A 72,089-nucleotide genomic window follows, 5' to 3' on the forward strand; every position below is an offset into this window, starting at 1 on the left:
GAATTTGTAAATTTAGTTATAGATTTGTCATTTTACCAAATTGCCCTTCTTTTTAATAGTAAAACATAAGATTGTAATTATAATTAATAAGGATAAAATGGTAAACTAAATTCCTTTTATAATTAATTATATTTAGTTTATTACAAACTCATTAATGCAGTTCCAATTCCAGTTCCAATTCCAATCAACTTCCAAGCACATAGATGAAATTCCAAATTCCAAATTCCAAATTTGGAAAGAATTTTATTCCAAAGAAATCGCTTGTTTCCAATAATTCAATGACAAAAAAGAAAAAAAACCAAAACGTATTTAAAATTCCAAAATGTATATGTATTATATATATATAAGTATAATTTATTTTTATTCCGCCTCTTCTGTGCTGCTTCTTCGACCTCAAATCTTTTCTCCAGTTTTTACACTTCTCTCTCTATCTAAACCTCAGCAGCAGTTTCTTTCCGCCATTGACGAAAATCTGTTATTTGTTTCAGGTTTTTATTCTCGTTCGATCTACGCATTTAATTTTCACCTTGTTCTAGGGTTTTTTTTTTAATTCTTGTTCTAGGGTTTTTTTCTCTTTTCTTTTCTTTGCTTTTTTCTCTTTGGGAATTTGTATGGCGATCTTATTATCTATTTCAGGCGACAAGTTGTTTGGGTATTGTTCGTTGAGAGTTTTATCGAATTGGGCTCATGTACATGGTTCTGTTTACTGTGTGTTTCACTTTATAAATTATTGATTGACAGTTAAGCCTTTTTTTTTCGTTATTTAAATTTAGGGTAGATCAAAATTTATGCTTTCTGCATGTGGGATTTTGAGAATTTTCAGAGGTGGGTGGATTTAAATTTAGTGATGCAATTGAGTTTTGGGTTTCAAATTCTCGAACATACCATTTTGGGGAATTGAAAATGAGTGCACCTGAGGCAATTTGTCGATCCTTTTGATAAAGGAGACATTTGTACTGGTGATTCCGTTTTGTACATTTAAATATCATTATTGAAATTGAAAAAGAAGGTAGATTGCATAGTTTTTTGCTATGCAAAATATATAGTTGGAGCTGAATTTTGATTGTTTTTTTTTGATGGATTACAATTTTCTTGCAGCTGCTGAAGTTGAAGGAGTGTGCAGAGAGTTGTGGAGTGAGAAATGGCGTCGAGCGCGAGTGAGGTGTCTGGAATTGGAAGGTCTTTGGAGGGGATTTCAAGTGGGCAGCTAAGCCGATCTGGGGAATTAATAGCAGAGTGGCGGTCTTCCGAGCAGGTGGAAAATGGAACCCCATCAACTTCTCCTCCTTACTGGGAAACTGACGACGACGACTGTGGTATACTGTTTTCTTATTCAGTCTTCTGTAGTCTATATTTGTGCTTTTCATTTATTGTCACAAAAGATGAGTGGTCACAGTTGTGGCATTTTGCTAATCATTTGACCAATTACTGGGTTTTGATTTTGTTCAGCATCTAGAAGTAATTACAGATCGAATTTACTTTTCAGTTGGGAGTGAAATTCTATACTTAGGATTAGTGAGTACAAAAATATAGTTAATAGAAAGGGGCTGCTAGTAGCCTCCAGATTGGTCCCAGAGTTGCTTGACTTCCAGATAGCTATATAAATATATTGCGTTAGTTATGTTTACACACATAACTGATTTTTTGCATTATTGAGGTACTGTTATTGAAGTCTCTTATTATACAAAAAAAAATCCCTTTCTTGTAGTACTATGGTATCATGTTCAGCCAATGTCCATTGTTCTCATTTATTCATTTGGTGACAAAATTGGGAGACACATCATCCACTGAAATCGTTACAGATGAATGTTGTTACTCAGCCAAGAACATCATCATTTGCAGCTATGATATTGATATTTGTTAGGGGTTATTTCATCCTGAACAAATAATAATATAACATAGAAGTGAATAGATAAATGAACCGACATGAATATAATGGGATTTTGAAAAAAGGACAATCCAAAAGTTTTTTCTTTTTGGGCTTACCAGTTAGTGGCTTATGCAACTAAAATTGCTTTGTATTTGTCCAAACCCTTGTAGCAGTTGAAGTGCATACTTACTACAGCTTCCATCATGTCAAGCAAAAAACAGGGGTGATTCCTCTGAAAAGTTCTCTTTATTGTGGATGAGTTGGTTTACTGTTAACTGATGGATATAGAAAATTGAAGTTTGGAAAAGTATCCTGTAGCTAGCTGTTCACCTGAAAAAGATAACAGAGAGTTGTCATCAAATTTTGCATGTTAAACATAAATAAATTTAGATGGAGTTATGTGGTTGCCAAAGGACATCTGCTAGTACTAAATGTCAACGACATGTGGTTTTTAGGATGCAGATGCTTGCCTCAGAAGTAGGAGTGATGGTGTATTGTTTATCAATTTTGTTGTATCTTTAAATGTACATAAAATTAAGATGGACAATATGAGTATTAAAACGTATTCAAGACCTATAAATTTGGTTGTTTATGAGATGCAGAAACTGGACCAGCTGCATTCACTTGTTATCTGGTTTTAATTTTCGATGTGTTTGATGAACTTCAACTTAAGGTAGGAAGTTGTAGAAGTAGAACACAGCAGTTTCCATATTTCTTCAAACCAACTTCTAAATGTTGTTCATTTAGACCAGAAAGCAAAGGAGGTGGATTGACCTGGTCGCTTCTTGCAACACACAAACATCTCCTTACATTTATTTGGCTTGCACATCATTGATTCTTCTGGAGGTTGAACAAAGTCGTGAATGCCATGTTTAAACCATTCGCAAGAGGTATAAGTATCAAGAAATTTGTAGATTGTTTTTCATAGTACTTCCAAAAATTTACTTGATAACCTAAGGTGGCTTTCTTTGTCTGGACCGCTGTTTGGGGTAAGATTCTGACGATTGATAACCTGAGGAAAAGGGGTAATTGTTTAGTTAATTGGTGTTGCCTATGCAAGAATGATGGGGAGTTAGTTGATCATCTCCTTATGCATTGCCCTGTGGCGCATGACTGTTGGAATCTTATTCTTGGGTTGTTCGGCATGCGTTGGGTAATGCCACGATCTACTAAAGAATTGATTCATGTTTGGAGAGGATGTCGTGTGAGAAGGGATGTATGCGATTTTTGGAGAATCGTCCCACATTGCGTACGGTGGTGCATCTGGAATGAGAGAAATAGTGGAATGTTCGAAGGGGTTGAGTCGTCTACGGCAACACTGAAACTTTACATTCTTCGTTCTCTTTTAAATTAGGTGAAGTGGAGTTCTTGCTCCTCTTCTGATGATTTAATTATTTTCTTGGATTCTTTGGGGCCTTAGCCCCGGTTCCACTTTTGTATAAGGGACGCGTTCCCCTTTTGAACGCCTTTTTATTTTATTATTACTTATCAAAAAAAAAAATACTTGAAAAGGTACATGAAGAGATTGCATTGAGAAGTTCACAAATTTAATTGAACCCCATGACTTCAGTTTTGATCCTTATTGGCACCGTGTTTACACTTAATATTGTCTTATTCGCTAAAGGGGAGATATAATTTGATTGTAGCTCCTAGATAGCTGTAGCTAAGCTGGGTTGATTCTAATTGTTTCATTATTAGCTAATGTAATTAGTAATTTGCAGATATCATTTCTTGTTTTGCTGCTCTCTGATTAATTTCACAGATTTCTTTCCCGTCACTTAATTTGTCGGGACTTGTCGGTGGCTGTCAAGTGTGAGAATGTGGGTTTGACTATGAGCAGACACTTGGTGCTGACACCCTGCTGTTAATGCTGATAAGTCATGGTGTTTGTATCCAGTTCACCCTCCCAGCACCTACATCTGCAGCACCAACACTGGGCAATAGCCTTATATATTGCCTACCAATCTACACACACTTGCACAGCTGGAGTGATTGAGGTCTATGTTACCTTGACTCTGGTACGGGTGTTGGGTAGGGTGCTCTTATCTAGAGGTCGGATTCGTCAATCTATTAAATTATAGGATACGAGGACCCGGCTAAAAGTGTGCAATATTTGGACAAGGGTTCTTTCCCTGTATGAGCCATGAGTTATCTAATGAAGATAAAAATAAATAACTATGTCAGCTGTACATTTTGAATGAAAAAAGAGAGGATTAAATGCAGAAAACACCCTTGTATTATAGATTGTGCATATTACGCCCCTCTTGTATCAATTTGGTATATTACTCCAACACATTTGGTCAATTGTTGCAACTTACTACCTTTTGTTAGAGCCGTCAGAAAAGAGCCGTTAAAGTAGTCACATGGCCAGCACGTGAGGTATGCTTTATGTATTAAGACAAAAGCCCCCTTCTGTTCTGAAAATGCCCTTTGTCCATACCCTTCTAACTATCACCTTCTCTTGCAATTTCTCCATCTCTTCTATAAATGCACACGTGTATATATATACACATTTATCATATGTATCTCTTATCATATGTATCTCTCACTCTATTTCACCTTCTTTGTTCAACGGAGGCCCCATCTCACCCTCTCTCTCGTGCCTGATCTCTCTCTCTCTCTCTCTCTCTCTCTCTCATATATATATATATATATATATATATATATATATATATATATATATATAGCTCTCTTTCTTGAAGGTATTATGATGCAGGACAATTGGGTGAGGAAGAAGAGAGAGAAACAGGGAGAACAAAAAGAATAGAGGGGGATGAAATCTCAAGAATAATCTCAGTAATAATTCATGAAAAGTACCCATAATTATAGGCACAACAATAGACTCTAATAGGAAACATAAAACCCTAATAAAAGTTGTCTCAATCAATTGAGACGGAGCTTCGATCGATCAGGGGTCCTAACTGCAGAATCCAAGTTGAATTGAAAAATTGAGTTTTGACCTGATCTAGACACTTTTCAAGAAACATTGAGTTTTGACCTGATCTAAACACTTTTCAAGAATGATTATAAATACACAAGATCTCTTAAAACCCTAGTGAGATTTTTCAACAAATTTCACATATTTTTGAAATGCAGAAACACTATTTTGTTTTTTAGGGTTAAATACATTGACCTCCTCTGAGGTTTGGCCTAATTACCCTCAGCTGAACGTTTTCAAAATTTTTCAATGGCCTCCCCTCGTAAGTATGGATGTTAATTTTTAGAGTGAAATTTTCTTTATACCCCCAAATATTATAGCATAAAAAGACTAAAATATCTCTTATAGTGAAAGGCTAAATTGGCCAATTTTATAAAACGAATACCTAAGGGTTTTCTGTTACCTCCGATGGCCACCCCTCTTCGCCCCTCGCTCTCTGCACCCACCATCACCGCCACAACCACCATCCCTCTTATCTTTCTTCTTCCTCTCTCCATTCTCTCTCTCCACTCCACACAATGTCACGGCCACCCCCACCGTCTCTCTCCATCACCCACCGTCGCAGCCACCGCCGCCGCCGCTCTCTCCTGTCCACCTCATCTTCTCCATCCACCACCACCGCAACCTCACCCAACCACCAGAGACCCTAACACTAAATCTAATCAAGTAACTCTTAAACCTTTCTTTTACATCCATGGACATCCCCTCAATTATCTCTCCAGCTGAAACTCAAACACCTGTTGTTGCGGGTGCCTATTGTTTCGGTTTTAATGAAAGATTTGGGATAGATTATTGAATGGGAATTGAAAGACATATATATATATATATATATATATATATATATATATATATATATTCATAATTGGTGATGTATTAGAAAAAAACAAACAATACAGGTTCACAAAGGGCATCCCACCAGTCAAGACATATCAGTTAAAGTGGACATCTCATATTGAGAAAGCCCACTTCCAACAAACCAAAAAGGTAAAAACATGATGCCTACACCAGGAAATTAGATAGTGATACATGATGGACATCTAATACTTCAAATAACATGTTCCTAGCTACCACTTCTGGAGATGTATCAGCAGTCCCATGAAGTCGTGCATTCCTCTCTTGCCATATACCCCATAATAGAGCCACAAAGTAGCTTCGAATGATCTTGGAATTGTGCTGCTGCTGCCAAAACCAGGAGTACCAGTCCCCTAGCTGAGTTCCATCACCAAAAGTAGACAAATCCATAGTTGTTAAAGGTGCGCCTAGGCTCCAAAAAAGCCCCAGGCTCATCAAGGCTCAGCTCGAGCGCCTCAACCTACTACAGGCCAGGCCCCTTCAATCAGGCTCACATAAAGCCCTCAGGCTCACGCTTTTTAGTAGGCTCCAGGCTCAAAAAAGTCGTGCGTTCTATTTTTTAATCATTTATTCATATCACTTTCTTTTTTACTTATTGACCACTAAATTAAAGGGTTCTATATCATATACCGTACTGTTTAACCGTATGAAATATTTGTTAAAATTCATAAATTTATGATTCATTACTTACATTAACTGCAATTACAGCTTGATTATGAATATATATAATAATATATGCATTATTATTTACACGCGCCTTACTTCGATCAGGCTCGCGCCTTATACTGCGCCTTGTGCTTAGGCTCCAGGAGGCCTTTGGCGCATTAAGCCTTTAACAACTATGGACAAATCCCAGTTCAGCATAGTAATAGCCCATCTCCACACCTCTTGAGCAAAAGAACAGGAGAAGAAAATGTGGTCTCTAGTATCCCTATCATGCAGGCAGAGAGAACACCTGGCTGCAAGGGTGAGTTTTCTTCTTTGCAAATTAACCATGGTTGGGAGCCTATTTAAATCACAAAAGTAGCATTTATAGACCACCTTGGCCGACTCCGACCCCAGCACATGTCATGCCAATCCACCCTCTCAAATTTAGTCTGTCATTACCTGCTTTGATAGGAATACTAAGTCTGTCATTACCCTATGGCCAAACTAAGACTAAATGTGGCAAGTGTATTATCAAGTAGCAGGTCTAGGTTCCATGAGCCCTCTCTCAAGATGCTCTGCAACTTTGTATCTTTAGGTAGATAGAACTTCCGAGCTACCCTATGGCCAAACTTCTGGGCTATGGACCGGCCATTACACCATGGATCAAGAAATAAATTGATTTGTTGCCCATTACTTATATGAAATTTGATATTTTGTTGTACACAGTCCCTAACACTCAGCATAGATTTCCATATAACAGAACTAGAAACTGAAGGAATGGCAATCCAATAGGTTGTTGAAGCTGTATACTTGTCTCTAAACCAGGCTGTCCACAACCTATCTTTACTTTGGAGAAAATTCCAAACCAAGAATTGAAAGATTTGTCATAGCTCTTAGTTGGATAGTTGGATGACAGGCAAGAGGAGAGGGAGTATCTAGATGAAGTCTTTGACCGGTCTGAAGTGGAGGTGAGGACCTCGCGGTTCCAAATCCAGCGCGTAGCTTCAACCATTCCCATAGCAAAGTTGATCATCTTTGGCACGTTCAAAACAAGGTTGCTCATGATTGTACTGACTGAATGGAGAGTTGTATTTTTTTTTTTTTGTTCAGTTAGTATATTGATTAGGTAAGAAATTTACAATCAGCTTGGTTTATTGTTTATACAAATTCTGTTAAACATAAAAGAGTTACCGAGTCAATATCTTGGATTGTACTGATTTCCTCTTGCAATCGTTCCCATGCTTTTCTGTTCTGGCTCCTTCTCCTCTCTCTCTCTGCATACTAATTCTCCATTGGTCCTTTGAGTGGTGTGTTCATTGCCAACAATTTGATTGCCATGTATGTGGATTTCTCATACGCATATCTGGTGTTTGATGAAATGCTTCTGTTACTTGGACCACATGGTTTCTGCATATAAGTTTTCTTTTCAATCACACTTTCTTTCTCTCTTCCTGTTTAGATAGATATGTATATGTATGTTTATATATACATGTGAATGTGAATGTGTATCTGTAAACAAAAGCTAAGTAAAACAAATCATATAGAGAGCATAGCAGTGGTGGGTGGAGAGAAAAAGAAAAAAAGAAAGATGGAGGGGGTATTTTTGTCCTAAAATATGACATATTTTGGTAAATAAATGCCATTATAAAGGTTAGTAAAGTCATTTCAGATGGAAGGAGGGCGTTTTGGTCAGATTATCCAATTTTTTTGGAAGGAGGGGGTAATTGTAACAAGTGGGCAAACGCTAGGGGAACACAATGCAAAGGTTTTGAAAAGTTTCATCTGAGTGTAATTAGACTAAACCTTAGGGAAGTTCAATGTATTTAACCCTTCTTTTCATGCACATGATCAAATTTCATGATTTACATACTCTTTATATATTTTTTATATATTTGAGAGATTTCTTGTGAGATTAAAGTGCATCTTTTATTTACAACAACCATCATATGCATTATAATTTGGTGAATTGTTGATTATATGTGCTAATACATTTGTTATTGAGCTACTGAAATTTATTCAACATATCCCGAGCAATCCACACTAGATTCTCATATTGGACACTATTGTCTGATGCTAATCACTAAAGAAATAGATTCGTGACGAGCAAATGTTGTTGACAGGTCCAAAACAAATTGGAGATTTTCGAGGGTACTAAAGGTTTGGTGTCTTGAACTGTGACTTAGGCTGTCCATCTATTTCTGTAGTGGATTAGTTGCCTGGTCTAGGTCCCGTGATCTTTTAATTCTCGATTGAGGGGTTTTTCACGTAAATTCCGGTGTCCTTTATTTGTTGCTTTACTACTTTATTTATTTCATGGTTTCCATCCTTGTTTCAATTTGAGATTACAATTGCATGGTATCTAATCAAACAAAGTGAAACAAGTTAGTTGAATTAGTTAAACACAAGCCGTAACAGAATAACTGAAGATGTTTTTTTATATTGTTCTACAAGACCTAGTCACCCTCCTCTAGGTCTAGATTAGTGGACCTTGTGCAAAATTGTTTCATCAGGTTCTGGTTGTAGTAATTCACGCATGTAACCCGAGAATTGAGGCCGTTCATTATTGTTCTGCAAAAGCCAATAAGTCTCCCTTTTCTCTGTTCTGGATTGCACCCAGCCGAAAGGATTACCTCATCAAGAGGTGAGATGCTTTAAAAGAAACAACCTCGTCTTCAGCTTACCCAGTACTCGGATTTCCAAGCAATCAACAAGAAGATTGCACCTTTCATATTAGCTCCTAAAAAGGGTTTTTGGTTTTGAAAAGAAGGACAAAAAATCAGATTTGTTTTTAAGTTAAGAAAAGTCAAAATGATTTTAAAGGGTTAACACATGGAGCGATGTGGTTTATGTAAGTGTGTGTGTCTGTTGCTTGCTTAACAAATAAAAAAAGAAAAGGAAAAGGATGCAGTATGACCGCTCGCACCTCTTTTACCACTGATCCAGGTATGTCCTCTGTCTCTCACCTTCGTAGCCCTCCTTTTGCTCCTTCTTCTTCTTCTACTCCATCTTGTTAGGTGTTGAGGAGTGGAGTTGGGTTGGGGAAGGGGTGTGGGATGCCGGATAATCTGACCATGCTAGAAGCTGTGATGGATACTCGTTCGGGTGCGATTGATGTTTCCGGGTTCATTGCTTCTAGGTTGGTGGGGCCAGTGGGTTGTGCGGATAAGGAATCATCAAACACTGAAGGATGTTCTGAAGGGGTTACGGTTTGTGTGGGAAGTGATTTCCACTTTAGATTGTCTGATGAGTCTGCTGCAGCTTTGCTTTAAGAATATTTCGGCTATCTGTTGCCTTGAAAGGCCTCTGCTGTTTACCATCCAAAGGGATAGAGGCAAATGATTTCCATAGTTCGATGGCACATGACTCGGTTGACTATGTTACGGCTACGAATTCGCTGATGGATACGCAGGTCACTGGTCAGAACATTGCGGAGGAGGTGAACGGTGATTTGGATCCCATTCAGCAGACTTGTTCCAATGAACTCATCCCATGGACGGTGGTTGATCATTATAATCTGGGAGTGGTGGAACCATTGGCTGTTGTGCGACCCGACGGATTAGAGATGGCTGTTGACATGGGCAAGGATTGGGTTGTTGAGAATATAGGAGTTCCCAACGAATTGCTAGGTGTCTCTTCAGAGGGCAAAGGTGATCAGGCGCTGTCCATCCTTCAAGCTATTGTGGAAGGGAGAGAGGTTGAGGTGAATCAGCAGGGGACGAATGGGGTTCGCTTTAAGAGATCTTTACTGTGTCAAAAAGGGGAGCAGGAGGTGAACAATCTTATTTCATATGTTAACTATGATGGAAAGGAAGGGATGGCGAGGGAGAGGGGAAGGACTAGGAGTGGGAGGAGGGGAGATGATTTTTTCCGCCCTCTTAATGAAGCTACGTATTATTTCCTGGAACATTCGCGATCTCAATGATCCGGACAAAAGGAGGGTGGTGAAGGTAGCTTTGAGGAAATGGGGTGCCCATGTTGTTTGTTTGCAAGAAACTAAGATGGCTATGATGACGGATGGGGTGGTCAGAAATCTTTGGGGAGAAAGGTTTGTTGAGTGAGAGGCCCTTAATGCCATAGGGACTTCTAGTGGTATCTTAGTTATGTGGGACCAAAGATGGATGTCTAGGACGGGTATTTGGAGGGGAAGGTTCTCTATTTCATGCATGTTTAAGATGGAGGACAATTTCAGTTGGGTCTTTTCTGGGGTCCACGGGCCAGTTGATGATAGCGTGAAACCCTTTCTTTGGGAGGAGCTCAGTCATGTACGGGGAACGTGGCCTCTTCCTTGGTGCCTGGGTGGGGATTTTAATTTTGTTAGGTCTTCATTAGAGAGATCTATAGGGGTTAGGTGGACCACGGAGATGACTCAGTTCTCGGAGTTTGTTGATGGTCATCTTCTCATTGATTTGCCTTTGGAGGGAGTAGCTTTTACCTGGTCTAACGACAGGGATACGGCAACTCTTTCAAGGCTGGACATGTTTTTGATTTCGGGGGAGTGGGAGGAGAAATTTCTGGATTCTGTTTAGGCGGCTTTAGCAAGAGTTACATCTGATCATATTCCTTTGGTTCTGGATTGTGGGGGCATGAGATCTCGATGCACTCCGTTCCGTTTCGAGAACATGTGGTTGAAGGTGTAGGATTTCCAAAGGAATGTTAGGTTGTGGTGGGAGAAGGCTGAGGCCACTGGTTCCTCTAGTTTTGTGTTAGCCCGGAAATTGCGGACTCTCAAAATCGAGCTCAAGAAGTGGAATAAGAAGTGTATGGGAATCTCGAATGGAGGAAAAATAGAGTTGTTGCTGAAATTTCTGAGATTGATCGCCTTGAAGGAGCGGGTGGGAATGCGGAGTCTCTACGCTCTAGAAGAGATTCCTGCCAGGCGGATTTTGCTGAGATTGCTAGCTTGGAGGAGATTTCATGGCGTCAGAAGTCTCGGGCCTTATGGCTTAAAGAGGGGGATCGTAACACGAAATTTTTTCATAGGCTTGCAAATGCCCATAGAATAAACAATCATATTAGGAGAATCCGTGTGGATGGTCTGGAGTTGTTGAGGGAGGATGAGGTTCGTAGTGGGATTGTTTCCTTTTATCAGAGGCTTTATACTGAGCCGTTGGGGTGGAGACCTAGGTTTGACGGTTTACTTTTCGATTCTATTTCTGAGGCGGATAGAGATGATCCTGAGGCCCCATTCTCTGAAGTGGACGTTTTGAAGGTTCCGTCGAGCTGTTATGGAGACAAAGTTTTGGGGCCAGATGGGTTTACAATGCGTTTCTTGTTGGAAAGTTGGGAGGCGGTCAGAAGTGAAGTCATGGGCTCTTTTCACGAGTTTAATTCTCACGGTGTTTTCGAGAAATCGTTAAATGCTTCCATTCTTGCCCTCATCCCTAAGAAGGGCGGAGCTTCTGATTTTAAGGACTTCAAGCCAATCAGCCTAGTGAGCTGCATTTATAAACTTATTGCTAAGGTTCTTGCTCTTAGAATGAAGGAGGTTTTGGATGGGGTTGTTTTAGAGTCCTAGAATGCCTTTGTTGGAGGTTGGCAAATCCTTGATTCAGTTCTTATTGTCGGCGAATGTGAGGACTCTAGGCTAAGGAGTGGCGTTCTCGGAATTCTATGCAAACTGGACATTGAAAAAGCTTATGATCACGTTAATTGGAGCTTCCTGTTGTACATGCTTTAGAGGATGGGTTTTAGATGTAGATGGAGGAGATGGATTGAGACATGTCTTTCGTCCATCAAGTTCTCTGGTCTTGTGAATGGATCACCTGCTGGTTTTTTCGGGAGTTCTCAGGGGTTGAGACAAGGTGATCTTTTGTTGTCTTTTCTCTTTCTCATCGTTATGGAGGGCTTAAGCAGATTAATGAGGAGGGCATAGGACTTGGGTTTCATTAAGGGATTTAGGGTGGGTAGAGATTCTTCTCATCAGATGGAGATATCTCATTTGTTGTTCGCAGATGATACTTTGGTTTTTTTGCAATGCTAATGTGTCCCAATTGAGATATTTAAGGTGTATCCTTGCTTGTTTTCAGGCGGTTTCCGGGCTGAAAGTTAATGTTGGTAAGAGTGTGCTTGTCCTGTTTGGGAAGTTCAAAACATTTACTCCCTAGCTGCAGTTCTTGGGTGCGGGGTGAGTTCTTTCCCTATCCCGTACTTGGGTCTGCCTTTGGGGGTCTCTTCCAGAAGGGTGGGGAGCTGGGATCCTGTGATTGATAGGTTCGAAGTCCAAGAAGAGATTGGCGGGGTGGAAAAAGCAATATTTATCGAAGGGTGGGAAGATCACTCTCATAAAGAGCACTCTCTCGAGCCTTCCTACTTATTTCTTATCTATGTTCCAGATTCCATGCTTTGTTGCCGAAAGGTTGAAAAGATCCAACGAGATTTCCTTTGGGGCGGTAGGGGCGATGAGTTCAAGTATCATCTCGTTAGATGGGAGCAAATCTGCAAGCCTGTTAAGTTGGGTGGCCTAGGTATTAGGAGAATGGTCCCTTTTAACAGAGCTCTCATGGGTAAGTGGTTGTGGAGATTTGGTAAGGAGCGTCGTCACCCTTAGAGGAGGATTGTCTCTTGTAGATTTGGTGAAGAAAGAGGTGGGTGGTCTTCTTACCCAGTTTCCATTGCTGGAGGAGTGGGCATGTGAAGTGCATTCGGAAGGGGTGGGATGTCTTCTCTTCTCATATTCGTTTCAAAGTTCGGGATGGTAGATGTGTTCGGTTTTGGGAGGATCTTTGGTGTGGTGACCAACCTCTGTCTTGTATTTTTCCTAGACTTTATGTAATCGCTGCCGATAGAAACACCTATGTTGCTGATTGCTATCGGCTTGATAGCAATGGGATTACGTGGGATGTCCGCTTTAGGTGCTCTTTCTAGGATTGGGAGATGGAGGAGGTTTGTGTCTTATTGGATTTGTTGTATCAACAGGACGCAGTTGGCAGAGGTCATGATGCTCTCTTGTGGGTTCCATCTTCCCATGGTAGATTCGATGTTCGGTCCATGTTCTTGTGCCTCTTTAACTTTGCTAGTTCTGATTTCCCTTGGAAGACAGTATGACGCTCTAAGGCTCCCCTTAGAGTGGTATTCTTTGTATGGACATCCGTTTGGGGTAAGATTTTGAAATTGGACAATCTGAGGAGGAGAGGCAATATTATTGTTAACTGGTGCTGCTTATGCAAAAATGATGGTGAGTCTGTGGATCATCTCCTTTTGTACTGCCCTGTGGTGTCTGACTATTGGAACATGATCTTTGGGTTATTCGGTATTTATCGGGTAATGCCACGGTCTTCAAGAGGCCTGATTAATGCATGGCGGGGATGCTATGTGGGGGGTCTTGCTCGAGACTATTGGAGGACAGTCCCGTATTGTGTGTGGTGGTGCACTTGGAGAGCGGAACAACAGACTATTTGAAGGAAAGGAATCGTCCGCGGCGACTCTAAAACTTTTTATTCTTCACTCCATTTTAAGTTAGGTGAGGGGAAGTTATTGTTCTTCTAATGATGATTTCATAGATTTTTTGGACCTTCTGGGTCCTTAGGTTTCGGTTATGTTTTTGTATATGGGACGCGTTCCCCTTTTGAACGCTTTTTTCGTTTCAATCCACATTTACTTATCAAAAAAAAAAAAAAAAAAAAAAAAAAAAAAAAAAAGGATGCAGTATGCAATGAAAAATGGATGTTTTGGGCCTTTTGGAAAAGGCAGAGATCCACTTCAAAGTTATTTGGGTTTGATATATTCCGGATGAATTGAGGAAAAATTATTGAGGAATTCTCAATTTGAATGTCCATTAGTTACGTACTAGAGACTAATAGGTACTAATTTTCATAATATTAATTGGCAAGATTATGCTTTCATTAATTAGAGAATCAGTGTATGTATTCAAATTGAGCTTTTGGCGATTGACGATATCTGTAATTGATCTGTATATAGTGTTTACAGGTACTCTCCAGAAAGAGAATACACTCTAAATTCTTTTCTCTTTGTTACCAAAATGGGTATTGATTTTTTCTTTATTTTTTCTTTGAAGAGTTAGAATTTTTATTTGAGGAAAAGAAGATGGTAGATGGCTTATCGGCTTTCCTTCGAGTTCTTGTGATTCTCACTAAAACAAGTCAGTCATATTCTTCTCCATCACATATTGAGAACGAAGAGAGAGTTCATACTTCTCTTCTGCCACACTTCAATTTATCTCCGAGAGACGAACACAGAGTGAGAGGGGGGAAGTTAAATTAGGGATTTTAACCCCATGCTACAACCGGGTTATTTTAACCCATGTACGCAACTTGGGTTGTAAAATGGATCCAATTATGTAAATAGGACTTGATGGCATTTTGGTTAACTTGTAAGGGTAAAGTGGAGATATAATGATATGTCTGTCATGTGAACGCAAGTCATCTATTTCAATTATTGATTTGACATTACTGTGACGACAAGGGGTATTTGTAACATTTTTATAAACTTTAGGGGATTTTGTGCTAAAAAAGAATTGTTTAATGTGATAACCTACAAAATTTTAATATTCAGGGGGTTTCTCTGCAATTTGCACCATATATGTTATACTTTTGAGATGACCAAAGTGGAGAGAAGTAGCAACTCTATATGTACTCCAGCCATTTGTTATATTATGATTTTAAGATGCCAACAATCAAAAAGCTCAAAAACTGATTTTGGCAGATCTGAAAACTGAATGGAGAGTCCAAGGGCTGTAGCCTAGTGGTATCTCCTAAACTTCCAAAAGTGGAAGGTTGAGGGTTCAAGTTCCCATAGGGTGCAAAATATGTGGATGTGCTAAGTGCTAACCGCTGATGCATGAGTAGATGATCCGCCGATCTGTCATTTTCATTCCATGTCACTGCACCAAGTAGTGGCCTTATTTAATTATTTTTTATTTTTTTTTAAACTTATATAGAGCATAGATTGAATGCTGATGCTGGCTGGTTGGGGTCCTAACAGTCAGAAGTAACTCCTAAGTCTTCTTTAATGCGAACTAAAGGGATGGTTAAAAGGCAAGCAGCCATTACTACCAAAAAATATTGAGGGATTTATCTTAAACTATTTGTGTCCAACTATAACTACCTTCAATAGAAAGTATGGCATTACATCTGTGCACTCATCCACTTGTTTCCGCTTCCTTGCGCCCCTAGCTTATGTGGTTGCTTCAGTATGTCTTTCAGTGTACTAGCATGGACATTCCCTTGTCCCGTGAAGGAATGAATAAAAAGCATTGCCTCCCTGTAATGGAGAAAATGACAAGAAATATAGCTACCTTAGAACAGTTAGTCACCAGCTGCTGTTTATGAGGGTTCCTATTCAAAGTTTAAAACAATTCTTCTAGCACCGATCTATACGAGGGCTCTATGTTTTAGAAATCCAATATTCAGTTCTGGAAGATGACATCCTCCATTACAAAAAATAACAATGGTGCGGTCTTATAAAGATCAAATTTCAAGGTTTTGTTGTTATGAATATATTCAAATCTCCTTGTTAAAATCCTTAATTGTTTTTTCCCTGCTTTGTCATATTATGCATCTGTTTTGTAGTTACTTTTTAATAATTTATTTATACTTTGCAGGGCCAAAACCTGCTGAGTTATACGTAAAATATACGTGGAAGATAGACAAATTCTCGGAGATCAACCAGAGAGAGCTTCGTAGTGACCCATTTGATGTTGGTGGCTACAAATGGTATGAGGCTCCACAAGCTTTCAGTTATAGTCGAGTTCTATAATGCATATGTGTATATTTGCGTCAACTTCATTCAGACACACGGTCATTGAACGTCACAGGCTTGATAGAAATTGAATTGGAAATTTGATACTTGGGTTGGCCTGTTTTGACTCCTAATACATCTGAGTGAACATGTGTAAATATGACAATAGTCTCATCAGATTGTTACCATCTGATTTGGCTGTGATGTTTGTCAATACATATGACAATAGTCTCACCAGATTGTTACTATCTGATTTGGCTGTGATGTTTGTCAATATTTGAATATAATATGCTTGAATGAAGGTTTCATGAAAATTGAATAGACACTTGGCGATTAGGTTTGCCTGTGGTGGCTCAACAATTCTGTTTTCGCTCCATGTACATTTCAATATTGCCATAATTTCATTACTGAGACGCACTCTTGCCTATCTTGTGAGTTGTGACAATGAGTACTATGTTCTTTTTATGCATAGCATGCTGAGGGTTTCATATATTACACAAATACCACTTACATACTATATCGGTGATGTTGATGTAAAAAAGGCTCACTTGTACCTCTTCTAATTTAAAGATCCTGTTATGGGTGGCAGGTACATTTTAATTTATCCCCAAGGTTGTGATGTCTGTAATCATCTTTCTTTGTTTCTGTGTGTTGCTAATCACGACAAGCTTCTTCCAGGTATGATAATGTTTAACAATTTTAGTTGTTGTGATTTTAAAAATTCTTGGTTTGCAGCTGATATCATGTGCCTTCTCTTTTTCGATAAAACAGGTTGGAGTCATTTTGCACAGTTCACAATAGCTGTGGTGAATAAAGATCACAAAAAATCTAAATATTCTGGTTGGTTGTTTAGATATTGGTTTAGTCGTCATGGTTGAGTTTTTGTTTTTATTGACGATCACCACCAATACATTAAATGTGAATTTTGGCAGACACATTACATCGATTCTGGAAGAAAGAGCATGACTGGGGATGGAAAAAGTTTATGGAGCTATCAAAAGTGTCTGATGGTTTTATAGATGATAATACTCTCATTATTAAAGCTCAAGTACAAGTTATCAGGTATTCCCTAAGGCATTTTTCTCAAATCTTGTTGGTCTGTGTTTGACATCATTTGGTATTAAACATAGCATTCAAACTTAAAGAATTTGTTTAGGCATCGTATGGAATTCTTGATTTGTTAGCTTTGGCTTAGGAACTATATGATGCCTTGCTTTCGTTGATTGATTGTGGTGATAGCTTGTTTACTTTGGTTACCTGAAATTATCTGAATAATGCGTGACCTGAAAAACTCAACTCCTTCAATAGATATACCTCGTTATTTTTTTTTTCCCCTACATTTTTGTGGCAGGTAAGTTGACTTTTTATGAAACAAAAGAATACAAACAGGATATACAATAGAGTGCAAGCGCATCCAGAAGGGTGTGTAATAAGGTTCAAAGGAAGTATAGCAAGTAACACGATAACTGCAGGTCTGGAACAGAGGAACTATATATATATATATATATATATATATATATATATATTAATTTTTAACAAGAATACGTTCTCCCTTCCCCTGCACACAGATTTACATGATGTCACTGGAAATTCACCAAAGAAATGATTTTGCGTGCATCATATAAATCTTTGATATTGGAGAGAGAAGAAAGGAAATGATTGTTTTATTTTGCGAGTGATTTGGGCAAAATAGAAATTTACTTGTTTAACAAAACAGGGGCAAGACACATAATCACTAAATCTTTGATCCTTTCCTTCCACATCCTCTCACTATAGGAAGGATAGCCAAATAACTATTCAAGAGGTCATGGTCTACCTCCTCATGGTTCTCTCCTTTTCCACCTCATTTTTGTAACGAACACAAGATAAGCTTTAATTTTCTCCTTTCCACTCCTTTCCCTCCAACTCCCTCATTACAAATGCAGTGTTATTGTCTAATTACCCCATAATCTCATTATCCCTTATGTAATACATTTCCCAGTTTATCTGATTATGGTGCATAAAATGCCTGCGATGAACATGACGGGTGCATTCATATGTTACTATTACTTTGCTCAATGCCTTATAACGGTACTTACTCTTATTACTACTGCTCACAACGCCTTATAATTTAGGTTAATAGCATGAACAAACTGCTGGATTCTTTGGAATCTAGTTATCAAAAGTAAGCTACAATATTGTTGGGATTTCATTTGAAAACTGCAGTTGTCTTTTTTTTTTGCGCCTTTTTATGCCTTGCACATGAGGCCCATGACCCAGTTGGCATCTAGTCTTTATTTTTAACTTTAAAGTAACAAAGATTTATGTTGTATCATCTTAACAGCATAGATATATATATATATATATATATATATATATATATATATATATCTCTTAGTTTATGTAATATTTGACTAAATTTATCGACTGAACAATGTAGTACATTTATTTTAATCTATTTTATATATTTTTTAAAAAGTTTTTTTCCCCCTTCTGGTTTTCCTTTTCTTTCATTTCTATGAACAACATTCATATAAATTAACAAATGAGAAACTAACATTTTCTTTGTTGAACTGTTCTAGTTATTTAGAATGTTTCTTACTTTATATGTGGTCATGTTTATTTGGACTTTTATAATGTCTTAGAAAACAATATTTTCTTTTTTTTTTTTTTAATTATAATTGTCCATGATTTTTCCATCTTCTTTGCTAATATTGAACTACGTTGATATTTATTTTGTAAAATTCTACGATTAGAAGACTTGAGTATTGCCTATGCTTTAGCCTTCTAAAACTGTGATTGAAATTGACATTCTTTTGACTTAAATTTCGTGTTGAAGTTATTGGGTTAGAAAGGGTCTTGAATTTAATTTTACATTAGTCTAATACTTGTTTGGGACTTGAAATTTAAATTTAATTCTACAAGATCTGTCGCCAATTACCCCTGGACTTCTTTGTAGCTTTAATGATTGACTGAATCTATCATTACTAATTTGTATTTCATTTACCATAAGAATTATATCATTTTGATAACTAGATTTCAATACATGCTGTTGGTTTTCAGGGAGAGAGCAGACCGTCCCTTTCGTTGCCTTGATTGTCAGTATAGGACAGAACTTGTTCGGGTATATTTGACGAATGTAGAGCAAATTTGCCGTCGTTTTGTGGAAGAGCGAAGAGGCAAGCTTGAAAAATTGATAGAAGATAAAGATAGATGGTCAAGGTAAAAAATATTAGTTTCATGATTGTTAGTTCCAATAGTTCAACATATTTTTAGGCGGAAGCTATGGTATTAAAAATATTTCAGAATTGGATGGTCTTTTAGTTCATTTGGCCATATGTTTTGACATTCCTCTGTGTCTTTTTCTCTTGGGTTGATCCATCAGAATAATATTACTTTTTTTATGTAAGTCATTTGTGGAATTTTTCTAGCAAAAGCAATGTATTATACTGTATGGTCTTTAAAGTCATTTGATTTGTCAAAAGTTATTTGATTTGTCATTTGTCGGCTACACATTGGACACCTTACTTTTCCCTCCCGCCAGTTATTTGTGTTCTGGTTGTGATGTGATAAAACTTCTGTTCAGTATATCTTCAATTTCATATAATGAAAAACTTGTGATGGTTGCAGCTTCTGTGCTTTCTGGCTTGGAGTTGACCAAAATACTAGACGTCGCATGTCCAGAGAGAAAACAGATGCAATTTTAAAAGTTGTTCTGAAGCACTTCTTTATAGAGAAGGAAGTCACATCTACTTTGGTAATGGATTCTTTGTACAGTGGATTGAAGGCTCTTGAAGGCCACACCAAGCGCAAGAAAGGTGGGACAAAATTATTAGAGGCTGAGGAAATGCCAGTTCCTATTGTTCGTGTGGAGAAAGATATGTTTGTCTTGGTGGATGATGTGTTACTATTACTTGAGAGGGCTGCCATGGAACCCTTGCCTCCAAAAGATGAGAAGGGTCCTCAGAACCGTACAAAAGTAAGCTCTATGATTGCGATTGTTAAAACTATTATAAAACATGTTCTGTTTTCACAATTTTCTTTCTTTCTAGTACATGGTATGTTATTTTTGTTGTGTCTTTTTTCTTTTTTACTGGGTGTGCAACTTGGTTTGGTTGAAATGGTTTAGCATCAATCCATAACCAAATTAACTTTTGATTTGCTTTCATAACCCAGAATCAACCATAGACCAATAATACCAAACCTGTCCACCCAAGGTTTGGTTTAATTCAGCTTGGTCATGTTCTATAAGAAATTATTAATTTTCCAATTTTTGGCGACTTCAAAATTCCTCAACAAGATTAACAACATGATGTCAAGGCATCTATATTTTTATAGGGTAAATTATGTAGACCTCCCCTGAGGTATAGGTGATACACGTGTTAAGATTGGCCAAAATTACACTGGCCTTCCTTTCAGAGTGTGTCGGCTAAACAAACATTAATGGTTTTGCATGAACTGTCTCTTTCACCTTGAAACTTTTTGGGAAAAAGAAGAAGATATTTTTAAAAAGACGATCATGACCATCTCTTTTTCTCTCCTCTCCTCTCCCTTTTTCTTTCTGTTTCATCTCCTCTCCCTCTTAGACCCGCTGCCTGTGTCACCACTTTCACCACATAACCATCTCTGGCCACCACCAGATCTTCCATCTCTTCTTTTCTTCTCTCACGTTCATTTCTCTAATCATTACCACTGTAAGAATGTTATCCAACCTGCCAAATGGTCCATTAAAGCACTATATGAACTCCATTAATTTGTAATATTTCGATTCCCCATTGAAAGCTTCACCTGTCAAAGTATCCATCACATGAATATATCCCAAATGTTCATACTCGACACCATTAAAATAAAGATATTACATGGATTTTTATAGGTTGCTGTAGGTCTCCTAGTTCTACTTTGAGTTAAACATTTTGACATCAACTTGAAATCAATGTAAATAAAGACTCGAATCATCCTGAAACTTGATTAGACAAGGTCTTGAGCGGGCTGATGGGGAATTTGTATGTTTTATTACACAATATAGAATGATACATAGAGAATTTATCATTTAATAAAATGAAAATTAGAATTGAAATTACAACATAACCACGGATTTGAGATACATTTGACAATATAGTGATATACATAGCATCTTGAAGCAAACAGAAAAAAGAAAGAAGTCTTCTTACAACAGTAAGAAAGACCAGAAATACTCCAATCACCGTCAAAGCCTAGATTTCTATAGGGAAATCTGGGGGAAAGCCTTGGAGAAGTATAAACTCTAATAATATCTCAAAATTATATTGATTAAGACTTGATTACAACTGATAAAGAGGGCTGTCCCTTTTATAATACTGCTATTGGTGACACTTGACATATCCTAGAAAGACTTTTAGAATTGCCACACAGATTTAATAGCACTTTACCACTTTCCTAAGTGAATACTTGGTAGTTCCAAAGCTTAATTAATTACTACCCCAAAACAAAAATGACTCTTTGACTTTTTCTTCAAGGAACTTTCCAAGGCACCATTGACTGCCTCAATCCTTACTGAAGTACCCTTAATGCTTTGCATCATACCTTCCTTCTTGAAGAAAACTCGATCTCGAGTTTGAAACAATTTACCACGATCAATGACAAGCTCAGTATTTTTATTAAGGATGCATAGGTATTCGTACAAAACATGAAACATGAAACTATTGATTTATTTTTATTTTTTAAATTTAATTCGTTTAGTAAGGATGCATAGGTATTCGTACAAAACATGAAACTATTGAGGGCTACACTTTACCATGACTATTTCATGTTCATATATAAGGCGGGGACCATGGACAGAAATATTTCATCTTGAAGTAGGATCGGTTGAGTGCATCCATGTTATTGTTATGCGAGCATGATCCTTTTAGAAAAAACATACTTAAAAAAAAAAATGTAGAAAACATTTTATAGAAACATAGGTAGATTTTGTATAACCTTGAGCTAGCATCATTTGAACAAAGAATTTGATATTTGACATATTCATTAGACAATGTAGCAGTGATGAGTTTTCGAATATGTAATGAAAGTTATAGAAAATTACATTAGAATTTTCTGATTGGTGCTCATAGGGAAACCTAGGAGTAGGTCCAAAACGTGATATAAAAGGAATACCATTTTACACAACGTGCTTCATGCTTAAGATATCTGGTCATGGAACAGGTGAAGATATGTTATCAAAATGTTAAATGATGGAGGGGAAGTTTGAAAATGATATTTATCTAATTAATGGAGGATATGCCCTCGATGGACTTGATTGTTGAAATTAAAGCCTCTCTTTAGGCTGAAGAAAATAAGTCAAATAAACAGTCAGCAGCAGAACTGCTGGTAATACTGCTGCATCTCAATGGGAAATCAGCAGGATTTGCTTGGCTGATACCAACCAATTGCCACTATGATGCATTATTGGGTAATAGAAGTGTGAAAGTGAATGCTGTAATCCTTACAAGAAAACCTGGAAAGATAAAATTTTATGATATTTTATTGAATCTTGATAACTTTGAAGGAAGTGGCATGATGTGGTCTTCTGATGCACTTACTGCTATTTGATATGCTTCAACTGATCTCTTTTATTTTTGATATGGTGTTTTTAGTATTCATATTAATATTTGATTTTTATGGATATAAAGTGCATTCACTGATTGCGAAATGGCATTACACGCGCGTGCGCCCGCGTATTGTGCAAATATGACTATCAGTGCTTCTTGTGTTTCCAAACACATTATGTTTTCTTTTCATGTCGATATGTTTTTATTTAAGATATTTATTCATTGATTTGATAAATTCCCATACTCTTTTGCTGGTTCTTCAATGCCTTACCCTTTACACGTAGGATGGGGGTTGTGGAGAGGACTTCAATAAGGATTCCATTGAACGGGATGAAAGGCGTCTTATGGAACTGGGTCGTAGGACTATTGAAATATTTGTCCTTGCTCATATTTTCAGGTAACCAATTTGGTGCTTATGTTTACTAGTGGAAACTTCTTTCCTTGCTGGAACTGTTGCTATTTTGAGTATTGTGTATCGAAGTCATGTTATTGTTGCTAAGTAGTCCCTGTCTTCACTTCCACCTGCCTACTTGTATAGGGTTTAGTGAGTTTCCTGCTTGCCTTGGATGCCTTTTCCATAACAATTAAAAGTAATTTTCAGGGAAATGAACTGGGGATCGCAACGGGGCAGGTATGGGACTGTTCCCCTAAACCCTACCCTGCCCCGTTTAATATTGGTTAATATTACTCCATCCCATACCCGTCCTGAACCTGGGACGGGGTTGAATTCCGAATCCCATCCCCGTTTGCTAACATAATTCCCAATCCTGATTCTGCCCGTATACACAGTTCACACACAGACAAACCCTAGTCTCACACACACGGAGATTGTACAGAGATGCATGTACACACAAATACATGCAGATATATGTAATGATATATCATAGATGAGAGACAACACACTGATAGAAAGAAAGAGCAGGTCTTCATTTGACTATAGAAGGTTGTTGATCGTATGCTGTGGAGCTGTTATTGTATTGTGATTGAGGGCACGATGGAACATGGAAGATTAGGCCTACAGAAGGTTGTTGATCGTATGTGGTGGGGGTGGCTGAGAGTTTGAGAGGATGAGAGGGATGTTTAGTGGTAACCTTACGGAAATGAGATATATATTAGGGTATTTAAGGAATAACTAATATAAGGGTAATACCGTAATAGTGTAATTTTGTTGTACAATTGGGGCGGGGCAGGACAAGTATATATCTGCCCCACCCTGAACCTGGACCAGGTTTAATTCCTTTAACCCAACCCAGCCCTTTCTTTAATTGTTTACCATACCCGTTCCATTAGGGGCTGGAACCCGGTGGGGTGGGCCAAATTGCCACCCCTAAAATGAACATATGGGTTTGCCGTTTTGTATATTTGGTTATTATTAGTTTTCAATGAATCGTGTATTAGATCTCAAGATTCAACTTTTATTTACAAAAAGAAAGGGTTAAAATTCTTGATTTTTGAATATGAAATTATTAAGATTTTCAGCAACATTTATGCTCAATCCTGAATTCTGTGTTGGATTTTATGCTATCCATTTAACTATTAACAATCAGGTGAATTCTATGTTGTTTAATGAATTGAAGTTCAAAACTTTTGTTTTTTGCAGTGAATATTTTTTATTTATCATTATTTTTGATATGTAATTTATGACTTAAGAATTTAAACGGGGAACGCAGCCCAAGAAACTCAACTCCTAAGGATTTTCAATTTCTCCCAGCAACCCAACAAAAAAGAGAGTTAAGAATAGAAAATTTAAACACCCCAATAGGAGTCTCCTCACCCTCAAAGGATCTCCTATTGCGTTCTCTTTATAAGCTCCACCAAAGGCACAAAGGAGCCACTTTTCAAAAAACACGGGCTTGAGAGTCCACAAAACAACCACCTTGCCAGTCCTCAATCAACCCCTAGCGAAGTCCGAGGCATAACTCAGTGAACCCCGAACAAAGACAAAATCAAACCCAACTGTCCCGACCAACCGTGCAATGAAGCAAAAGATGATCAACCGTCTCTTCAGCTGCCTTACACATGCAACACCAATTGACAACGATTTGTCTCCTCCTCCTCCAATTATCACAGGTCAGAATCTCCCCTAACACCCCCGTCCAACAAAAAAAATGCCACCTTTAGAGGGGCCTTGGTGCGCCACACAGCCTTCCAAGTAAGAAGGAACAAACATCAAACCTCCCCTATGGAGAAGAGGTCCAAACCAAAGAATCAACCTACCCCCACAGCAACCTCCTGACGATACAGCACAGAAAACAGGTGAAAAATGTCACCAAGCTCCCAGTCGTGGAAATGCCACACAAAACACACATCCAAGTTCAACCTCCCACCATCAAGGTGATGGTAGTCAGCAACCAAAGCATGTCTATCCGAAGCAGTCCTAAAACAGTTTGGAAAAAAGTACACGCCAGCGTACGCTCCTCAAACCAACAGTTCTCCCAAAATTGGATGAAAGGGCCCCCTCGCAGCTTGAATCTAACGTGTTTTGAAAACTCGTCTCACACCTTCTTGATGAATTTCCAAACACTAACCCCTAGAATCCTCGTCTCAAGGGAACATCACCCACCCCTCTCCTTCCCGAATCTCTAGGCAATGACTCTCCTCCAGAGTGTATCTTTGTCCACACCGAATCTTTAAAGCCACTTCCCCAAAAGAGCCTTGTTAAAAGGCTTCAGTCTTCTAATCCCCAGATCACCACCCTGAATCAGTTTGCAAACATGCTTCCGCCGGGCAAGATTATACTTGAACTCCTCCCCCAAGCCACCCCAAATAAATTTCAGTTGTATCCTCTCAATCCTCGTGGCCATAGAGGAGGGAATCTGGAAAAAAGAGAGAAAATAGGTAGGAAGACTCGAAAGTGTGCTCTTCAAAAGGGTAAGCTCCCACCTTTGAGAGAGATTGCTTTTTCCACTCTGCCAACCTCCTCTCGACCCTCTCAACAAATGGGTCCCATATGCCTACTGCTTTTGCAGGTGCCCCTAACGATAGCCCCAAGTATGAAATGGGAAAGTGATCAGCGCCACATCCCAGAGTATCAGCTAAGAGAGAGATATTCGCAACCTCTCCCACTGGAACCAACAAGCTCTACCTGACATTGACTTTCAGACTAGAAACAACCTGAAAGCAAACTTGGACACACCATAAATGCCTCATCTGAGCCTCATCCGCATCCCAAAGCACTAAGGTGTCTTTAGCAAATAGCTGATTAGAACGGTTTCTACCCACCCTAAAACCTCTAATGAAGTCCAGATCCACAACCCTCCTTATTAACCTGCTGAGAGCCTCCATCACAATGATAAACATGAAAGGGGAGAGAGGATCTCTCTGTCTCAAACCTCGCGAACTCCTGAAGAAACCAGTCGGAGCACCGTTCACGAGCATTGAGAACCTTGCTGAGAAAATGTAGAACTCAATCCATCTCCTCGAAGACTCCTTGAATCCCATTCTTTCCAACATATACATCAAGAACCTCTAGCTCACATGATCATAAGCTTTGTCAATATCAAGCTTACACAAAACCCCTGGAACCCCACTCCTTAATTTGGCGTCCTCACACTCACTAGCAACGAGGACCGAGTTTAGAATCTGACGTCCTCCCACAAAAGCATTATGAGATTATGAGATAATCCCATTCATACAACTCATCAATCCGAAGGCCCGAACTTTGGAAATCAGCTTGTAAATATAGCCCACCAAGCTAATAGGGGGAGTCACCATCACAGCTCTTCAACAACGAAAGCACTTCCTATTCGCTACATGAACGCTCTAAATCACCACTCTTGGCCTCTGAAATCTTGTCAAACTCGAACCCTCCCAACAAAGGTTTCCATGAGGCTTTGAAAACAATCTCTGATAGAATGAGGCTGCACCCCTACACGCATCCTCCTCCCTACAAAGCTCCACGCCATCCACCCAATGTTATTCCCCCTCTGATGAGCATTGGCCGTCCTTTGAAAGAACCTTGTGTTCCTACCTCCCTCCTTAGCCACAAGGCTCGAGATTTCTAATGCCACGAAATCTCCTCCGAAACAGCAATCTTTGCAATCTCCTCCTGGCAGTGCTCCCTCCTACGTTGCTTCGAGTCCTCAATACCCCCCATATCCTCTCTCCGATTAATCTTTGCAACATCCGGCAAAGCCCTGTTTTTTCTCCATTCCAGATTCCCCCACACATCCTTATTCCACCTCTTGATGTCTTCCTTAAGAAGATGAAGTTTGCTAGTGACAACAAAACCCGTAGTGCTTCACGTTGTACCCCTCCCCCCAGACTCGCACTTTCTCCTTAAACCCCTCCTGCCACATGTTCTCGAATCTGAAGGGAGAGCTCCTCCTCAGTGATCCCCCATAATTCAACACCAACGGAATATGATCAAAAGTGACTTTAGCCAACGCCGCTTGAACCTCATCCGGAAACTTCTCCTCCCAGTCCCCAGAGATAAGAAATCGATCTAGGATAGACAAGGAAGGATCCTGCCTGCTACTAGACCAAGTAAAAGTCGCTCATTCTATCGGTAAGTGAATCAACTGAAGGTCATCAATGAACTTAGAAAACTGCTCCATATCCAATGTCCACCTCCCTCCGGTAGACCCCTCCAATGGAGACCGGACCATGTTAAAGTCTTTGTCCACACACTAGGGGAGATTCTAACTACTACAAACAAAATGGAGTTCCTCCCATAAACTCCATGTCTGGCCGTCCTTTGTAGGGCCATAGACACCAGAGGACACCAAATGGAACCCATCCTTCATTGACAAAGAGCAAGAAATTGAGAATCTCCCAACCCACACATCAACTTTGGAAACACCTCTCCTATCCTACATAACAAGAATACCCCCAGCTGAACCCGTGACTTCGAACATCGCCCACTCCACAAAGCTCCCTCCCCAAAGACTCCTCACCACCCTATCTGTCACAAAAGCCATCTTGTTTCTTGAAAACACCCCACATGGGCTCCCCACTTCCTCACCGCCAATTTCACAACCTTATGTTTGTTCGGATCATTGATACCACGGACATTCCAAGAAATAATGTGGATTTTCATAAGGAAACAATCGAGCTCCCCTCCCTTCCCCTCTCCTTCTCCCTCCCACTCCTCCCCTCGTAATTCACGTAGGAGATAAGATTCCAGACTTCCTTCTCTCCCTTCCATGAAGAACTCCTCTGCCCCTTACCTTTGCACTACCCTCTATGGTAGATTGAAGTATCACCATAGCCGACCATCCTCCCCCTCATACGTCATCACCAAAAAACCGCTCATCGCCCCAATATACTCCCTCACCCAACCCTCCCCTCTCGAAACACCTTCACCCTCACTTGTAACTGTTATGTCCCTCTTGTGACTCACTGTAGCCAAAGGCTCCATTAAACACCCCTCGACAGCCTCAACTTCCTCCCAAGGCTTGACATCAAGCTCAGGCAGCGCATTCAAAGCACACTCAAAAGGGATGCAAGAAAGGTCATCATCTTTTTCCCCCTCCGATTCCTCACCCCTGCTTCGCCCCAATGAAGAGCAATCCTTATTGTTGAAATATCTGTATTATTATTATTATTATTTTTATTAGCCGTGTTAAGCTTTTTATTAGGTGTTTTATGTAAGATCCCTATTATTATGGGATCACGTAGATTTTGGCATATTTCCTGTTTTTCTTTGATTTGATTTCCTTTCATTGTACCCTATTCTTGTATGATATAAATGTAACTCTTAGGTCTTGATTTGAGTAAGCCAAAACCCAAAACTTATTCTTTTTGGTATCAGAGCAAAACAAAAACCTTCGCCTTCCCATCTTACCCCCCAACGCCACCACCTTCGCTCTCCCTCTCTCCATTTTCCCTCACCTCCAGCGCACCTCCATCTCCTCCCAGCCCTTGCGCTGGACCCCTCGGGTAACCCTCTGTTTTTGACTCCTTTTTTAGGAAAATTCCTTTAGGTTTTTTATGACCTTAGGGTCCTCCTGGTGTTTTTTGTCTCTTTGTGGGTTGCCGATGTTTGTTCGGCAGCATATTTGGAGGAAAGCTTTGATTTTTCTGGCGTTGTTTTTTTTCTCTATTCTTCTGCTTTGACGTGTGGACCAACCTTATTTTAGTACTATAACTTATTCTAGTAGCCAAAAGGACACTTTATCCTCGGTTCAACATACTTTATCTTCGGCACAACATACTCCGTCACAACGGGTTACTAGTGTGCCCTTGAATGGGCCCAAATTTGTATCTTCGTCCCGTTCTCTTCAACTCTATATTAGAGGGAAAGGGAAAATTGGTTGGCTTTTGGATCTTGTCAAGGAACTGGAAAAGACGGATGCTAAATATATTGCATAGGACATGGACAGGTGCACCATTCTGGGTTGGATCTTCAACTCAATGGAGGAGAGTATCTATAATATGTTCATGTTTCACACTTTTGTTTTTCGTCTGTGCAAGCCCTTAACAAGATGTATGCCCATTCCCGCAATAACACTTGTATCTTTGAACTCTATCAGGAGATTGCTCATGCATCTCAGTAGACACTCAAGCTGTCAGTATCAGAATATTTTGGGTATCTCCAGTCTAGGTGGGATGAATTAGCACAGTATGAACCTCTCTCCGATTTCTCTGAAGAAGCTGCAACTCTTTTTGTCAAGAAACTACTGGTTTTTTTATGGGTTTACGATTTGAGTATGATGCTCTTAGAATTCACATCATAAACACCTCTCCTATGCTTGATTTATATGATGCCTTCGCTACTGTTGACTATGAGGAGCATAGACGTCAGATCTCTCAGCCAGTAGCTTTACCAGAGACTCCAGTCGATCAGATGGCTCTTGCTGCTAATTCTAGACTTTCAGAGGGAAAGGTTATTTGTCAATATTGTGGAGCCACTGGTCATGTAAAGGATCGTTGCTTTAAGTTTCATCCCGAGCTAAAGTAGAAATTTTCTCGCAATCGTCTTACTGGCCTTGGCCGCACTGCCGCAGTAGCCGATACTATTTGTTGGTATACTACACAGATGGTTGCCCCTCCTGCTTCAACTCCCCCCAGACCATCTTTTCAGGACTTCAATCAGTTACAGTTCCAGATTGGTCAGCTTCAGGAACAGTTCGATGCTTTATCTACCAGGGCTGGCTCTTTTATTTCCACGACGACTATAGCTATAGGTACTCTTTTTGCTTTTCATGTTAAAGCGGGAAAACCTACTTGGGTTCTAGATTCTGGAGCCAATGGTCACATAACTGGTGAGTTGTCATTATTTTCTACTCCCGTTACCCTTGTTAATCAGGCTGTTAGTCTAACTGATGCGTCAACCACCATTATTCGTAGTAAAGGAGATGTTCATTTATCCCTGATATTATTTTGCCATATGTTCTTCGTGTTCCTAACTTTGCATTTAATCTTCTATCTGTTAGCAAACTTGCCAAATCAGTAAACTGTGCAGTGATTTTCTTTCCTCATTACTGTGTTTTACTACTTTAGGGATCCTCCACCGACACCTCTTCCACTTGCTTCAAGCCTTCAAGTCTCTGTTCTTCGATTTTTCTTTTCAGGCTTTAAATTTATGGCCTGCTCGCCTTGGGCATGTAAACTTTAAGTATTTATGTTTGCTTTTTCCCTTCATTAATAACGGCTTGTAAGGATAATAAGTTTCAATGTGAGATTTGTGAGCTTTCTAAACATACTATAACCAGTTATATTTCTCATATGCATCGTGAACCTAGTACGTTTGATCTGATGTGTGGGGTCCTTCTCGTGTTGCTGCTTTTTCGGTGCATCGTTATTATTTCACATTCATTGATGATTATTCCTGCTGCACATGGGTATATTTACTTAAAAAGAAATTTGAAGTTTTTCCCTTGTTCACTCAATTCCCCCAAATGATCAAAACTCAATATAAAACTGTTAGGAATATTAGGTCTGACAATGGTCGTGAATATGTTTCAAATGCGTTTTGGTCTCAACTTAACTAACATAGTATTCTTCATCAACTGGTAAATTACACAGATACCCTTTGAGGTTAGGTCACATCTCACCTAGATGAACATTTTGGTTTTAACTTTCACTTATACCCTAATTTACTTTTTTGCCTCTGACACATGTTAACTTTCACTTACACCCCAATTTACTTTTTTGCCTCTGACACATGCGAATTGACCCTTTTACCCTCAATTTTTTAATATAAAATATCTGTAATCTTAAATGACAAAAAAACCCATATATATATATATATATATATATATTCAAGCACTGTTTGTACATGCCCAAATCGTCATTGACCATGGATTCCGGCGATTGCAGTGGCGACCGCAACCCCTTCCACCGCAGATCAAGTCACCATCGTTGTCTCCGGCGTGCCCAACGGCAAGCCCTATCAGGGAATCGCATATTTCCTCCTCGATCCGAAGCTTCAACGTGATGTTTGGGATGTCTGGGACGTCTGATCGCCACCGTTGTCAAAGAGAAGAAGCCGTTGGTGATGGTGGACGTCTGTCTGCTACGACTTCGACGATCATTCGGACGTTGATTCTTGCTGAAACGGTGATGCGTGAAGGTGACGCGTGAAGGTGATGCGTTATGGCCGACGGAACACAACCCTCAAACTAGCCGACGGAACACAACCCTCACGATGGAGCTTCGAGCTGGTACCTCCACAGTCCTCACCATGGTCGACATCCTCGCCGTTAACGCCAACATTCTCTCCGACTTCGGCGCCACCTACTCAGTCTTCGACTACAACCCCCTTTCCACCTCAATCGTGCTATATCTATATATATACGTGCTATATTTATTATCTCCATCTCCATCTCAATCGCCACTGCCGATTGTTGTAGATCACTGTCACCGTCATAGGTCTCTGCCACTGTACATCGGTGCTGCCGTCGCATATCTACACAACTGGACCACAAGCGCAACAAAACCCACCTCTACACGACAAAACCCACAATCATTGCCATCTTCACCCACAACCACTGCCACAGCTGACCATCACATCTACACACCACCACCACCACCACCACCATCATCCCTACCCCCACAACCACCACCGCCAAAACTCCATAACCTAGGGTGATTTGCGGTCTCCAAATACACGATTCAGTTTGTGATTTGGGGATTAACTTTTAGGACATTTTGGTCATTTCAAATGGGTTTGTTGGAGTAGTTAAGTCATTTTATATATGAAACAAAGTCAAAAGGGTAGCATGGCCATTCTACACCTAAAAAGATCATAAAAAACTGAGATTTAGGGTGTAAGTGAAATACAAAATCACTCTTTGAAATGTGAGTGAAAGTTAAAACCAATATGTTCTTTTGAGAGGATCTTTGGTGTGGTGATCAGCCATTATCTCGTACATTTCCCAGATTATACATTATTACAGTTGATAGACACGCCGACGTAGCTGACTGTTATTGGCTTGATAGTAGTGGGATTACGTAGGATGTGCACTTTAGGCATTCCTTTCAGGATTGGGAGTTGGATGAGGTATGTGTTCTTCTGGATTTGTTGTATCGGCAGTAGGCAGTTGACAGTTGGCAGAGGTAGTGACGATCTAATATGGATTTCCTCTTCCCATGTCCGTTTCGAAGTGCGATATTTGTTCTTATGTCTATCTAATTTTGTTAGCCTTGACTTTCCGTGGAAGACCATTTGGCATTCTATGGCTCCAACTAGGGTGTCATTCTTTGTATGGACCGCTGTATGGGGTAAGATCTTGATGATTGATAATTTGAGGAAGAGGGGTAACTGTTTTGTTAATTGGTGTTACCTAAGCAAGCAAGATGGTGAGTCAGTTGATCGTATCCTCATGCATTGTCCCGTGGCGTACGATTGTTGGAATCTTATTCTTGGGTTGTTTGGCATGTGGTGGCTAATGCTACGTTCTTCTAAGGATTTGATTCATACTTGGAGAGTATGTTGTGTGAGAAGTGGTGTATGTGATTACTGGAGAATTGTCCCACATTGCGTTTGGTGGTGCATCTGGAAGGAGAGGAATAGCAGAATATTCGAAGGAAATGAGTCGTCTACGGCGACGCTAAAATTTTATATTATTCGCTCTCTCTTCAGTTATGTGAAGAGGAGTTCTTGTTCCTCTTTCAATGATTTAATCATTTTTTTGAATTCTTTGGGGCCTTAGCCCCCGGTTCCACTTATGTATAAGGGACATGTTCCCCTTTTGAACGTCTTTTTATTTAATTCTTACTTATCAAAAAAAAAAAAAAAAAAAAAAATGTTCTTCTAGGTGAGATATGACCCAACCTCAAGGGGTGTGTGTGAAAGTTACCCTTCATTAACTTATTTGTCCATATACCCCTGAACAGAATGGTGTGGCAGAGCGAAAAAACCGCCAACTATTGTCAGTTGTTCGATGTCTTTTAAGTGGTATGAATGTGCCAAAGTCACTTATCAAAAAAAAAAATGAATGTGCCAAAGTCATACTGGCACATGGTGGTTCTTATAGCTACTTCTATGTTACCCGGACTCGGGTACGGGTGTCGGATACGGGTACGTGTCTAAAGGTCGGATCCACCAATCTATTCAATTATAGGACACGGGGACACGGAATAAAAGTGTCCAAAATTTTGACACGGGTACTTGGACACGGCATACAAAATATTAAAAAATGAAAAATTATATTAGTGATAGTCTGATAAATTTAATCAGATAGGCAACTAAGCATGGCATAAGGCAGCAACTAACAAGATAACTTAGATAAGTAAGAGATGATGTTAATTCATAATTGTTAAATAAGTTAAATAACATGAAGAAAACAGAGAGGGAAAAAAAAAATATAATATAATATAATAAAATTAGGGAGAACATTTTTCATGAGTACTGTTTTTTTTTTTGGAAGGTAAATGTATTGTATTGAAAGAAAGAATTGACAGCAGTCCAAAGCCTCAACCAATGGGCCAACCCATAAGTTAAACAGCCCATAAGGTAAATATTGTGTTGAAAGAAAGAATTTACAGCAGGCCAAACCCTCAACCAATGGGCCAACCCATAAGTTAAATAGCCCATAAGGCCTTACAGATGGATTGAAGACGTATTCAGTCTAATACGGAGTACTACACATTATTTTCTAATTTTTTCATCGTAAACAAATGCTTTAATTATAAGGTTAAAAATGTAAATTTACACTTATTTCAAACGGTCAATTGTGGTGAGTGGGTTACAGCTGGTAACCCACTAACCACATATTTATTATTATATATATACCATATATATATATACTACTACCATATATATATATACACACGTTTCTAAATGACAATGACAGGCAGCTGTCTGCTGAAATTTATTTACGCGTCAGAACGTGAACAACACGCTCCAAATAGGGTAAGTTTATATGCAAAACCAACGCGTGAAGAACCCTCGTCTTCTCCAAAACCCCCTTCTTGAAAATCACGACGAAACCAGTAATTTCCGACCACAATTTCCGACCACTGAAATAAGGGTTTTCTTCAACGGCCGTGTCCGATCTTGACCGTACAAAGTCGGACGCATATCCCGTATCCGTGTCTGTGTCGTGTCGTGTCGTGTCGACACGGACACCCTCGCCGGAAACGACGAGTCCAGGTAACACAGAACTACTTTTCTCATTAATCGTACCCCTAGTAGAGTATTAATTGGTAAGGTCCCCTTACAAGTGCTTCAGCCTAATATTACTTTTTTTCCATCATGCCTCGGGTGTTAGGATGTAAATGTTTTGTTCAGAATCATAGCCCTTCTTGTACTAAACTTGATGACAAGGCCATTAAATGTATTTTTTCAGGATACTCTTCAATGTCAAAAGGTTACCGGTGTTATGATCCTGTACACAAACACATGTATCACTCTCTTGATGCCACCATTAATGAGCATACCCCTTTTTATGGTTGTAACACTATCATGAGGCTTCTCCTCTTGCTCGTCCTTTTCCTATTTTTCAAGAAGAGTCTTCTTTTGTGGTTTCCTCACCCACTTTGCAGGTCTATTCTCGTCGCCCTCGTGCTCCGCCTCCACTGCCTTCATCCCCTTCCGATACAAGTTCATGTACATCTCCTCTCTCCTTTACATTTCCCTGACCTGTTCCTGAGTCTCGGTATCCCACTTTGGACCGCAAACCCCCTGCACGATTTGGATTCGATTGTAGTGCTGATCATCCTCTCTTTCTCTATATCTCTTATGATGGTCTTTCAAGGTCTTACCGAACCTTTCTAGGAAAACTTGATTCCATTTCCATTCCCAGAATTGTCTTTGAGGCTCTCCGAAATCCCAATTGGATGTCTTCTATGATGGTAGAAATGGATGCTTTGCAGCAAAATGAAACATGGGAGCTTGTATCTCTCCCTCCTCGTGAAAAGACTGTTGGTTGCAAATAGGTATTCAAAGTTAAAGATTTGGCCGATGGCTCTATTGATTGGTGTAAGGCCCGTTTGGTGGCCAAAGGGTTTACTTAGATTCTTGGAAAAGACTTTAATGATACTTTCGCTCCAGTAGCTTAATTGACCTCAGTTCTCCTGCTTATCTCCCTGGCTGCCTCTCACAATTGGCCTCTTCATTAACTTGATGTGAATAATGCTTTCCTTAACGGTGATCTTCTTGAGACTATTTTATATGGATCCTCCACCCAGTTTTAGTACTATGCTATAAAGGTCTGTCGATTGCGGAAGTCTTTGTATATGTTAAAACAATCTCCCAGAGCTTGGTTTCAGCCGCTTCAGTGATGTAAATCTATCCATGGGGTTTGTTAGATGCCATTCTGATCATATATATTTTATCCATCGTCCCTCTATCATTCTTCTTGTCTATGTTGATGATATCATCATTATTGGCAACGACATCCCTGGGATTGCTCATGTAAACCTTCAATTGGCTAAAGCTTTTGATGTGAAAGACCTTGGGTAGCTAAGATATTACTTGGGGATTGAGGTTGCTAAATCTAAGCAGGGTAACTCTTTATCGCAAAGGAAGTATGTCTTGGATCTTCTTCGAGACACTGGTATGCTTGGGTGAAACTTGCTTCCACTCCTATGGATCCTAATCTGAAGATCTCGGCTGAATCTGGAGATCTCCTTTCTGATCCCTCGCAGTATCAACACTTGGTAGGAAGATTGATTTAGCTTACCAACACCCGTCCTGGTTTGGCTTTTGCGGTTAGTGTTGTGAATCAGTTTATGCATGCTCCTCGTACAACTTATATGGATGCGGTATATCATATTCTTCGATATCTTAAGTCCCGTCCTGGACTTGGATTATTCTATTATTCTAGTAGGCAGGTTGGGCTATCATGTTTTAGTGATGCAGACTATGCTTGGTCCAAGACTGATAGACGTTCCACATCTGGCTTCTGTACTTTTTATGGAGATCATCTGATATCCTGGAAAAGTAAGAAGCAACTTGTAGTTTCGAGATCTTTAGCAGAGGCCGGGTCTCGTGCCATGCCCAGGGTACTTGTGAGTTTCCCTGGCTTCAATCTTTCTCGGAGGAGCTAGGGCTAAGTGAAAAACAGTCCTCAAACTAGTTTTGTGATAATATAGGTTCGTTCGGGAATTATCAAGCCGTGCTTTGTTCGGTCCTCTAATCAGTCGGCAGATGTATTCACCAAATCCGTTAGTCCATCTTTGCTTCATTCCTCGATTACCAAGCTGGGCTTGATTGTATATCTTCACTCCAGCTTCAAGGGGAGTGTTGAAATATCTGTATTATTATTATTATTATTATTATTATATATATTAGCTATTTTCAGCCTTTTATTTGGTGTTTTATGTAAGATCCCTATTATTATGGGATCAGGTAGATAAAATCACCGTAATCATGGGATCACGTAGATAAGATCCCCGTAATCGTGGGATCACTTAGATTTTGGCATATTTCCTGTTTTTCTTTGATTTGGTTTCCTTTCTTTGTACCTTATTCTTGTATATAAATATAGCTCTTGGCTCTTGGTTTGAGTAAAGCCAAAACCCAAAATTACTTCTTTTCTCATCAATCCCTGCACTCCCAGAACCAAACTCACCAGAGTTGTCGACTACATCCAGCCCTCTTCCGTCATTATAAGCCCTCAATTCGTTGATCCAAAGCAGCAGCCACATCCTCACTTAGGTGGAACTGACAGTCCCTACCCACACACAAAGAAACCTTCTCAACTCACAGTTGACCACGATACAATCTGACACCCTTGTGCATCTAGACAAATCAGAAACATCCCCACTTTTCTCTTTCGAGCAGCCTTCCAACACTCCACACATTGTACGTAACACTTGCACATCCGGCAATAAACAAGCAACTTTCTCCCACCTGAACACCTGAACACCCCACAGGAAGGAGTAGAAGAAGAAGATGGGGGGGAGAGAAGATTGTTGATTCAAAGGAAAGGAATGCATACCAGGCTCTTGGTCATTTTTATACTCAACATGACCCACTTCTGTTTTTCTTTGCGTGACCAATGTCTGCCTAGAGGAGGCTTGTGCTTCTTCGAAAGGGAACCCTGCCTTTGAGCAGCACCAGATCCCAAACTTGGAGCCTCGGGGGCAAGCCCCCGAATCCCCATAGCTTTGGTGGGCTTGGGCCCACACAAAGCTCATCCAACGGGTCGTCAGGTCGTAAACAGGTTGCAATGCAAGCTGGGACCAAATTCGGGTCACAACATCACAAAATATGATTGTATATAAAAGAATTTGTATTTCTTGTTCAGATTTTCCTTGCTGTTTTTGTGTCTTAAATTTTTTAGATTTTCCATGCCCATGTCGTCATGTCCTTGTCGTGGTATCCCTGCTTCTTAGTTCTATATCTTTCTAATTATTACCGGTAAGTGAGATATCTTGTTTATTTTACATATCTCCTTCCATTATCTGTCCTTCAAATCCTCTTGGGGCATTTCTAATGTCACTGAAATTTTATTGCAGAAGAGCAGTCTTGTTGAAGTCATTAGGGATTAAAATACCCTTCATATAAAAGCAACACTGTATTTTGTATTTTCTTTTTGTCTCATTTGATTTTGATCAACTAACAGTGGGCCTGTTTAAGTCATATTAGAAATACCAAATACGATCTTCATAAATTCCAAAATTCTTCGGAAGGTACATGTAGCTAACCCTAATTAAAAATGACCAGTGCAAGAGTTCTTTGTCTCAGCTCGAGTTAAGACAGGTTACTGTGATAAGTGATATTTTGCCTTGAAGTTATAAATATTGTAACTCTGTTTAAAATAGAAGAACCGTCGTGGTTATGGTATTTGGATGTTCCACAATTTAGACACGGCAATGCGGTAAATCTTAATAAAGTAAGGCATAGATACAACAAGGACAAGTTGAATTTTGAATATATATTTATGTGTTACACATGATTATATAATACTAGGCAACCTAAGAAATAAAAATCTACAAATCACAATAACCAAGGGCTGAGTCAGAAATATTCAGCTAGGGGGCAAACAAGTACTATATGATTAAATTGTAAATAAAATATAGAAGTATTATAATATATTTTTAAAACATAAGTTTTGATATATATTCTTAAGAGCGTCTCTATCACAAGGACACTGTCATAAATTTTTTTTTTTTTTTGATAAGTAATATTTGCATTAAAAAAAGCCCTTAAAGTGGAATGCATCCCTCAAAAGCTACATAGGCCAAATAGTGCCTCAAAACTCTCAAGGAGCCCAAAAATCTACAATCTCCTCCATCGATTTACAATTTCTACAACCCAACAAAAAAAGGCTGCTAATAATGGAGAACTTCATTGTCCTAGTAGGAGTCTCCTTTCCTTTTAAGAATCTCCCATTTCTTTCAAGCCTTAAATACCACCTGACGCACAAAGGCATAACCCTCCAAAATCATGTGCTTGGCCCCCACTATACAACCTCTCCAAGCCCTTGGATGACCTGGGCATAACCCACTGAACCCCAAACAAACCTAACATCAGATTCCAGCAATCCTGACCCACTGGGTAATGCAACGGAAGGTGATCAATAGTTTCTTCATCATTCTTGCACATGCAACACCAATTGACGACAACCTGTCTACTCCTCTTAAGGTTATCCCGAGTCAAGATCTTCCCCAAGACGGATGTCCAAGCAAAAAAGCCACTTGAGTGTGGCCTTTGAGTGCCAAATAGCCCTTCATGGGAAGGGGTCTTCTGGAGCATCCGTAAGACACCTGAAGTGACTTAACATCAAATCGCTCCTGAGGAGAGGGTAAGCTGATTTCTAGGTTCGTCAAGCTAATGCCTAAGATGTTCGAGGGTGGCTTTGACCCTATGATAGCTGACGATTGGTTTGACCAAGTGGATGGGTTTATGGTTGTAATGATTGATGACAAGGATTTTAATAACTTATATGTTATTCCTGTGATTTAAAAATGTTAAATTGCTATATTAATTACAATATTCGTTAACCCACACTCAAGAGTCAAAAACTTCTCCTTTTTCTCTGTTGAACTCATATAGATAATAGATATCATATATATATATATATATATATATATTTGAAAGAAATTTTAATATGTTGTAGCAAGAATTACCGTAGTAATGGATTTACTTTTTCTTTCACTGTATTTGGATTTTTTAAAGCAAGAATACAAGGTGCTCAATGGACTTTGGACGGGCCATATGTAAGTTCTTTTTCAACTCACCATTAATAATTATTATTAGGGACTCGTAAAAAAGATTTTTCAAAAAATTTGTGGGGTGAGGTAGCATACTCTACCCGATTTCAATAGTTCAATGTTAACATCCATAAAAGGTGGAAGAGAACAAAGGAGAAGTCTGTTTTTCATATTTTAGCTCCCGTTCTCAAAATTTTTAAAAAAAGCCCCTACATTTTATACTGTACCCTTCTTTTTTCTGAAACTCTCTGAAAAGGTCTCTGTGCTATGATATGTATGCCTTTTGTCACGGGCCTAGAGATTTGGCGTAGCGGTACGGCCTGTGCGGCACCAAGGCGTGGCTTCTACTCGAGCAAGCGCCTTGGTCAGCCACCACGACCTGCCCTCCCAAGGGTACACGTGACTGGTTTCGGCCTGCCGTGGCCTCTTCAGGGGAATGGCTCCAGCTCCAGACTAGTTTGTGCAGGGATGGCCAACTTCCTTCTTTATAGTCAAGTCCACAACTAGTGACAAGCTCCTCGAACTGAATTGAGTCGACTTGCCTGAACTCTAAAGAGGTACCATCCATTGGTCCTGCACGCCCCTTCCCTGGAACCATTCCCAGTCAATCTCTGCTCTTTACCAACCAGCATGCGTGTCTTCCATACTCCTGGCATCATTAGGAATCACAACGTGACACTCCCCCACCTGAATCCTGCGATGCCCTCGTCGCAGTATGGCGCTACTCCATTGCGTCCCCTCCTTTCCAAAGTCTGCCTCCAAGTGGTATTCTCGCCTTTCCACCATCGCTTCCTTGTGCAGCCCACTGCACTGCACTCGCCCAATGATAGGTCTCGAACCAAGGGGACGTCCACTCATCAAGGACGCGACTCTCTGTCATGCCACCTCCGCGGCATCGCGAGCAAGCAAAGGCCTCTTGCCGACTTGATGCCCACCCTTCTCCACGGTTTGCATCACCCAAGGAGCTCGCACGAACTTTGGTGCTCGCAGCATTCTGGCTCTCTGTTGCACAACTTCATACAACGCTTCTTCATGGGGAATGGAGGCTCACCTCCGACTGCATTGATTCCCTCTATGTCGACGCACTTCAGTGCACCGTCTTCATTCTCAGACCCCGGATCGACGAGGGGGCACTACTTCTGTGCTTGCCCCAAGTCCTGCTCTGATACCATTTATCACGGGCCTAGAGATTTGGCGCAGCGGCACGGCCCGTGCGGCACCAAGGCGTGGCTTCTACTCGCGCAAGCGCCCTGGTTAGCCACCACGACCTGCCCTCCCAAGGATATATGCTGATTGGTTTCGGCCTGCCATGGCCTCTTCAGGGGAACGGCTCTAGCTCCCGACCAATTTGTGCAGGGATGGCAAACTCCCTTCTTCATAGTCAAGTCCATGACCAGCGATAAGTTCCTCGAATTGAACTGAGTCGACCTGCTTGAACTCTGAAGAGGTACCATCTTGTGGTCTTGCACGCCTCTTACCTGGAACCATTTCCAGTCAATCTCTGTTCTTTACCAACCAGCATGCGTGTCTTCCATACTCCTGGTGTCATTAGGAATCACAACGTAACACTTTGGATGGCTTCTGACGTGTACCCATTTTTTTTTTTTTTTGAAAAAATTAAGACACGTTTGTGTCTGATATGTGTAACATTATACTTCATCCTTTTTCTTTTGATAAGTAAGATTTCATTGAAAACTTCTCAAAGGGGAGCGAGCACAGCCCAAGAACAAAGGCTAGACCAAGAGGGTCTGCTATACTATCAAGGATTCCGCAGGAGACATTATACTTCATCCCCCCCTTTCTGAAACTTTCTCAAAGGGATCTATGCTTCGACACGTATCCTCATATGTCGGACTTACGTCTGCCTTAATTTTTTCTCTGGAAAATCAAAACCTTCTTTTCCTCACATGTCTACGTTTGACATGTATCAAACACTAATAAATCGTGTCTATGCCTTTTGTTCTGAACTTATACGCATTTGTTAGGGTCAATATTCTATTGTTTGTTGGATTGTGTGTGAGAAATAACAAAAACATGATTAAATTTTAATTTTGGAAAACCTGCAAGAACTAGTGTTCATTCATAAAATCCTTAATATGATATATTTCATCCAGAAACTCCATCTTCCTAACAACCTTCAATTTCCCTTTGAAAAACATGTTTCTGTGGATCTTAGGACCATAAGCATACAATGCAGTCATCTGACATGCCACTGGGCATGCTTATTTTTAGATTCGGGATCCTCCATGCGCGGGCCTTTGTTCTGTAAAAAGAAAAATAGCTTAGATGGGTTATTTAGCAGTTTCATGATTTTCAGCTCAGTTTGACTGTCAAGAACTCTTTTTTTTTTTAATTTATTTTTTATTTTTTATATTATATATATATACATATAAATATTTAATGCAAAATAAATATACAAATCTAATGGTTGGACTATTTTTAATATGCTTTTTAAAGTATTCTGGATGAAGAAAGTATAGAAATTAATGGCTGTACTATTTTGTTGTATTGATTTCTTTGCACAGTTTAAATTGGCTGGTGGATGATGAAATCCAAATTTCTCTGGCATAAGAGTGTCAATTTGGTATTCTGGATATCTAACTTGGATGACCAAAAGCATCTCCCTACACCAAAACAAATTCCAGCTAAATCCATTTGGGAAAATGGGTTTTCAGGACATTATTTCACTTCATGCCGTTTTAAGGGTTCACAAATATATATATATATATATATATATATATATATATATTTTTTGTATTTTTAAGTTTGATACTTTTATTTTATTTTATTTTGTACTTGGTATCATACAATACTAGCAAATTGTGGCTTATAGTGAAGTCAGTCATTAAAAAGGGCTAGTCAAGTGCACATGGCTCCAACCATTGCGGGGTTTGGGGTGAGTCAGATGTACGCTAGCTTACTGATGCAAATCATTTAATGGTGCTTTTGGGAAAGTGCCTTGAAGAAAAAGTCAAAGAATCATTCTTGTTTTTGGGTAGGTAAATCTTTTAGTAATTGAACAATGCTATCAAACTCACCGACAGCCCAAACAAGTCAACAAAAAACTGCCGTAGACACGGCAATGGCAAGGACAATGTTACTGAAAACACCGGCAGCCCAAACAAGTCGATAAAAACTGCCAGAGACACGGCAAAGACAAAGACAATACTACCAAACACACCGGCAGCCCAAACCAGTCAATAAAAAATTGATAGAGACACGGCAAAGGCGAAGAACATTACTGCCGAACAAACCGGCAGTCCAAACAATTCACAAATAGCACCGAGAAACTCTTAGCAACATTTCAGATGCTAAGGGAATACCCCAAAATAGGGGTCTGAACCTAGGAAGAGAAATTAGGCTCTGATACCATGTTGTAAACCATAAAACAGAAGCGAAGAGATAAGTAAAACAAGTAGAACACAATTACGTGGTTCAGCCACTAGGGCCTATATCCACGGCACAAAGAGCCCAAAGGGCTACATCACTTTATAATACTCTCTCAATTCATATACAATACAATAGTGGATGCTCCTTTATATAGGAGAAGAAATTCTGAGAATGGAAAGAATTAGAAAATAAGAAACAAGGAGGATTTTTCTTCATTGATTCCTCTAGTAACACCAAATCTTCAATAATAGGAAACCATATCAATTACTGAAAGATTTTCCTCCACTGATTCCTCCATTGAATCTTCAATAGTGCTATTAAAGGGGTGTGGGAATTCTAAAAGTCTTTCTAGGATATGTCAAGTGTCATTAAAAAATAGTATTATAAAAAGGGACAGCGCTCTATATCTGCGGTAATCAAGTTTTTATAAATATATATTGAGTTATTATCAGTTATATAACAATTCTTCAGGCTTTTCCCAGATTTCCCTTCAGAAATCTAGGCTCCGACGGTGATTGGAGTATTCCTAGTTTCCCTTACAGTTGTAAGAAGACTTCATTGGGGTACATTCAACTTCATCGTTTCCAGAATTTGACCACAATGGAGAGGAATATGAAGGAAAAAAGGAGGTTTAAGAGGAGTCGTCTGAGGAAGCAGTCAGCAGCATGTCAGAAGCTAAGGCAGCCGTCATTATCCAATCTGCATATCGTGGATTTGAGGCGAGAAAGTGGGAACCATTGAAGAAATTGAAGCAAATATCTCAAGCTGATTCCCAAGTTGTAGGAATTTCAGAGCTTATGTTCGTCAACAAACAAATAGGTGGAACTTTTGAAGATAAGACCATTGGATTTCCAAAGGTAACTGGTGCATTAGACAGTACAACAGATTGAGTTTACTTGCATAATTTGGTTAAAAGTGAATCTTCTTTGTTCTTGGAGCTGAGAAATCATGAATTTCATACTCACGATTTGATTTGGGATGAATTTTTGGCGCAACATATAATCAGGTGTTGTTCCAATGCAAAATTCAGATTAATTCAGGTCTTGGCTCCTGATTTGTGTTCAAGCAGGTTTCGGAAATCTACTAAACTTCTAAAGAAGTCTGAAAATCAGATTCTTTGTCAGTAACAGCAGATTGGTGTGTTTTGTTCGAGTACGGGAAAGAAGAACAAAAGGATGGAAGGCTTTACTTGGGTTCTTATTTGATCGTGATAAATTTCTTCAAACTCGAGGACGAGTTTTCTTCAAGGAGGAGGGTCTGATGCAAATCATTAATGGTGCTTTGGGAAAGTGCCTTGAAGAAAAAGTGAAAGAGGCATTCTTGTTTCTGGGTAGTAATTAATTAAGCTTTGGAACTACTAAGCGTTCACTTAGGAAAGTGGTAAAGTGCTATTTAAGCTGTGTGGGAATTCTAAAATTCTTTCTAGGATATGTCAAGTGTCATTAATAGTAGTATTATAACAAGGGGCAGCCCTCTACATTTGTGGTAATCAAGTTTTATCAATACATTTTGAGTTATTATCAGTTATAAACAATTCTTTAGGCTTTTTTCAGATTTCCGTTTAGAAAATCTAGGCTGCGACGGTGATTGGAGTATTCCTAGTTTCCCTTACAGTTGTAAGAAGACTTGTTATTTTTTCTGTTTGCTTCACTTACCTCTACATGGGGACCTCTAGTTCACAATGGAGGAACCTTACAGTTGCGCCAAGTCCCTCCCTCAAGCATATTCCGTAGACTCTGGCTGATTTAATCACACTAATGGAATTCTTTTGCTTGATATTTTATATGGAAATGAGTAATTTTGTTATTTTAGTGTTGCAATATTTGTCATTCTTCAGTGATGAACTAAAATTCTGTGTTTACTTTTTAATTTTGGGCTGTAAGTAATCTAATTGTCCTCTTCACGTTACAGCAGCAAAATCGAGGTTGCATACCATGAGGCTGTTGCTTTGAAGAGACAAGAGGAGCTCATCCGTGAAGAAGAGGCAGCATGGATGGCTGAAACTGAGCAGAAAGCAAAACGTGGTGTGGTGGAAAAGGAAAAGAAATCAAAGAAAAAGCAGGTTTGACACTTACTTTCAAGTTGTATCTTACAGAAGTTAAGAAAGTACACATTCAAAACTTCTGCTTTGTATGTTTTCACTTGTATTTGATTTTGGAGCAATTGGGTAATTGAGGATGTTTACAGGTGCTCTAGTTTCTGATTGATAACATGTGTGTGCCTGCTTATCTTGAGAATGTTGAATTTTAATCTGGGGGCTGTTCTTTGATCGGTAATCCTGGATGCAAGGTGGTAGGAATTCCTTTATCTCATATTAGATTGTTTTACTAGAATGGCATGAAAGGGGTGTGAAGTGACTTCTTGGTTGGAAGTGGTTGTATCTTCCCAAAGTTGGAAGGCTACGTTAATCCGAATTGCTCTCGCAACCACCGAACTTTGTTTTATAATATGAAATACATTATACCGAATTCTGTATATTGATTGTAGGTTCATTAAAAGTTAAAAAATTAACAGGGTGAAAGAAGGGAAACCATAAATGCAAGTATTGCTGGTGCGCTCCATAATCAAAATTAATGGTTGAACTATCTAATTCATAAGATAGCTGTTGGCATGGGGGGGCCATAAATGCAAGTATTGCTGGTGCGCTCCATAATCAAAATTAATGGTTGAACTATCTAATTCATAAGATAGCTGTTGGCATGCCTGATATCAATTTGCAGGTTATCCAAACAATCGCGATTGGCATTAAAAATGTCGTTCTTGCTTTGTGATATCACCTAATTAATGATGTCGTCGTGGTTTAGCTTCTCCTGAGTAGACACTAATTTTTCTTCAGTACATACATGATACTTGTGGAACCTTTCCTTTTCTTGTCTCCAATATGTGTCTGTTTTGTGGGTCTCTCTCTCTCTCTCTATGAGGAGGACAATTATTTGTGCAGAAATATATCCCTTTCATTTGAATTCAAGTGGATTTTATCTGAACTAATTTTATACTTCAGGGTAAACAGAAACGAAATAATCGCAAAGGTAAGGATAAAGGAAAGGATGAAATGTCTGGTGTTGCAGTGCAAGACAAGCTCCAACAAGATGACCTTAGTGATGAAACAAAAGACTTGTTGATTGAGCAGGCAGAAACTCTGCTTGAAAAGCCTGATAAGCTGGAAGATGTTTCTGATGCGTCGGATTCAGTAGATTGTGTTCTTGACATACTTCAGCCTGATTCAGAAGACAGAGATGCTAGTCCTGTCAGTTGGGATACTGACGCATCTGAAGTTCAACCTCCCATAGAAGCCAGTAGCAATGGGATAAGTTCCATTTCGTCCGTACATAATGGGATGAGAGAAAGGCAGAGCCCATCTCTAATTGATGATAGTTCATCAACCTGTTCCACAGATTCAGTCCCATCAGTGGTAACGAATGGGCTTTACAATGGGAATTCAATTCGACACCAAAAAAGCCAAAAATCTCCAAGCAGGTAACAATTTAGCCTACTACCTTCATTTAATGATATGGACATTTTTGTTTTAAATTTAATTTGATTTGACAAAGTTGGAATTTTCTCTTGATTTGGCACTTCAAATTTTAGGGAAATGAGTGACCGAGTCAAAGTGACATGTGATGCAACTAGTTTGGTCAATGAAACACACAGTCAGCCATCCAAATCTTCAAAAGAAGTGGGGCTGCCAAGTGATGTATCTGAGAGTTGCAAGGTGGCTGAATCAGAGTCTGGGTCTGTTGTACTCTCTTTGCAGGATCGGAAAAAGTGGCTTGAGCGACATGTGGTGAAGAAGGTGATATTACTATGATTTCTTTTGCTTAATCAATTCTGTTTCCTGTTTAAGAATCTACAGCTAGAAAGGGGCATGCCATGGCTTAGCACATGTAGAATATAAGAATGAAGACTTGAATATCAGCATTGAGCCAGAAAATAAGGAAACACTTGCATATCAGTAGATGACAAATTTCGGACACTTGGCTGACCGAGACACTCTGCAACAGAAATCTTATATAACACAAACACTTAAGAGTACACACCTCAAAAGTGTTTTTCAATCTTTTATTGTTTAAGAAAATTGATGTTATGCAAATACTCAAGAGTGTTGTCAAAGGAGTGCCAAGGCTCTAGGCTCATACAGGCACAACACTTGTGCCTGTTGTGTGCCCAGGTGTACCTTTGACAACATTTGTGCATTTAATATGGAATATGAATATGCTTTAATAGTAATCTAATTTTTCACCTAGGCGCGTGCCTAGGCTCCAAAGGACCTCTAGTGCCAGTTCGTCTTGGGCCTTTGATAATAACACTGCACTCAGGAAAAGTAAAGTATGCAATGACACTATTTTGAATATAATAATCTTTGCGGTATTTCTCAATTTCATCTTCTAAATTCATTATCCTCCTTTTCCGGGATTGGAACTGGTTGTGCAAAGATTAGACATTAAACATTACATAAGCGGAGTTATGCAATCCTCGGTATATAAATTTACATCAGTTAAAGTTCTATAATTTTCTTTGACTTATAAATAAAAAATAGTATTTATATATGGCCTTATCAATGCCCTATCCTTGTCGTACTTTTATAGGATTTTGACATGTTTGCTTATCCGTGTCCTATGACTGCATTTGTGCCACATGATATCTTTCTGTTTTCTTTCTTCTTTTCTTCTGTTGTAGTTATTATGCATCTAGTCTGATCCTTCCATTCATTCTTAGTTCGTGAATGGTGATGAGTGGGTACCTTATCTTTTCAATTTTTTTTTTTTTTTTTTTTTTTTTCTCATTTATTTATTTATTTCTGGTTATAACCTAAAACTACGACATAAGTTTCTCTCAACTACCCCTCAAGCTTCTGCATTGATATACTCTCGTGCCCTTGAATGTGATGTGGCACATATGATCTCTTACAAGTAATTTAGTAAAGATGTCAACCAACATGTCTTCAGACTACAGTGATAATTTACTGAGGTTAAACTGATCTTTACTCATCCGAATTTTGTTTTTTGATTTTCTGGAGGTATAAATATTGCTATATGTCCTATTCACTGAATTTTTATTTATTTAAAAATTGCTATATGTCCATGGCATTGTTGCAGTGTAGTGAATTCTGTAAGTGCTTTCTGTACCTTGAGTTGTTCATCGCCAGAGTACTGTTTGCAATGTCAGAGAGCCACTTTATTTCCCCAAATCTGAACAAAGTTTTTGATTTCATTGACAAGATGAACTTTTGCCATGTGATGTAATAGGAAGAAGAAGTCTTTTCTCTTCAGAGGGAACTGAGCATCAAAGATCGGGCTGATATTGAAAAATCTTCCACCAATGGAAGGAGAGTAGCGTTGCCAACCTCTCCCAGGAGTACCCCTGAGAAGCTGCCGTCTGCTGTTCAGCTGAGGTCGGAGTTGAAAATAAATCCTCCTGTTTTGGTTGGCAAACAATTTTCAAGCAGCCCCTCACAGACTGATAAAGCAGCCCTCCTGATACATTCGGCTGAAAATGCTCTCTCACTTAAACCTGACACTCGTGAAGCTGAAACTTCAAAACCAACTGAAAAACTCCCAGCACCGCAAATTCCTGTCATGTCAAGGTCCCTAAACACTCGTCTAATTCCAGCACCAAGGCCAACGGCTCCTGTTGTTTCTGTGGTTCAAACAACCCCATCATTATCACATTCAGTAAGTGCAGGTGGCCGGTTGGGCCCTGAACTCTCAGCTGCAACCCATAGTTATATACCTCAATCCTACCGCAGTGCCATAATGGGTAACCCTGTCGCTGCAAGTACAGTTGCTTTAACTCAAGCTCCCTCTCCAAGTATGGCAGCAAGCCCATCACAGTCATACTCACAACCACTAAATTTGGTATCTACACCAATGTTTTTACCACAGAGCTCTGAGAGGACGAACTTAAACACAATCAGGCCAAGCTTCTCAGTTGGAATTGCAAATCATGAAGCTTCACAAAATGGATTCCAATGGGTGGAATGCCATCAACCAGATACCAGCAGAAGCATCTACTCTGATCATTCTTCCCCACTTAATGATGTACAGAACTATGATTTGTACAAGCCTGTACAAAGTGCATCACTTAATCACTTCCCAACTGACTTTCCAGCTTGTTCATCAGGACGTCAGAGGCAAGGGGTAGTGGCAGATGATTTTCCACACCTTGATAACATCAATGACCTGCGTCAGAGCCAAGGTTTAGTGGCAGATGAGTTTCCACACCTTGATATTATCAATGACCTGCTTGATGATGAACATGGAATTGGGAAGGTAGACCGGCCAAGCTCAGGCTTCAGAAGTTTCAGCAATGGACCTCGCCATCTAAACCGGCAGTACACTTTACCTGGCGATATTGGTTTTTCAAGTGACATGGCCCCCTCTACCAGATCTTGCAGGTTTGAGCGCACGCGAAGTTACCATGATGAAGGTTTCCAACGCGGCTATGGCTCTTCCGGTGGCTACTTTGATTCGATGAGAGAGATGATTACCCAACCTAATCAACGGCCTTATGTGAATGGACAGGTGGGAGAGCTAATTCCAAACCAGTGGCAGATGGCTGCTTCTGATCTGTCCTCTCTTAGCTTGAGGCACAACGAGGGAGACAATTCCGCATATCATATTCCGGAGTATTCAAACCTTGCATACCCTGTCAATGGTTATACTGTATTCCAGCCCCCGAATGGACATTGAAAAAGTAATATGGCAGAGCTTGCCTGCGAATTAGTTACTGGGCTATTCTCTGTTTTAATAATGTATGAGGCAAGTGTGGGTCTAGATTTGGAGTGAGGTTGTAACCCTTTGATACGAAACGATTTGTAAAGTGGTTCTTACCTTTGTTTTTTCCAGCCTTATAGCTTGTGTCTGTGGACTGATGGGCGATGTTTGAAAAGATACCCCATAATCCACAACCTGCAAGTCTGATATCTTCTGGTACTTTAGCTACTGGTTCATTAGCTGCTATGAACCACGGATACATGATACGGGTACGGGTACGAGACGATACATCAAAAATATAATATAATATGTATTTTTATATACTACTATATAAATATTATATATATTTTTGCCATTTTATCCATATAATGATTAACAAATAACTAATTTTGAATTTAGAGCTAGATGTGTGTTAATTTTGCTTTCTTAAATTTTATATTAAATTTTAAATTAACCCATAATGTATTTTAGATTTACACTGAATATCATAATTTTTTTTAAAAAATAACTATAAATTTGCCCGGCCGAATCCTAGAAGTGTCTAAAATGTGTCTATGCCGTGTCCAACCAGAAAATAAACTTTTTACTATTCAAAATATTTTTATTCGTATTTAACATGTGTCATAGCCGTATTTGCATGTCTCGGAAGTGTCTGAGCATCCGATACTTATGACACCCTAGCACAAGTATACATGCTTCCTAGATTATCTGCGTTCCATGGCACCATGCCAAATCCAGGGAGAGCTGAAAGCCGCCTGCCCTGTAATGTTCCGAGGAGTTTTGATTTCGGAAACACTACAAAGAAAGCCAACAACACGTTATTGTTGTTGAATTTACAAGATGGCCTATTTTTGCCAATGTGGTAGTTTCTCAAATTACTGGAGTAATAACCGTTTTTAATTTTGCTTTGGAGGAAAAAGTTGTTCTCAAGCATAGATTTATTAAAGAATGAGAAGGGTAGGGTAGTGGAGATGTGCATTTATGAACCGAGTCTGAACTCAAAAAGGGTATGAGACAAAAAAATACTAGTGGTTATTTCTCGTTTTGTTTTGTCATGCTCTCATCTGTTCAGGTGATCGAGGGCATAAAGGTCAGATACAAGCTGGGAAGCTGGAGAGGTCAGGAGATATGTTCCTGTGCATTGGGTAGAAGGCACACACTAAGTCACATAAAGCGTGTGTGGGAGAGAGAGCGAATTCGAGTGTAAGAGTGTGAAAATAGTAAAATTAAGTCACAAACACTATAATGGGAGCGAGAGTGCATGCAGAGCGGGAGCGCGTTCGAAACGTCAGAGCGGTACCCATTTAGAAATATTGTGCAACTTGAGACACGATAAGTTATGGAAAAGGTGTACTATTGATTGTGTGACTCGGGTGGGGCACACACACTAGATAAGAAATGGGAGAAGTGTAGGTTTAATTTAATCATTTTAAATATACTATTAAGACTTAAAAATGAACTAGGAAATTTAAATTTTGAAGAATATGGTAACTTCAGATAAAATATGTTTTTCAAGGATTAGGGAATATGAGTGTATCAAGAGAGAATAAATCAGAAAGTACTGACATTTTTTATTTATTGAGATTTGTAAATAACAACTAATAAAATGATTGACGAGCGATAGAAAGTATTTTAAAAAATGTACTACTTATTATGGTATTAATTAATGGGTTATGCTATGATATTTTGAGATAAAATGATTGAAGCGTCAGAAAATCAGTTTAAATTGACACAAAGAGGTCAATGATGAAAGCCATTACTTACTAAGGAGACTAATAGAAAGATGTAGAGAAAAAGTTTATGAAGGTAACTAGAGGTCTAACATGATTAATACTTAGTGATGGGTTGAATTTGGCTACCATAGGTAATATTTTCACTAGATAATATAATTTTAGAGTAAGAAATCACATTATAAATCAACATGTTTAAATTTCTAAAAACCATTTTACTATTTGACTTTCTTATATTCTGAGTTTTTTTTCTTTTTTTTTTTTGGTCAGCGGAAGTTCATAAGCCATATTCAAGTTTATCCATGATGAGGTCTCATCTTCTCTCTCGCGCTTTTGTGGTTGAGGGTTGCCAAAATATTCAAGTAAAAAATTTTACTTGATGAATTTGATGCGATGGTGATCTTAATAAGAATTATGAATTTAAATAATTATTTTATAAATCAATATTATAGATTATCTAAACTTGAAAATAATGAAATAGAGATTAATAGCACACTTCGAAAAAGAAGAATTCGGAATCAATCTTCAAGCCCCTTGTCATTATTAAATGTATAAAACATGTATAAAACGTACTATTGTTATTAATTAACGTGTTATGCTATGAAACTTTGGGATACAATGATTAAAGTGTCAGAAAATCAATTTAAATTGACGTGAAGAGGTCAATGATGATAAAGATATAGAAAGAAAAAAATTCGAATTAGAAAGAGTTTATGAAGGGTACGAGTTTTAGAGGGGAAAAAAAAAATCGAATTAGAGAAAGTTTATGAAGGATACCTAGAGTTTTGGAGAAAAATAGAGTTTGCCGTTGTTCTGATGGCCCATTAGATTGCTCCAATTTTTCAAAGAAAGTGAAAATTAGTGCTGGGAACATATTATTACTTACAAGTTACAAACACACCATTTTATTTTTTTCATAAAGGAAAATAATTTCTTGTAATTTAACACACAACCAAATATGTGCATCTGTTTATATTTATACAGTCGGGAGACAAAAGCACACATATGATATGATATGTAAATAGGATATATAACTTGGTTTTTAAAAGTCTTTAATTTTTATTTTTGGTGCAAATAAGAACTTGTTGTCAATGGTCAATTAAAAGGCCAAAGTGCCCTTATATATTTGGAAAAAAAAGTGAAAGATAAAAAATGTAAAATGACCAAAGTACCTTAACCAGAAAGGAAATGATGTGTTTATATGTAAAATGGTATAAGGGCATTTTTGGGAGATCAAAATGAAATTTAGGAAATATATTACTTAATATAGGTATGTGCATACACACATGATTACTTAAATGTGAAATTTTGACATATTATACTAATTAAGCCATTATTTGCCTATTTTTAAAAACTTAACGGACTTATTTATCCAAAATAAAGGTTAAGGGGTGCTATTTGTCTAAATGTTAAACATTATTAGTGTTTTTATCACTTTACCCTATTTACACACATACATAACAAAATATTTTAATTCATGTGAATATTACAACTAGGATTATTCACATTTACTGATAAACAAAATATTTTAGTTCATATGAATATTACAACCAGGTTTATTGATTGATATAATGATAAAACTCAAACTTCAAGGATTCAAATACCATTAACCCTTGTTTTGTGTAAACAATTCTAAAACAATTAATCATAATGACTTTTGTCAAAAATTACAATTCTAATGCATATGCCTCATCATCATAATGGCAATTGCCCCGATATCCAGTAGATTAGTGCCTCTCATGAATCTTGGAGTGCCACTCTTTACATCTACTAATCTAACATCTAATCTTGCCTTAAAAAAAAAAAAAATTTAAATAAATAATGTAATCCAACACATTTATTTACAAACCCTTTCTTACATTGTTGTATAAAAGCTAGTCAGAGCCAATCAAATCTGCTAATCCACTAATCAGTTTTGGCTCAGACCTAATGGACTCATGAATCTTAATTATAGCGTCAAGCATGGAAGAAGAGTAAAAATTAATCAAACCATATATCATCATCTTCTTTATCAGTTAAAAATAAATGTGTTCAAAACCATCTCCATTGATGTTCTACCCGCTAATCCTTCTCTGTTTGACATTATCGTTGAAAACCTTTCCATCTCTTCGTGTTTTTCCTCATATGTAGTCATATTAAATTAATGAAAGAGAGCATGATATTGATGTGATGTATCCATTCGATTGTTGGTTAACATGCATGATTGCTGGTTACAAAGGTTTATTCCATTTCGGTAAGATATGGAATTTGTTAGTATCATTTTCTTGGACATTCTTGAAGATTTTTTTTTTTAAAAAAAAATAAAAAAATTAGACAGACTTTATATATGTTTCACGAGATATTGGTGAAAATTAAACACTAGTATACATGTTGGGTGATACACATACTATCACATGTTGATACACATATTACATATCATCCATATTTGTTAGTAGGGAAGAGTGTCAATTTAATTTGTAGAGTTGATTTATGGGCTAATGGATGTGAAATTAAACATGCGACAAATTCTAAATGAAGCAGCACATTGTAAAAACATTCGCAACACATTAAATTTACATTTTATTTTTTATAATAATTCCAAAAACTAAATTTGGTTACTAAAAGATTATCAAATTTTTATTTTATTTTAAATATAGCAACAGAACGACAGCGCAACCACAATGATTTCAAATTTCATAAATTGTGCCTTCGAAAGAATTAATAAACTACCAGATTAATTGACGTGGAAATCGTAGACCAGATCTGATACAAAACCAACCCAAAGACTTGTGCCTTGGCAAACAATAGAATACTGTCTAATCTGTGGAAGACATTAGCGAGTCTAAACATTGTTTAGTCTTGTTGGCTTAAGTATGTCAAAGCCAATGCATGCTTAATGAATGGAGAAGGTCTTGGGATTTGTATGCTGTCATAGAAATTTTTTAATTGGATTGGAAGGATATTATGATCCTTACTAATCTAAAATGATACTTATCCTTCGTACAATTGATGAATGCAACTATATTATGCTTCGATTCATTATGAAATTAAATGTGTCCACGATATTTATATTTATGTGATGGTCGGCAATCAATACAAGAGTATAAATAGCAATCATAAATAATTTATAGTCGGTAATTAATGATGGACTCTTAATTAACTAAGACTTTAACTGGATTCACGATGGGTAGATATATATTGCAAGAGCTGTCGAATGCAATATACTATTTTATTGATTAATAATTACTTTGATTTATTTGGCGGAACCTCCAGCATCCTCTACGGGCACTTTGGGTAATTATATAATTAATAGTTAGAGAGTTATATTCTCAATACCTGCATCCATCCATACTATTTGTATTTATTTTGTATTAATTATGATTGATTACAAAGTAAATTCGAAAGCTTTCGCGTGTTTTAGATAAATTATATTTTATGTATTTATTTACAAAATTATTATTTTATCAAACAAATTTTTATTGTGATCAAATCAGGAAATAATTATGGAACAAAAATAAATATATTAATTATGCGGTCGGATTGATGGTTTTAATTATCTAATAACTAATTATGCGAGGCAGTTGGTTATTTACTATTTAATTGGAGGTTAATTAATTTTTTTTAGTGGAGTATAAATTAGGGCTGCAATTCGGGCGGGCTTGGCACTCATCTCGGGCTAGGCCTATATAAAAAATTTTCAGCCCAAGCCCAGCCCGAGTCCACACTAAGCCCACTCAGAAGAATTTGTATGTAAAAAATAAATCAATTAATGCAACATCCATGACTTGAACCTGAAACCTTAAGTTTAAATCTCAAAAAACCTACCAACTTGGCTACTATACTCTTGTGACTTAAGTATAATTATAATATATATAATATTTTCGTGCTCTGGTTGGGCTTCAGGCTTCATCCATATCAACTCAAGCCCAGCCCGAATTGAATTCGGGCTCAAAATATATAGCCCAGGTCCAAACCGAAATTAGAAAAACATTGCCCAAGCCTACAAAATTTCGGGCTGGGCTTGGGTTATTTCAAGTTAGGCCCGCTCGAGTTACAGCCCTAGTATAAATTAACTTATGAATTAATTGAATTGGGTCCATCATTATTGGACCGGATCGATAATTATTAATTTGTTGGAGCCACGAGAATAGTAAGTCCAAAGGATTTTCATCAATAGCCTAACTTGATATTAGAGGCTTATGGAGTTATCACTTTAATTTGTAAAGATTGAGAATTGTTATTTTCACTTCATGTGTTTATAAAATACGTGTACGATGTGCTGTTAGTAGCCCTTTGGGCACTATTAGAGTGTGAAACCAAATACTCTCTCTCTCTTCAATTAGGGTTTGAGTGTACTCATCTTGAAGGAGCTCCAATGTCATTTATAGAGGCATATTGGTGATTACTAAAAGCAAGTTCACATACAAGGAAGAAGGAGGCCTAAGGAGTGGAGATCAAGATTCTATAAATGAGAACATTAACTTTTGTGAAGAGTTGTGATGTTTACTCAAACCTCTATATAAGTTTTTAATCACTTTATGTGAAGAACATCATTTTCTTTTTGCTTTAAAATTACTTCTAAATATGAATCAAGATCCAAAGATGAAAAAACCTCTCTTATTTTTTAAAAAATACCCATTTCTCTAACAATTGTATCAAGAGCTTGGTTTGATTAATCTCTAGAGAGTATTTTTTTGAAAATTTTCATCATTCATGGGTCCATGTCATGTATGTGTGTGTGTATATTGATATATGTTGGTGTATGTTGATCTACGATGCTGATATGTGAACGATTTATGAATGGATGATGATGATGTTGTTTGGGCCATGAAAGAAGTTCATATGTTTATAAGGGTATGCCCTCTGTGCATCTGTACTTCAATTGTTTATAATAATACAACACCAATTATGAAAAAAATGAAGATGTTGTTTGGGCCATGGAAGAAGCTCATATGTTCATTAATTTTAATTTTTTCATTTGGATGAATGTATTTGAGGCTTACTCATAGCCATTTGAAAGTTCAATGTGTAATTTGTTATTTTTCATTGTATTTCAAATGTAAATTATTTTAAAAACCATGTAATCTTCGCTATCAAGCTTCAAGAAGCTCCATGGAGGCTCAAGAAGGCTTCTAGAATTTTTTGGGAGTTTTTTCGAATTTTTTTTTCCCTGGACAATTTTTGCTTTCTAGGAATTTTTCTGTCGCCAAAAAATACAGTCCGCCAGAAATCGGCCACTGGCATCAATGGCAGCAGCGGTAGGGTCATGCACACGCGGCACAACTCGCTCGCATGGGTGCTATGCTTGAGCGCGAAGGCTTGTTGCGGCACGCACGGGGCTCGTGTACCCAGTTGCAGGCAACGACCTATTTTGGGGTTTTTGGCCATTTTTCAAAAAATTTAGTTCTCCGGGTGAAGCTTCGGTCAACCCTAATTTTGGTTAATGATGTAAACATTAATATGACATGTATATGAACTTATATATATATATATATATATATATATAAATATATATTTAAACATTACTCGAGTCAGACATGATGGATAACATCCATTTTCAGATCCCATGCAAGCTTTGGATATTTGGAGTAAATTTGAGATGTTTTTGTCATTGAAATTTAGATCTTAAATTCGAAGATTCAAATCCAAAGTGCCATTGGTATCTTTTTTGTCATAATTTCATCAAACCATATGATTGTGTACAAGTAAGATGGCAGAAAATAAATAGTCCATTGCATTATGCAAAAACAAATCATCAAAAATTCGCTCAATTTTTGATGAGCGAGCTTCTTAAAGAGAGGTCAGGGGTTCGAGTCTCAGTGGAGGCATGTGTGTGTGAGTACCTAACTAAGAAAAAAAAAAAACTTGCTCAATTTGTCCAAAAATATAGAGTTTTTATTTTTATTTTTATTTTTTATTTCTATGACAAATTAAGGGTAAGATAACTCAAATATTGATATATCTAACTGAGGAGTTAGGCGCTTTACCAACTAGATCATAGGGTATAATAGAGTTTTTTTTTTTCCTTGGCAAACTAGGGGTGGGAGACTCGAACATAAATACACCAACTCAAGGAGCTGGACGCTCTACCACTAGGTATGTAATAGGGTTTCCTGTGATTCAATGAAACTAGGTGCGGTGTGAAGTCTTATGTCTAGTAACAAATCTCTCTTTGAAAACATAGATGCTAAACTAAATTTTAGTTCCCATTTCATGTAGTCAAAAGACATTAATTTCTTTACTAAAGAAAACATAAATAATAGAGATTACTAAGAATTTTGAAATTGAATCAACTGTAATTTCAAAATCTCTAAATCCAATTCCAATTCAAAGTTCTTTTGCCTCCAAAATCATTCGTGAATGATTGTTCGATAATGTCAACATCTTATTTGTCAGTTATAAATAATTCATCAGGCTTAACCACTGCCTTGTTCACCAACTTGGGTTCCTCTTCCTTTATGACAATATCAACGACTTATTTATCAGTTCAAAACATAGGGACTAGGTCAATTGAAGTTCCACCCACTAATCCTCCTATGTTTGACGTTATCGCCAGCTGAAAATCCTTCAATCTCTTCATCTATTTACTCATCATGATGTATTCATATTAATCTGACGAAAGAAATCATGATATTGATGTGATGAATCCATCTGTATTTTATGATTGCTGATTAAAATAGCATGATTACTGTCTATAAAAATTAATGCTATCGGTAGTATGTATCATTTGGAGAAATTATAGAAAGCATTTTTCAATATAGTATCATTTTGTCGCTTCTTGACCAAACAAGTTATTTATTTATTTTAGAAAAAGAATATACACAATATCATTGGAGCCAAAATAGAATTACAATTTGAGATATGGGAGAAAACAAAATATAATAGCGGTCTGTTCATATTTAACACCGAAAGAGAATATATTAAAATTTCTCTTGGTCACATCATGCCAGATAACATCCCTCGTCATCCAAAACGATTAAAAATGTTAGATTTCATTTAATCAACCTAGCTTGTTGGGTCATTATGCCTTCTACTCATTTTGAAATATAATCAACGAAGGATATTGAAAACAGCCCCATAAAGTCGATACCCCATACATAAAAAAAAGTTGATAGGAAAGGAATCATTTCTATTCTTGTCATACATCTCATCTTTTTACCCCTTACATGGATGATAGCCAAAATAGTCGGCATTTGTATTTGTTATTAATTTTTAATTTTAAATAATAAAAAAGAAAAATTATAAAAAAATAAAAAATATTATTATGAAAAAAAAAATTATCAAATAATAAAATTCCAGCTCAAAGGAATTTTTAATTTCTCAAATAAATCTTAGTTAGTAGTTTATGTGACATCCATTGTCACTCACCACATCTTACAAATAAACGAAAACAAATAGTAAAAGATACATATTGTAGTATTTAAGTTGTATTACTATCATAATATTACAAATTGAACAATTATTGCTATATATTTTATTTTTATTTTTATTTTTATTTTTAACCGGGCTTATTTGGCAAATAGCATGTAACAAAAACATAGAGGTAGAAAATCAAGTCTTGATGTATGATTGCTACTTGCTATTCAATTATGTTCAAATGTCAACAAAAGGATAAGGTGGTACTTGTCATCAAATTCAATATAAGGTTAAGTGCATTAAACCCCCTTACATATGACCAGATTGCAAAAACCCTACCTAACTAAAAAATATCTCCTAAAGAGTGTTGCAATTTACTTTACACCGTCAAACAACCACTATAAGAGTGTTGCAATTTACTCCACACCGTTAAACAACGTTAACTAAGAAATAAAATTAACATTCTGTCCATTAATTAAACTATGAAAGAAAAGGACACAAAAATAGTTTTCTCTTTATTGTATGAGTGTAACAATTTCAGCAATTCATGAACACTAATACCAGTGGCGGAGTTAGAAATTTAAGGTTGGGCCGGAATTTAACTATGCAACAAAAATTTTAAAAAAAATTTAATAAATCAATTGTAATTTAATTTTTGGATAAATTACACTTACACCTCTTGAGATTTGGCATAAAGACAGGTAGATACAAGTTGCCTTGTTTTTGAACAATCACACCCCTGGTTAAAAATTTGATCCAAACAGCCCTTTAAATTTTGTAAATAGTCAAGAATGCCCTTTAATATTTTATTAATTTAAATTATAAAATATCAAAACTTTTAAAAGACTCTTTTATACACTCATTACACCTATATACGTCGGCGGCTGAGTGTACATATATATATATATATATATATATATATATATGTACACTCAGCCGCCGACGCCACCATCGATCAACACCATCGCGTCCCATTTCTATCAGTGCTCCGTCCGTGCAGACGGTGACCCCTTTGTATCTCTAACCTCTCATCAGCGGTGGACCAGTTTCTATCTTTGCTTACATCATATGTAGTCCATTATGCCGGAGAAGATGGTGGAGGTGGCTCGATGGAGGAAATAGAGAAGATAGAGATGCACCTCAATCTGACCCAATCAATCTAAGCCCTACAACATTAAAATTACTAAATCCATTCATCAATCAGACCACCCAAACAACTCCCACCACCTCCCGCCGCCCATTGCACCACCAACGACACCTCGCCAAAACCCACCATCGTGACACCTCAATGAGACCCACCCACCCACCCACCCAACCCCCACCACTACTATTTCTATCTTTCTACCAGCAAATCTACAACTCAACAATACAACATGAATCTGTGTAATCAAAATCTTCTCCAATTGGATTGAATCTCCATATTTGTCTTTAGCATAGTGGAACGCACTGAAATTGTTGACCCATTTTCGTCTTCAATCAAAACCCTAAACGATATGCTTTACATCTAGAATCAAAACCCCAATTTTCTCGCCGAAATTCTCTCTCGCCTTCGTCATCGCCGCCTCAATATTCTCCTCAGCCTTAACCTCATCACCGGCGGTATTGGAGGGGTCGGAAGGCCGATGAGGGTTTAAAGAGACGGTTTTGGAGGGGGTTTGAGGAGATAGTGGGATTACCTTTCTTATGCTCCTCCGGCGGCAGCAGGAATTTCTCACAATCGACTCCTCCAATGTCGGTCCATTTCCGACAGTTCTGTCTACCTTGTTTATCACCGTGATGAATTGATGATGACGATGATGATGCGGCGGTTGAGGGATGATGATGATGTGACGGCGGTATATGCAGTGGGGCTGATTTGTGGTGGTGATATATATATATATATATATATATATATATATATATATATATATATATATAACACCACACAGAGAGAGATGAAGGAAAAGCTTACGGTTTGAGAAGGGAAAGAAGAAGAGGGTAAGATAGAGAAAATTTGGGTTTATCAGATGGGTTGTACCCGATAACCCATTTGAACCTATTTGATTTATAGGTATTTAAGTCAGTTGTATTTGTAAATTTTATATTAAAGGGTAATAAAGTCAATTCACCATTGCCGGGGTTTTGTCCATTTTATCAAACTTGAGGTGTGTGATTGTCCAAAAACAGGGTAACTTGTATTTACCTGTCCTTATGCCAAACCTCAAGGGGTGTTGGTGTACTTTACCCTTAATTTTTTTTAAAATACTAGTAATAGTATATATATTAGGGCTGCAAGTTGGACGGGCTAGCCCAGCCCAACCCAATCCCAACCCAAGAATTTTGAAATTTGGACACACAATTCACAAATCGAGTTCATGTTCGGGTTGGGTCTAATCAAAACCCAGACAATTCGGTTTGGGCTTGGGCTCAACCCGAACCCAACCCGAACCCAACCCAAAACCCAAAATTAATTTTTTTTTTTTTTCTCTTTTCTCTCTCCTCTCTCTCTCTTCCCCGAAATTTTTTTTTCTCTTTCCTCTCTCTTCTTTCTCTTTTTCTTTCTCTTTCTCTTTCTCTCTGTGCCCGATTTTTTTTTTTCTTCTCTTTTCTCTTCTTTCTCTTTCTCTCTCTCTCTTCTTTCTCTTTTTTCTTTCTCTTTTCTCTGGCCGCCCCTCAGCCGATCCACCGCCGCCGCCCCTCAGCCGATCCACTGCCGTCGCCGTCACTTCCAAAAATAAAAGCAAAACCCATACATACAAGTTAACAGTTGCAGAGAGAGAGAGGGGAGCAAGCTTGAGAGTTGAAAGAGAGGGGGGCAAGCTTGAGAGTTGAGAGACAGCGGCTGAAGCTTGCGAACGGCGAACCCGAACTGGAACAGCCGGCGATGGAAACTGAAACATATGGGTTTTGATTTTTTGAACAATCTGAAATGATCTGAAATATATGGGTTTTGAACTTTTGATTCTTGCAGACAGATCTGAAACATATAGGTTTTGAACTTCTGATTCTTGTAGATTTTGTAGTTTGAAGTTGCAGAGAGAGAGAGAGTGAGAGAGTTGAGAATGAGACTAGACGATTGGGGAGGCTGAAATGATTTGCCCTAATTTTTTTTTTTTGTTTTTTAATAATATATAGATATATCTATATAATATATATATTTTTGAAAAATATATATATAAATAAAATTTTAAAACTCAACTCGTCAACCCGACTCGACTGGCTCGAAAATATTCGGGCTGGGTTTTGACTATAACTCATGTTAGGTACAATTCGGGTTGACCTAACCCAACCCTATTCGGGTTGAGGTTGGGTTGGGACTGGGCTGGGTTGGGCCAGCCCAACTTGCAGCCCTAATATATATGTTGAGAAAATAAAAAAATGAGAAAAATACAACTTCGACAAAAAAAAAAATGATGTTAGAAAGAAAATTAAAGAGAAGAAACGTAAAGAAATAAATATTGTTAGAAAATCAATTTTCCTTTATCAATTGTTTCAGTTTTTGAAAAATCTAATCTTTGAAAGAAGAAAATTAAGTACTTAGATTCCACTTGGGGAAAATATACCTAAAAGATTAGAAAAACAAAATGAATTTTTACTCATATATATATATATATAGGGTCGTGATACTCAGGTAGACAACTTAGGCCTATTTCGTAGGTAGAATCTATGTGGCTGTTACGTGGCATTGTAATTGTCAAGTTGGAGAGAGGGGGGGAGGGGGGAGTTTGGTGGCGATAGGACATCAACTTTAAGGAATAAGACGCCTGCCTCTGTGTGAGCTACGTGTACACATTTCAGATGAACTTAAAAAAAAACCCAACTTAAGGTGAACTCTCAGCGACACCCAATCTGCTGTCACATCGGAGCTCCAGTCCTCTTCTTCGCAGGCTGATCATGCGTGTACCTCTCATCAATTCCTCTGTCACAACCCATACATCTTTTTTTTTTTTTTTTTTCACAACCATCCATCTTCATTCACACGATCTTACATTTGATCTGGTAATGGTGGAATTGGATCAATTGCCCATTAGTGACTGCAACTGCAGGCTCTTCAGGTGAGGTTGAGATAGAATTTTCAACGTTTACCTCCATGATGCCTCAACATCGAATACTCAAAATCTTAAACAATTATTAAAGTTCATACAGGTGAAGTGAGACTATTTTATCTACTACTTTTCTTCTATAAATGGACTCTGCAAATGGAACTTCTCATATATGATGCTTAACCAAAAATAAAAAATCAACCCATAAAAATTACACATTAATTGTTTTTGGATCATCAAATCACCCACTTGCAATTAAGGCCCACTTGTAATTGAGGCAATGACTTCCGCCGTTCTTGAAACCGCCATCACTGCCAATAATCACAACCTCCTTCTCCGTCGCCGTTTCGCTCCCGATCCCAAATTTCGTGGTCAAACCTTATGGGTGTCACTTAAGAAGCTGATGTAGCATGTTGACAAGTCAATACAACCCTAGCCAAATCCTCCATGGCAATTTGAAAAGTCAAAAGCCTCGAAAGATCAAACTTCGAGCACCCTAAGCCCTGACATCGCTCCAGGACCATCAAGCCTCGAAAGATCAAACCTCGAGCACCCTAAGCCCTGGCATCGCTCAAGGCCCATCAAGCCTTGGCATCGCTCCAGGCCCATTAAGCCTCGAAAGATCAAACTTTGATCACTCTAAGCCCTGGCATCGCTCCAGGCCCATCAAGCCTCAAAAAATCGAATTTCGAGCACTCAAAGCCCTGGCATCGCTCCAGGCCCAACAAGCCTCGAGAAGCCAATCCTCGAGCACCCTAAGCCCTGGCACCACACGAAGCCCATCAAATCTCGAGAGACCAACTCTCGAATACCTCGAGTCCTGGCGTTACACCAGACAATATCACTTTGAAAGACTGGAGCCCTAGGGGGCTCGCCATCATGGGATTGCGTATAACATGAGACGAAGGTAGGGTCTTCGTGGCTATAGGAATCTATAGGAGGATCTTGGATTGGTGGATGAGAAGTTAAGAGGTGCCTTCGTTCTCAGCAAGGCCTAATTAACAAGATGATGGGATTATACATGTCATGACAACAAACCTTAAAATCACAGTTAATGCTGTGTCAGGCTTGACCAACTGACGGCCAAACAACATTTAATGCCCCTGATTAAGGGAGAAGTGACATGGCAATATAGGACAAGGCTCGAGGAAAGGATTAGACCTTTCAGACTCCTAAATCTCCAGGATTACTCACGTAATCCAGATTGGGAGTAATGCATGGGAGGAACCATGCACGGAAGGGACCATTGGATAATAACCAATGGAATCCAAATCTATAAATAGCACTGTCCTATGAAGGAATAACCAACCCCAGAAGAGGAAGCTGTCATAAGATATTGTAAACTTACCCTACCACCATCTTTATCTTGATAGTTGGTCTTCTTCTCCTCCTCCTACACTGAGCATCTCCTCTGTTTTCCTTCGTATTTGTATTCCTGATATCACCATTATATTATTGTTTACCCCCTAGTTAAAAAAAGAACCCCTACATTTTGGCGACTCCACTGGGGATATCAGTTCAAGTAGATGGAATCACAGGATATGCCAACTCACCATTCAGAGCCCTCTGTTGGAGGAGGTGATGACTCTCCCCTCCAGTCCCAGGCGCCGTCACGTGCTTCTAATGTTCATGCACCACACATCACAATGCCGGAGAGCTCAGTAGCCAACGAGAAAATATCCACAAGAACACAATATTCACAATCAAACCAAAGTTAATCCTAGAACCTCGGTTGCAAAACCATTTGCAATCCCCGGCAATGGCGCCAAAAATTAATCGGTTGTCAATTATTCATCAACCTTTGCAATAATACAAATCATTGTAAAATATGCTATTAGTCGGGTAAGTCGAATCATTGGGACTGCTAGTTTATGGCAACCAAGGTGTCTAAAATTACTTTTAGTATTGCGTAAGGAGCCTCCGTACCCAAAAAGCCTCGCTCAGACGCCTTACCCACAGGGGTATATCATCCCAAAATTTCCCAAGTATAACGGTGTAAAAGAGGATACCGATGAACACTTGCAGAGATTCGTAGAATCTCTAGGCCAGCATAGCCACGACGAGATCCTGCGCCTTCGAGAATTCTCCAAGTCTCTCACAGGGCTCGCGTACAGATGGTTTCGAAGCCTCGACCCAGACTCGATTACCACTTGGTAATAGCTCTCCTAGAAGTTTCATGACAAGTTTGGCCAAGCCATCGAGAGGGTCACCACCATCTCCCTCACCAAAGAAACACAAGAGCCTCACGAGGAGCCACTTAAGTTCATCTCTCGCTGATCAGTTGTGAATTATTCATCAACTTTGCAATAGCACAAATCATTGTAAAATAAGCTATTGGTCGGGTAAGTCGAACCACTGGGACTACTAGTTTATGGCAACCAAGGTGTCTAAAATCACTTTTAGAATGATGAAGGGGTATAGAGTTTTGTTTGGGTTGTCACTAAAATTAGGAATTAAAAAATGCATAAAATGGTAATTTGCGAAGAATTAAAGAGATAAAGATAATGTAGAGGGGACTAGGGAAGTGAATCCACTACCTACCCTATAAACATGCTAGTTGAGGTAAATTTAGGGGAAAAAACATAAATATGTGACCATGAAATGCTACAACACAACATTGCTACATTCCTTCAAGAAATTCATGAAATCAATGGCAAGAATAACCTATCAAAGTTACATATGCTTGAACTACCTAAACTAGTGTGTAGACTTAGACATGCTTGCGAAGCTAGAGATTATCAAGCCATCAATCACATGATAAGAGCATATGAAGTTAAAAATCAAGATTAATCCATCAAAGGGAAATCCTAAGCCATAGATTAACAAGGTTCTCATACAACATGCCATTAAAACCATTCCACAATCTCATTTTCATTGTCACTATGAAAAATCAAGTAATACAACCATGAGAACATACATTCTAAGACAAGAATTTCAACATGATCATTTATATTAAATTCAGTTCATAACATCAAGTGTAGACTCTAGATTATGGAACACCCACATATATACATCACTTTCCCTAAAATAAACCAAAAGCTAGAACATGCTTAGTAGAGAGGGCTTCATCACCTTCCTAGATAGGGAGTTAGTTGCTCATGGATGCACTAGAGGAAGGAGAAAGGATGAAGAGTTCCTCCATTTTCGTGCTTAGAGCTCCAAGAAACCAAAAGACTCTCAAGCTCTCAATATTTCTCTCTCTAGAAACTTGCTAAAAAATGTCATATATTGTAATACAAGCTTCTAACCTCTTATCTAGGCAAAATCCTCCCTCCAACCACTCAATTTCGAGCTCCAACCACCCTAGAAGCAATCTGGACCACAAAAATTGCATAGGGAACAAGATTCAGCACAAAAACAGGGTAGGTGATTTGCTACCTGCAGATTGGCGGGGGCCCACAAGGCATTGGCGGGCGCCCATGGGTTCTCAACATCCGAGGGAACTCACTGGACAAAACGGCGGGCGCCTGCGGTGGCGTAGTGGGGGCTCGCAGTGGCTCGGCGGGGGCCCGCGGTGGAAGGCTTGTTATTGGGGTGATTGGCGGGTGCCCGCGGAGGCTTGTCTTCAACACATATCACCCTTTTTTGAATCACACGGATTGGCCCGATGTCATGATCGTCATTCTGAATACAATGCTGCAAAACTCACATGTATGATGACTAAAGAAACTTGGCCCAAAAAACAGTTCCCAACAACGACGTCCTTTGATTCTTCAAGAGATTGTTAAAACCATTCCTTTAACCATATTCGGAGGAACCAACCTGAAAGTAGAAGAAATCAAACAAATAAAGCTAAACTATACATTATGATCGACTAATGGACTTAACTAATACAAATAAAGTCACTTGAATATGCAATATTCGGCGCTTATCACACCCCTAAACTTACATTTTGCTAGTCTCATAGCAAAACCAAAATATAGAAGCTAGTAAAAATGACAACATATGAAATGCTGACAGCATGCATCAATCATGAAGTGAGAAAATACCTACAAAGCTCAAATATAACTTGGAATAACAGAAAATTGGAGACAGACTCATTAAGCAGACTACCTTGCATATATGAAGCCTTGATAAAACAAAATGGCTAAACATGTTTCAACTCTCATGTATCAACATCATAGTCTATATAATACTTCAATTGTTATTTCTTGAATAGAAATGAAATCTAACTTCAGTGAAAGTGAACCGGATTCCTAATATGCGGCTTTAACCCTCTTTTTCAATCTCAGGAACACAAGCCTTCAAATCATTGAATCTCCTTCTAAATGAAGTTTCTAAGGCATGCTTTATTCACAATACAACTTTTGTTGCTTGCTGAAAATTTATTATATAACTTAGAATGATACATATTATGGTCGTGCAATGCCGAAGTCCCTTAATCTTTCTAACCAACCTATGTAGCAAGTGTTAGGCCAACAACTCCCAAACCAGATGGCTTTAGGGTGCTAAGTGTAGAAACACTCCTAGGGCTTAATAACTTGAATTGGCAAGGCTACAAACTCCAACGAACCATATTTATTTATTTTTATGTTTGTGAATGACCATGCAATGCCTAAGTCCCTTAAACTTTCTAACCAACCCATGTAGCAAATGTTAGGCCAACAACTCCCAAACCGGATGGCTTTAGGGTGCTAAGTGTAGAAACACTCCTAGAGCTTAATAACTCGAATTGGAAAGGCTATAAATTCAAACTGGTCATTTCATTAATTCTTTTTTTTTTTTTTTTTTTTTTTTTTTAAGACAAAAATCATGCCAAAGGTATCCATTCATTAGGGTCATCACCTCAAATCAACTGAGTCATGGTCAAGGTTAATTGGGTTGTATGCCTCACAATTAAGTTTCCGGTGTGCATTTATGAAAAGTGAAGCATAGAAGAGTATCTAATTGAAGCATTTATACAAATCAATATGAATTAACATGATCATTTCAAAAATTATTATTACATATATATATATATATATATATATATATATATATTTTAATTATCATTTGCCTCTATACACAAAGTCTTAAACACATGCTTCAATCTCCAACAAGTTCCATGATTATACTATCATTGCTCCCAACAAAATGGTTTTATTAACTTTCATGCATAAAAAAAAAAGACCAAAAATCATCAAAAATGAGCAAAAATGTAATAATGCACCCCCAAACTTGAATGTCACATTGTCCTCAATGTGAGAAGACAAAGGGGAAATAATGAAAAATGAAGAGTGCGATAAGAACAATAGTACCAAGTTGAAGAGGAATTGAGTGGTGGTGCAAAAATAGGCCACTTCATGAATTCCATGAGCATGCCCCCAAACTTGGATTCTAAAACCTGTCAAAAGCATCTATACACAGCAAGTATCATATGGATCCAAAAATGAATAAGAATAACTGTAATTTATTCATTTAAAAACTATTATCCATGCAAAGAAGCAAAAGTGATGCAGTTATAAGTTCAAAAGAAGAACAGGAAAGCAAATGCCAAACGTAGCCCCAAAAGAAGTCTAAAAATTACTACTGAGAAGGAAAATAAAAACTAGAATCATGAAGTCACTCCATCATCGGAGTGGAAGAGGAAGCACCGGCACCGCCGGGGGTGCGGTCAATCAATGTCTGGAGCATGCCTTTCAAAACCTGCTGACTCTCCTGAGTCGCCTTAACGGTGCTCTCTATGCTTTTGAGGCGCATTTGAAATGCATCAAGGCGAGCACTGAGATTATAATAATGAGCTTGAGTTATGACAGGTGGCAGCGGCGCAACACGGGCAGCCGGAGCAGAGGGGGTATCATGAACAGGGGAAGCAGGAGCCACAGGGGGAGCCGGTGCACCCCAATCCAACTCATCCCCAATTCGGGCCTGACATGATGTCTTGAGCTAAACCGTGCTTGACTTCTAAACCCCAAGGTTGAAATTAAACACATCCTTCTTTTTCTCTTCATGACGCGGGGGCCGGAACCCTGCATTTTTTAGTAGCCGGGTGACAAGATATGGAAATGGAAATGCCCAAGCGATGGCGCCGCTCGACCTGACCAAAATTAATTCATTGTAAATCTTGAGGATTTGGTCCCAGACAAGCTGCGAGACAGAAAACTAATGCTCCTTTTCAGCAGCGTAGAGGGCTTTCAGAAAATCCCCCTTACGTTTAGAATGGCATGGTACGGGAATGACGTTTTTGGCTAGGACTGAATATAGAAACCATAGCCGGCATGGTAAAAATGACTTATTGGTGCTTGTGGTTCGATTACCGGTATATTGATTATGGCAAATCTCCCCCACAATGTCCGCCAATGACAACTGGGCCGGAGCTTCAACATAAAGGGGTAGGCCCGCATCATCTACCGGCGATGACAGTGGGCAAGCTAAAGCTGCTGCAAGATCGTCAGGGGTAAATTTGAAAGCCTCGCTATCAATGGTGGTCTTGATGATGTTCGACTCTGCACAGGAATGGAACAAGTTGGCGTAGAATAGACGGACCACGCGCGGGTAGTAAGTATGAACGCGTGGCTTAAAAAGAGAGGCGAGGCCACGTGCTCTCAATTCGCGGACGAACCATGCGGTCCTTGATGTTGCTCAAAATCATTTTCAATGTTGAATTTTGCTTCGGGGTTGATTGGCCATTTAGCCCAATTTGGAGTTGGGGGCATATTGGAAGGCCTCTCGGATGAGCGAGCATGTTTTGAAGCAACCTTAGGTGCCATTGGAGTGTAGAAAATTGGTTCAGGACCTTTTACAAACACCTGGTGTGCACAAGAATTGGGAAGAGGGGAAATATGTTGTTAGATATGTAAAAATCCCAAAAATTGAACCTGTAAATGACATGCAATCATCACCCAACAATCACCAATCATCCAATGATAGAATCCCAACCTCTATGTATCGAAAATTTAAAGAAATAAGGAAAGGAGAACTTACCACAAGTTAAAGAACCAAAAACTCACTTATTGGCACCCAAAAGAAGGAATGAAGAGGAGATTTGGAAGTGAGATGAAAGAGATGGTTGGGGAAGAGGAAAATGAAGGGGGAAAAAGATAAGAGGAAGGACGGAAGGTATGGTGGAAGGGTTTTGGGTGTTGGGACGAGGGTTGAGAGAAAGATGAGGAGTTTTAAACAAAATGAAATTGGCTTTACAAACCCATTTAAAATGGGCAGCAACGGGCGGCGGGCGCTCGCGGGGCGATTGCGGGGGCCTGCGGAGCTTGGAAGCCTTACTGGCACGAATGGCGGGCGCCGGCAGAAATCCGGTGGGCGCCGGCGGATGCTGCGGGGCTCACTGCCCATTCTCGCGGTGGCCCGCGGAGGCGCGGCGGGCTCCCGCGGGGCTTCTTCAGATACTGGCTTGTACAACCTAGTTCAGCTTGCAAAGCCTGGGATGTGATCACCAGCAACTTAAACATAAAATTTGAATTGTGGAGGGTCATAGTCACTGTGTAGAATCACCGGGATAGGATTTGGCGCTCAATGGCCCAAGAGGGAGTCACAAAATCCGAATATCATTTAAACCTTGGATTAGACAGGACAAATGCCTAAATAACCTTGAATACTTCCAGAAATGGTACAAAGACCTGAAAACGATGAAGAAAACCGAATGTGACCGCCGGAATGCTAGATGAGACGATTTCGGAAGAATGCACATTTTCTGTTAAACTTAGCGAATTCCTGAAAAATTCTTGGCACATTGGCACACGGAAGAGGGAAGCTCGGAAGATGAAAGAATTGCTTCCCAAGAGTGCTAAATTTTTTGTCGATAGTTAGACGAAGTAAGATCGCGTATTAGTCCCCATAAATTGGGTCTGTTAATAGGACTTTCTCTACTTTGCGGATAAGGACTATGCCGTCAACATAAGGCTTAAGCCGTTGGCCATTAACCTTAAATAGAGATCCATCGGACGGATCTTGGAGTTCGACTGCACCATAAGGAAAGATGGAAGTGATGATATATGGACAATCCCACTGTGAATGGAGTTTACCGGGAAAGAGCTTCAAACGAGAATTGAAAAGCCAAACTTTTTGTCCAGGGGTAAAAGACTTGTTGACAATGTTTTTGTCATGAAAAGCTTTAGTCTTTGCTTTATAGATTTTGGCACTTTCATATGCATCACTTCGATTTCCTCAAGCTCATTGAGTTACAATTTACGAGTAGAGCCGGCTTGTTTGAGATCAAAGTTGAGCCTTTTTATGGCCCAATAAGCGCGGTGCTCTAATTCAACTGGGAGATGACAAGCTTTTCCAAAGACAAGCCGATATGGTGACATGCTAATGGGCGCATCATTTAGTCTCAATGACCAATCTTTGCGGTCCGGTTGAACCGTTTTTTTCCAGAATATGCTTGATCTCATGATTAAATACTTCCACTTGACCACTCGTTTGGGGATGGTAAGGTGTGACAACCTTATGAATGACCGAGTATTTAGAAAGGACGGATTGGAGGTAGCGATTTCAGAAATGAGATCCTCTGTCACTAATGATGGCCCTAGGCGTACCAAACCAACTGAAGATATTTGATTGAACAAACTTGACCACAACTTTATGATCGTTGGTTTTGGTAGCTTTAGCCTCAACCCATTTAGACACGTAATCCACCGCTACGAGGATATACTCATTACCATAAGAAGATGGAAACGGTCCCATGAAATCAATGCCCTACACATCAAAAATTTCTATGATTAAGATGGGAGTAAGGGGCATCATGTCTCTTCTAGACATAGAGCCAAGCTTTTGGCAATGCTCACATGACTTGCAGAAGTTGTAAACATCCCGAAACAAGGAAGGCCAATAGAATCCGCTTTGAAGGACCTTGTCAGTGGTCTTCTTGGCACTGAAGTGACCCCCACAAGCAAGGGTGTGGCAGAAATTTAGGACACTTGTAAATTCAGTTTCAGGAATGCATTGCCGGATAGTTTGATCCGGGCAATACTTGAATAATTTCAGATCTTTCCAAAAGAAATGCTTGACTTGGGAAAAGAAACGGTTTCTTTCTTGTTTTAACCAATTGGAGGGAATTTTTCCTACTGCAAGATAATTGACAATATCTGTGAAACAAGGAAGACTTGAATGAGAAATCTGAAACAGTTGCTCATCCGGGAAGGAATCACAAACTGTAGTAAATTCGGAGGATTTCTCAATGAGTAAGCGAGAGAGATGGTCTGTGACAACATTGTCTGTTCCCTTTTTATCCCGAATCTCAATATCAAACTCTTGGAGTAAGAGTATCCATCGGATGAGATGGGGTTTGGTCTCTTTTTTGGTGAGTAAATGCCTTAGAGCGGCATGGTCTGAAAAGACAATGACCTTGGATCCTAGAAGGTAAGAGCGGAATTTATCCAAGGCGTACACTGCAGCTAGCAATTCTTTTTCAGTGGTGGTGAAATTTAACTAAGCATCAGAGAGAGTTTTGCTAGCGTAATAGATAGCATGCGGAAGTTTATCCACACGTTGGCCCAAAACCGCATCCAATGCATAATCGGATGCATCGCATATGATCTCAAATGGAAGAGACCAGTTGGGCGGTTTCATGATTGGGGCAGATGAGAGAAGAGTGCATAGCTTCATGAAAGTTTCCAAACAGGCTTCATCAAAATTGAACGGAACATCTTTGGCAAGAAGATTACACAAGGGCCGAGAGATTTTCCTAAAATCTTTGATGAAGCGACGATAGAAGCCGGCATGGCCAAGGAAGGAGTGGATTTGTCGGACAGAATTTGGAGGAGAAAGATTAGAGATCAATTCGACTTTGGCCTTGTCGACCTCGATTCCCCTTTTAGAAATGACATGTCCCAAGACAATGCCTTCTTGGACCATGAAATGGCTCTTT

At 38.8% G+C, this 72,089-nt stretch overlaps 1 protein-coding gene across 2 annotated transcripts; it reads left to right on the top strand.

The window, feature by feature from the left end:
* The first annotated feature begins 353 nt into the window (after positions 1 to 353).
* On the top strand, positions 354 to 49,331 carry LOC132297562 (TNF receptor-associated factor homolog 1a-like). Of its 2 annotated transcripts, none has more exons than XM_059794925.1 (13): positions 354 to 488; positions 1,099 to 1,316; positions 15,868 to 15,979; positions 16,594 to 16,682; positions 16,776 to 16,844; positions 16,937 to 17,066; positions 19,047 to 19,205; positions 19,614 to 19,962; positions 22,834 to 22,946; positions 44,399 to 44,549; positions 45,489 to 45,964; positions 46,076 to 46,280; positions 47,734 to 49,331. In XM_059794925.1, exons 2-13 carry the CDS (start codon positions 1,142 to 1,144, stop codon positions 49,174 to 49,176), a joined length of 3,471 nt encoding a protein of 1,156 aa, XP_059650908.1. In that variant the 5' UTR covers positions 354 to 488; positions 1,099 to 1,141; the 3' UTR covers positions 49,177 to 49,331. The 2 variants fall into 2 exon arrangements, with proteins under 2 accessions (XP_059650908.1, XP_059650909.1); XM_059794926.1 differs by having other exon boundaries at positions 44,402 to 44,549.
* The last annotated feature ends 22,758 nt before the right edge of the window (positions 49,332 to 72,089 follow it).

Source organism: Cornus florida, unplaced genomic scaffold (genome assembly GCF_030987335.1).
Source record: "Cornus florida cultivar Cherokee Brave unplaced genomic scaffold, ASM3098733v1 CherokeeBrave_3.0.0_Hap2_Chr01, whole genome shotgun sequence".
NCBI classification, from domain to species: Eukaryota; Viridiplantae; Streptophyta; class Magnoliopsida; order Cornales; family Cornaceae; genus Cornus; species Cornus florida.

Excerpts from the sequence above, each read along its gene's own strand:
- LOC132297562 (XM_059794925.1), top strand. The coding sequence starts at position 1,142 with ATGGCGTCGAGCGCGAGTGAGGTGTCTGGAATTGGAAGGTCTTTGGAG. Across the intron at positions 17,067-19,046 it reads GCTCAAGTACAAGTTATCAG|GGAGAGAGCAGACCGTCCCT; the intron begins GTATTCCCTAAG and ends GTTGGTTTTCAG. Across the intron at positions 45,965-46,075 it reads AGCCAAAAATCTCCAAGCAG|GGAAATGAGTGACCGAGTCA; the intron begins GTAACAATTTAG and ends TTCAAATTTTAG.